This window comes from Eleutherodactylus coqui, chromosome 5, assembly GCF_035609145.1.
Source record: "Eleutherodactylus coqui strain aEleCoq1 chromosome 5, aEleCoq1.hap1, whole genome shotgun sequence".
In the NCBI taxonomy this organism is placed as follows: domain Eukaryota; kingdom Metazoa; phylum Chordata; class Amphibia; order Anura; family Eleutherodactylidae; genus Eleutherodactylus; species Eleutherodactylus coqui.
The window spans coordinates 138,397,220-138,469,308 of record NC_089841.1 but is presented as its reverse complement, the minus strand read 5'-3'; the positions used below and the strand labels follow the sequence as shown (position 1 = coordinate 138,469,308).

General features: G+C 44.0%; 1 protein-coding gene across 1 annotated transcript; it reads right to left on the bottom strand.

The window, feature by feature from the left end:
- Window positions 1–46,409: 46,409 nt before the first annotated feature.
- LOC136628815 (myosin-9-like) lies at window positions 46,410–47,225 on the bottom strand. Its single transcript, XM_066604908.1, has one exon. The coding sequence runs from the start codon at window positions 47,223–47,225 to the stop codon at window positions 46,410–46,412; it is 816 nt and encodes a 271-aa protein (XP_066461005.1).
- Window positions 47,226–72,089: the final 24,864 nt, after the last annotated feature.

Sequence of the window (72,089 nt, the reverse complement as noted above, 5' to 3'; positions counted from 1 at the left end):
AACCATATATGTAAAGTCCGGGTTTCCGGCTGAGGCACTGATAGTCATATACGTAGTTAAACAGTTGTTATCTTGATACGGCGCCTCTGGGAAAACAGCCAAGCATGCGGCCTTCGTGTTTGGTTCTGTATCATCTCTGAATTTCTGGAAATATCTCTCTCAGCCTTGCAAACTTTTGGAATATCTGATGTAAGGCGACATATAAGTTTTTCTCATTTTAACTTTGAATAGAACTTGCATACAGGTATAAAAGCATAAAAAACATATGGCAATATATACATATACCCTCACCGTGCTCTCTAGGATGTGAACTGCAATTCTGGATCTGAGATAATGTGATGTGGAAGTCCATGTAATTTGAAAATATAAGTAATGAACAGATGAGTCGGACAGGAAGCAGAGGGCAGGCCAGGGAGCAGGATATAGTAAGCCATTTTGGAAAACCTGTCTACTACTACCCAGATTACTGTATTAACGCAGGAATTTGGAAGATCAGTAATGAATAGAGATGAACGAACGTACTCGTCCGAGCTTGATGCTCTGGCGAATATTAGCGTGTTCGGGATGCTCGTTACTCGTAACGAGCACCACGCGGTGTTCAGGTTACTTTCACTTTCATCTCTGAGACGTTAGCGCGCTTTTCTGGCCAATTGAAAGACAGGGAAGGCATTACAACTTCCTCCTGTGTTGTTCCAGCCCTATACCACCCCCCGCTGTGAGTGGCTGGGGAGATCAGATGTCACCCGAGTATAAAAATCGGCCCCTCCCACGGCTCGCCTCAGATGCCTTGTGAGTTAGCTGAGGGAAAGTCCAGTTGTATTGGAGTTGCTGTAGGGAGAGTGTTTGTAGTGAGTGTAGGCTTCAAGAACCCCAACGGTCCTTCTTAGGGCCACATCTACCTGTGTGCAGGCTGCTGTTAGCAGTGGATATATATTTTTTTTCCTCAAAATCGGCTGTGCAGAGCATTGCACCCTGCATTAGGGACAGAAGTGGTGGTTAGGCAGGGAGAGTGTTAGGAGTGAGTGTAGGCTTCAAGAACCCCAACGGTCCTTTCTAGGGCCACATTTAACCGTGTGGAGTACTGTGCAGGCTGCTGTTAGCTGTGTTGCATTTCTTTTTTCTCAAAATCGGCTGTGCAGAGCATTGCACCCTGCATTGATACTACAGGGACAGAATTGTGTAGGCAGGGCCACAACACAGTTATTATTCATTGAATAGACGCAGTGGGCCTTTCCTTTTAAAAAAAAGGGAAAAAAGTATATTTGGCCTGCCTCTGTCAGTCCTCAGGGCTCTGGGTACGTGTGTGCTGCGTGGAGAACGTAAAAAAATCAGACGCAGCCAGCTACGTTTTACAGCAGGCTTGCGCCACTTTCTTTCCTGCCTGTGAAATTCCTTGCTCTGCCATAGTTAATAACTCTGCAACACTAAAGTTCTGTGACACATTTGCAGGGGCACAACACAGTTATTAAACTTATTATTCATTGAATAGACGCAGTGGGCCTTTCCTTTAAAAAAAAAAGGGAAAAAAGTATATTTGGCCTGCCTCTGACAGTCCTCAGGGCTCTGGGTACGTGTGTGCTGCGCGGAGAACGTAAAAAAATCAGACGCAGCCAGCTACGTTTTACAGCAGGCTTGCGCCACTTTCTTTCCTGCCTGTGAAATTCCTTGCTCTGCTCTAGTTAATAACTCTGCAACACTAAAGTTCTGTGACACATTTGCAGGGGCACAACACAGTTATTAAACTTATTATTCATTGAATAGACGCAGTGGGCCTTTCCTTTTAAAAAAAAGGGAAAAAAGTATATTTGGCCTGCAGGCTTGCGCCAATTTCTTTCCTGCCTGGGAAATACCTGCTCTACCATAGTTAATAACTCTGCAACAGTGCAGTTCTGTGACACATTTGCAGGGGCACAACACAGTTATTATTCATTGAATAGACGCAGTGGGCCTTTCCTTTTAAAAAAAGTGAAAAAATTATATTTGGCCTGCCTCTGTCAGTCCTAAGGGCTCTGGGTACGTGTGTGCTGCGTGGAGAACGTAAAAATAATCAGACGCAGCCAGCTACGGTTGACTGCAGGCTTGCGCCAATTTCTTTCCTGCCTGGGAAATACCTGCTCTGCCATAGTTAATAACTCTGCAACACTAAAGTTCTGTGACACATTTGCAGGGGCACAACACAGTTATTATTCATTGAATAGACGCAGTGGGCCTTTCCTTTTAAAAAAAAGGGAAAAAAGTATATTTGGCCTGCCTCTGACAGTCCTCAGGGCTCTGGGTACGTGTGTGCTGCGTGGAGAACGTAAAAAAATCAGACGCAGCCAGCTACATTTTACAGCAGGCTTGCGCCACTTTCTTTACTGCCTGTGAAATTCCTTGCTCTGCTCTAGTTAATAACTCTGCAACACTAAAGTTCTGTGACACATTTGCAGGGGCACAACACAGTTATTAAACTTATTATTCATTGAATAGACGCAGTGGGCCTTTCCTTTTAAAAAAAAGGGAAAAAAGTATATTTGGCCTGCAGGCTTGCGCCAATTTCTTTCCTGCCTGGGAAATCAAATCACTGGTAATACAGCATGCTGAGGGGTAGGGGTAGGCCTAGAGGACGTGGACGCGGCCGAGGACGCGGAGGCCCAAGTCAGGGTGTGGGCACAGGCCGAGCTCCGGTCCAGGTGTATCGCAGCCGACTGCTGCGCGATTAGGAGAGAGGCACGTTTCTGGCGTCCCGACATTCATCGCACAATTCATGGGTCCACGCGGGAGACCTTTATTAGAAAATGAGCAGTGTGAGCAGGTCCTGTCGTGGATGGCAGAGAGTGCTTCGAGCAACCTATCGTCCACCCACAGTTCTGCGCTGTCCACTGCTGCAAATCCGAATCCTCTGTCTGCTGCTCCTCCTTCCTCCCAGCCTCCTCACTCCACTCCAATGACACATGCTCAGCAGCGGGAAGACTCCCAGGAACTGTTCTCGGGCCCCTGCTCAGATTGGGCAGCAGTGGTTCCTCTCCCACCAGAGGAGTTTATCGTCACTGATGCACAACCATTGCAAAGTTCCCGGGGTCCGGGGGATGAGGCTGGGGACTTCCGGCAACTGTCTTAAGACCTTTCTGTGGGTGAGGAGGATGATGACGATGAGACACAGTTGTCTTGCAGTCAGGTAGTAGTGAGGGCAGTAAGTCCGAGGGAGGAGCGCACAGAGGATTCGGAGGAAGAGCAGCAGGACGATGAGGTGACTGACCCCACCTGGTTTGCAACGCCTACTCAGGACAGGTCTTCAGAGGGGGAGGCAAGGGCAGCAGCAGGGCAGGTTGCAAGAGGCAGTGCGGTGGCCAGGGGTAGAGGCAGGGCCAGACCGAATAATCCACCAACTGTTTCCCAAAGCGCACCCTCGCGCCATGCCACCCTGCAGAGGCCAAGGTGCTCTAAGGTCTGGCAGTTTTTCACAGAGAGGCCTGACGACGGACGAACAGTGGTGTGCAACCTTTGTCACGCCAAGATCAGCCGGGGAGCCACCACCAACAGCCTCACCACCACCAGCATGCGCAGACATATGATGGCCAAGCACCCCACAAGGTGGGACGAAGGCCGTTCACCGCCTCCGGTTTGCACCGCTGCCTCTCCCCCTGTGCCCCAACCTGCCACTGAGATACAACCCCCCTCTCAGGACACAGGCACTACCGTCTCATGGCCTGCACCCACACCCTCACCTCCGCTGTCCTCGGCCCCATCCACCAGTGTCTGTCAGCGCACTGTCCAGCCGTCGCTAGCGCAACTGTTGGAGTGCAAGCGCAAGTACGCCGCCACGCACCCGCACGCTCAAGCGTTAACCGTCCACATAGCCAAATTTATCAGCCTTGAGATGCTGCCGTATAGGGTTGTGGAAACGGAGTCCTTCAAAAGTATGATGGAGGCGGTGGCCCCGCGCTACTCAGTTCCCAGTCGCCACTACTTTTCCCGATGTGCCGTCCCAGCCCTGCACGACCACGTCTCCCACAATATTGTACGCGCCCTCACCAACGCGGTTACTGCCAAGGTCCACTTAACAACGGACACGTGGACAAGCACAGGCGGCCAGGGCCACTACATCTCCCTGACGGCACATTGGGTGAATTTAGTGGAGGCTGGGACAGAGTCAGAGCCTGGGACCGCTCACGTCCTACCCACCCCCAGAATTGCGGGCCCCAGCTCGGTGCTGGTATCTGCGGCGGTGTATGATTCCTCCACTAAAGCACCCTCCTCCTCCTCCTCCTCCTCCGTAACCTCTGTCTCGCAATCAAGATGTGTCAGCAGCAGCAGCACGTCGCCAGCAGTCGGTGTCGCGCGGCGTGGCAGCACAGCGGTGGGCAAGCGTCAGCAGGCCGTGCTGAAACTACTCAGCTTAGGAGATAAGAGGCACACGGCCCACGAACTGCTGCAGGGTCTGACAGAGCAGACCGACCGCTGGCTTGCGCCGCTGAGCCTCCAACCGGGCATGGTCGTGTGTGACAACGGCCGTAACCTGGTGGCGGCTCTGCAGCTCGGCAGCCTCACGCACGTGCCATGCCTGGCCCACATCTTTAATTTGGTGGTTCAGCGCTTTCTGAAAAGCTACCCACGCTTGTCAGACCTGCTCGTAAAGGTGCGCCGGCTCTGCGCACATTTCCGCAAGTCCCACACGGACGCTGCCACCCTGCGCACCCTGCAACATCGGTTTAATCTGCCAGTGCACCGACTGCTGTGCGACGTGCCCACACGGTGGAACTCTACGCTCCACATGTTGGCCAGGCTCTATGAGCAGCGTAGAGCTATAGTGGAATACCAACTCCAACATGGGCGGCGCAGTGGGAGTCAGCCTCCTCAATTATTTTCTGAAGAGTGGGCCTGGTTGGCAGACATCTGCCAGGTCCTTGGAAACTTTGAGCAGTCTACCCAGGTGGTGAGCGGCGATGCTGCAATCATTAGCGTCACCATTCCTCTGCTATGCATCTTGAGAAGTTCCCTGCAAAGCATAAAGGCAGATGCTTTGCGCTCGGAAAACGGAGGCGGGGGAAGACAGTATGTCGCTGGATAGTCAGAGCACCCTCCTGTCTATATCTCAGCGCATTCAGGAGGAGGAGGAGGAGCATGAGGAGGATGAGGAGGAGGGGGAAGAGACAGCTTGGCCCACTGCTGATGGTGCCCCTGCTGATGGTGCCCCTGCGGCTTGCCTGTCATCCTTTCAGCGTGTATGGCCTGAGGAGGAGGAGGAGGAGGAGGATCCTGAAAGTGATCTTCCTAGTAAAGACAGCCATGTGTTGCGTACAGGTACCCTGGCACACATGGCTGACTTCATGTTAGGATGCCTTTCTCGTGACCCTCGCGTTACATGCATTCTGGCCACTACGGATTACTGGGTGTACACACCGCTCGACCCACGCTATAAGGAGAACCTTCCCACTCTCATTCCCGAAGAGGAAAGGGGTTCGAGAGTGTTGCTATACCACAGGACCCTGGTGGACAAGCTGATGGTAAAATTCCCATCCGACAGCGCTAGTGGCAGAAGGCGCAGTTCCGAGGGCCAGGTAGCAGGGGAGGTGCGGAGATCGAGCAGCATGTACAGCCCAGGCAGTGCAACAGTCTTTAAGGGCCTGGATAGCTTTATGGCTCCCCAGCAAGACTGTGTCACCGCTCCCCAGTCAAGGCTGAGTCGGCGGGAGCACTGTAAAAGGATGGTGAGGGAGTACGACCGTCCTCCGTGACGCCTCTGCCACCTACAACTACTGGGTGTCGAAGCTGGACACGTGGCCTGAACTAGCGCTGTATGCCCTGGAGGTGCTTGCTTGTCCTGCGGCTAGCGTCTTGTCGGAGAGGGTGTTTAGTGCGGCTGGGGGAATCATCACAGATAAGCGTACCCGCCTGTCAACCGACAGTGCCGACAGGCTAACACTCATCAAGATGAACAAAGCCTGGATTTCCCCAGACTTCTCTTCTCCACCAGCGGACAGCAGCGATACCTAAGCAATACGTAGGCTGCACCCGCGGATGGAAGCATCGTTCTCTCTCACCATCCAAAACGGGGACATTTCTGCTTCATTAATCTGTGTATAATATTCCTCCTCCTCCTCCTGCTCCTCCTCCTGAAACCTCACGTAATCACGCTGAACGGGCAATTTTTCTTAGGGCCACAAGGCTCACTCATATAATTTTTCTAAAAAAATTTTATACGTTTCAATGCTCTTAAAAGCGTTGGAACTTTAACTTGAAACAATTTTTCGTTAAACTGGGCTGCTTCCAGGCCTAGTTACCACTTAAGCCACATTAACCAAAGCGATTAATGGGTTTCACCTGCCATCTTGGTTGGGCATGGCCAATTTTTACTGAGGTACATTAATACTGTTGGTACACCAATTTTTTTGGGCCCTCACCTACAGTGTAATCATAGCAATTTCTATGTTCTTCGCCTGCACTCATGGTACAGAAAGGTGTATGGGGTTGGCCTACACTTTAGCTACATAAATGTAACTTGGGCCTTGGCTATACTGCAGCTACTGAAATGGAACTAAGACTGCGCTCCCACTATACTGCTGCTTCGGAATTGTTACTGGGGCCTGTCTTGAGTGCTACTATTACTGAAATGGAACGAAGACTGCGCTCCCACTATACTGCTGCTTCGGAATTGTTACTGGTGCCTGTCTTGAGTGCTACTATTACTGAAATGGAACGAAGACTGCGCTCCCACTATAATGCTGCTTCGGAATTGTTACTGGGGCCTGTCTTGAGTGCTACTATTACTGAAATGGAACTAATACTGTGCTCCCCCTATAATGCTGCTAGTGATATGTTAGTGGGGCCTGTCTAATGCTACGGCTGAAATGTTACGAATTATGGGCTCTGCCTATACCGCTGCTAATGGTATGTCTCTGGGGTGTGGAAACAGAGGCTTCCCAAAGACATGATGGCGGCGAGGCCATTTCCCACCAACGCGGTTACTGTTAGGTGCATATAACCACGGACACGTGGAGAGGACACGTAGTGCCTCAAAAACATCCCCCGCCACGGCCCACTTAATCCTGACCACATTCCGAAAACCAACTAAATAAAACTGCGCTACTAGGTCCGCAGTCACCACCACATTACCACCAACGCGGTTACTGTTAAGGTGCATATAACCACGGACACGTGGAGAGGACACGTAGTGCCTCAAAAACATCCCCCTCCTCCTCCAACAATGAAAACATTCTTGGCAAATGCCTTTGCATTGGTTCGTCTGGTGGCAGTCCAAGAATTTCACCTTTACCGACACAACAAGAGAGCCCCCCCACCATCCCCCCGCCACGGCCCACTTAATCCTGGCCACATTCCAAAAACCAACAAAATAAAACCGCGCTACTAGGTCCGCAGTCACCACCACATTACCACCAACGCGGTTACTGTTAAGGTGCATATAACCACGGACACGTGGAGAGGACACGTAGTGCCTCAAAAACATCCCCCGCCACGGCCCACTTAATCCTGGCCACATTCCGAAAACCAACAAAATAAAACCGCGCTACTAGGTCCGCAGTCACCAACACATTACCACCAACGCGGTTACTGTTAAGGTGCATATAACCACGAACACGTGGAGAGGACACGTAGTGCCTCAAAAACATCCCCCGCCACGGCCCACTTAATCCTGGCCACATTCCGAAAACCAACTAAATAAAACTGCGCTACTAGGTCCGCAGTCACCACCACATTACCACCAACGCGGTTACTGTTAAGGTGCATATAACCACGGACACGTGGAGAGGACACGTAGTGCCTCAAAAACATCCCCCTCCTCCTCCAACAATGAAAACATTCTTGGCAAATGCCTTTGCATTGGTTCGTCTGGTGGCAGTCCAAGAATTTCACCTTTACCGACACAACAAGAGAGCCCCCCCACCATCCCCCCGCCATGGCCCACTTAATCCTGGCCACATTCCAAAAACCAACAAAATAAAACCGCGCTACTAGGTCCGCAGTCACCACCACATTACCACCAACGCGGTTACTGTTAAGGTGCATATAACCACGGACACGTGGAGAGGACACGTAGTGCCTCAAAAACATCCCCCGCCACGGCCCACTTAATCCTGGCCACATTCCGAAAACCAACAAAATAAAACCGCGTTACTAGGTCCGCAGTCACCACCACATTACCACCAACGCGGTTACTGTTAAGGTGCATATAACCGCGGACACGTAGAGCCTCAAAAACATCCCCCGCCACGGCCCACTTAATCCTGGCCACATTCCGAAAACCAACAAAATAAAACCGCGCTACTAGGTCCGCAGTCACCACCACATTACCACCAACGCGGTTACTGTTAAGGTACATATTACCAGTCTGACTGGGGCATGCAGACACCTTGACAGAATGAATAGTGTGTGGCACATAGGTTCCCCATTGCTATGCCCACGTGTGCAGCTCCTGATGGCGGTGGCACAGGATTATATTTCTCATTGCTTCTGTACAGCATTGTGGGCTATCGCCCCACCACTTTTAAAGAGCGTCGCTGCCTAGCCGTGCCAACCCTCTGCAGTGTGTGCCTGCAGTTCCTCCTCATGGCAGACACACTTATAAATAGACATGAGGGTGGTGTGGCATGAGGGCAGCTGAAGGCTGCGCAGGGACAGTTTGGTGTGCGCTGTGGACACTGCGTCGTGCAGGGGGGAGGGGGGTTGGGCAGCATGTAACCCAGGAGAAGTGGCAGCAGAGTGCCATGCAGGCAGTGATTGTGTTTTGTTGTAGGTAGTGTGGTGCTTAGCTAAGGTATGCCATGCTAATGAGGGCTTTTCAGAAGTAAAAGTTGTTGGGAGGGGGGGCCCACTCTTGCCGGTATTGTGGCTTAATAGTGGGACCTGTGAACTTGAGATGCAGCCCAACATGTAGCCCCTCGCCTGCCCTATCCGTTGCTGTGTCGTTCCCATCACTTTCTTGAATTGCCCAGATTTTCACACATGGAAACCTTAGCGAGCATCGGCGAAATACAAAAATGCTCGTGTCACCCATTGACTTCAATGGGGTTCGTTATTCGAAACGAACCCTCGAGCATTGCGAAAATTTCGTCCCGAGTAAGGAGCACCCGAGGATTTTGGTGCTCGCTCATCTCTAGTAATGAAGTCCAGTGGATGGAGTACTCTGGCTGGGCACTAAAGTGACGGTTTATTCCTGACATAGGTTTGGCAGGCAGCAGCATATTCTTTAATGTCCTATTCCATGGCAGGCCACCAATAATGCCTTAAAATGAATTCAAATGTCCTCTTAAATCCTGGATGACCTTCTAGCTTAGACTAGAATGCAAGACCTCTGAGCTGAAGTAACAAACATTTTCCCTGGAGGAATATTATTTAGACATGTCACATTAGCAGGGACCATTTTCTTAGGATCAATAAATGAACTGCAGTTCAGTACTGTCATATGAAGCTTTAAAAGATCTGGACAATGCATCTGCTTTAATGTTCTTCCCAGTAGGGAAGAAATGCAACAGAAAGTTAAATCTGGCAAAGAACAGCGACCAGCGGATTTACTGAGATTTAGAAGTTGTACAGCTTGGATATAGGTTAAGTTCTTGTGGTCAGTGTAGATGTGAAAAGGATAACCAGATCCCTCAAGCAGATCCCTTTATTTCTCCAAGGCAAGTTCAATTGCCAGTAAGTCTCGATCACTGATGGAATAGTTTATTTCAGTGTCATAAAACAATTTATAGAACAAACCGCATGTGACATTCTTGCCCATAGAGTTTTTCTGGTACAGGATGTCAGGATGGTGTAAAATGGAGCACTGGAAAACTTGTGCTTCAGTTTAACAAGAGCCTCTTCAGGTTTAGGTGGCTAATTCTTGGGTTCAGCACCCTTACATGTCATAGTCAATAATTGAGCAGTCAAAGAAGAAAAGTAAGGGATACACTGGCTGTAATAATTAGCAAATCCAAGGAAGTGTTGGATGGCCTTCAAGCAGAGAATCTTTAGTCAGTTTAAGGCGGCAGGCAGTTTTACCATGTCTATACGGAAGCACTGAGCCAAGATGATGTACCCAAGGAATGGCAGGTTAGTTTGCTCAAATAAGCGTTTTTCAAGTTTGGCATATAAGCAATCTAAACGTAAGTGTTGCAGGACTGTTTTTACACATCTGCGATGAGGCGCAAGATCAGATGAGAATATCAATATATCATCAAGATACACAATGATGGAGATAATACAAGAGGTCACAGAACACATCATTTACAAATTCCTAAAAGACAGCAGAAGCATTGCACAAACCGAATGGCAATAACTACACACTCATAATGGATTCTAACATACAACTCAGAGATTAGAGGTAATGGGTATTTATTCTTTACTGTGACAGCACTGAGGCCTCTGAAATCAATACAGGTTTGTAGGGAGCCTTCTTTCTTTTTTATGAGTAAAAGTCGTGTGCCAGCTGGTGAGGAGGACTTTCAGAAAAAAACAACTCAAGATTCCCTTGATATACTCGGATATGGCAGGTAAGGACAATAGGTATATGTGACCCCTGGGCGGTGATGCCCCTGGCAGGAGATCAATAGGGCAGACATAAGTCTGTGTAGAGGTAGAGTTTCAGCTTCCTTTTAATGAACACATCAACATAGGTGGCAGATTATGGAGGTAGTCCTAAACATTCTGGAGGGACTTGCAGTTTTATGACAATGTAGGAGAAATAATTGTGTGTGAGGATGAACTTTGTGAGTTGTAATATGGATTCAGAGGCAACCCTATTGGCCTCAAGGTGTGCCTGGCAGGTGGTCAGTCCATCTTCGTGTGGAGAGATAACAGACATCATAAAACTGTCGCATTCCTCAACTCAGTGGACAGATTAAGTATTTATCTCTTTGTCTGGTGTTATTTTAAGCCTGAAATTTCTGTGTGTGAACATCTATTTAGATCAAGAGGGATGTCCCCCCTCCCCTCTGCATTTGTATATTGTATTTGTGCCCCATCCAAACCAGTTTCATTAGCCTGATGAAGGGTCAATAGAAGAACCCGAAAGCTTGCTATAAAATCATGTATTTTGGTTTGCCATTAAAAGGTATCATATCTACAAGATTACCTGGTTTCTCTTACTGAGAAAAATCACACCAGATGTCTACACACTAACAAACAGACACTGAACATGGAGACTAGAGGTCTGATGACTCCTCCTTTGGGTCTTTTCTGTTGTTAGCTGATGAAGGAAAGTAGTGGAGACTAGAGATGAGCGAGCACGCTTGGAAAAGCCAGTTACTCGAGCGAGCCTCGCTCTTCTTGAGTAACTGCTTACTGGTCCGAGCGTGCTCGGAGGGGGGCGGTGGGAGAGAGAGATCTCTCACTCTCTCCCCTACCGCCCCCCTTCCCCCCCGGGCATGCTCGGACCAGTAAGCAGTTACTCGAGAAGAGCGAGGCTCACTCAAGTAACTGGCTTATCCGAGCGTGCTCGCTCATCTCTAGCGGAGACGCCTTGGCAATAGGTCATTGGTGATAAGAGGGCACAGTAACTCTCTGTGGACTTTCATACAGCAGAGATTTTGTAGCTTTATAGTCTAAGAAGAAAGAACACCTTCACAAAAGAAGACAACACACCAGTTTTTGATTTTTTTTTTTTTGTCTTGATTTTTGTCTTAATTTCCAATTGTGCCCATGCTGGTTTTCTGTTAGCACAAAAGACATCGAGAAACATTGCAATATTTTAATTTCATTTATATCACTGAGGGATAACCGCAAAGAAATGTAACTGTATAATATCCTCGAATATTTCAAATGGTTGCTTTGGGGGATTTTGTAAATATTTGACTACTTTTAATTAACATTCTGGAAAATGTTATTGCTTTGCTGAATGTCTTAAACCAGGGGTGGATTGTATAGTAGGGTTAGTTGGCTTTAGTATTCACTTAAGGTACATAAGACAACTGTTGGGTGCATAAGTGCCTGACAGCCATCCCTGGGCTACCGTCTGACTATATTCCTGTGCTTAGACAGGAGCACCTCGTACACAGAACGATTATCACCCGAATTTGCTTTTTCCATCAGGAATTCAAGCGATAGTCACCCTGTGTAATGTCCCATTTAGACAGGATGACAGTTGCTTAAATAACTGCATAAGTGCAGATGGCATCGCTAAGGTCATTAGTGCTCGTGCATAATGTTTAGACAAGTATAGTCCACTGCTGGATCGTGGGCATCTCGCTCAGCACTTCACCTTCTATTCGTTTACATGCAGCAAGAAGCCAACGCTCCTACAATGTTTTTTATGCTGACTTAAAGTCAGCGATAACAAGAAGTAAACAAATAGTATAATATTTTTTTTGCATTTACACAGGACGATTATCTCTCAGTTTTCTTCATTTGAAACACCACCAGCCCTGATGGTGGACTGGTAGTAAATGAGTGAGCAGGTAGTACATTAGGGCTGACCTGCTATTTGCTAATCAGCAGCTTTTCAGTGCTATTGACTTAGCATTATTAGCCCATTATTTTATATGTTTGTGCAATAAAAGTTATGTTTTAAAGGAACTTCCTAGTGAAATTTTTCCTGAATAAAGGTTCTCTCTGTGGCTGTGAGATAACAGTGTGATGCAGCAGCAAAAAGCCAAATACAATTCTGGGATGTATTAAGAGAATAAGAGAAGCATAGAGTCTCGATCATGTGAGGTAATTATCCTTCTCTACTCTACTCTTTCTTGGAAGTGTCTGAAGCAAATGGGCATCCCAGAACAAATTGAACAGCTTATAAGGTCGCTTTACAAAAACCAAGAAGCAACATTCAGGACAGCTTATGGAAACACGGATTGCTTTGGAATTGAGAAAGACGTACGGCAAGGCTGCATTCTATCACCAGTCCTTTTGAACCTGTACACAGAAATGATCATAAGGTGATGCAATCGGTGACAGAAATGTCAACAACCTTCAATATGCAGATGACACCACCCTGCTTGCAGAAAGTGAAAGGGACCTGGAATACTTTATGCAGGTAGTGCAAAAGGAAAGTTGACTTGGTTCAAGATTTCATCTTGCTTGTGCAGCGAGCCAGAGATAGCTCGAGTAAGTGGGTGTTAGTTTACACTTGGTCACAGTTGCAGCGACTCTGACAGATATGGTGACTTGCGCAGCAGGCGGTTGGTAATAGTCTGCATAGTTTAGATACTGACTGCTGATATCTGTATGTGATGCCAATGCCTTTATACGAGAAAAACCTTACTTATGCTAATGAAATAATGAGAACAGTCCAATTAGATGCCAGTAAATTGAAGGCATGCAGTTTACTTTGTAATGTCAGGTCATAGAGGCAGTTTACTCAGTTGTGGATTTGGAAGCAATAATAACAACAACGGCTACATTTGCATCCACATTGAAAGTGTCAGATTTCTTACTTCTCTCAGGATCAAGGTTATTTGGATACAATAAAGATTTTCCCTTTACTTTGTCTGGGGCTGTCAGTGACTGGCTGTAAAAGCTCACGCAGAGTAGATTGTATTCCACTGTTAGTTAGCTGCACAATGGGAGGTAACACTCACCATTATGATGACCTTTTTTTTCTGACTGGCTCCGATTTCCTTACTCAGGATGGAGGAGAAACTCCACTACTCTCCATGCTTCCTCCCTCTATCTCTTCTGTTGACACACTCGCTGTCTCACCACACTATATCCCTCTCTTGCTCTTGTCTTTGCATCTGCTTTCTTCTGCTCCCAATCTCCAACTGCCAACTGACAGCATACGCACACGTAAAATTACCTTTTTCCATGCGGGCTCTAGTGTTACTAAGCAACTAAAGCACTAATCAGTAAACTGTTGCTGGGATAGCTTTTTCAGGAATAACAGCTTCTATCTTAGCTGGGGCACCTCCTATGTCCCATTGAGGCTCATAGTGAGATTCCAGGAACTTATTAACTCCTTGACTACTCTGTAGGACACTCCAGGTCACTACATTTGGATCCAAAATTGATTGCAACGGGTAATATGGACCTGAGATCAATAGATGGATTACACTTGGTAGCATTGCAATGCAGGGAATGGAAAAGATCTGGAAAAGCAAGAATATTAGTATTGCAACAAAAACCAGATTGGTCAATGCAATCGTCTTTCCCATAATGACATATGGTTGTGAAAGTTGGACACTCAGGAAAACAGACAGAAGGAAAATTGATGCGTTTGAACCATGGTGCTGGAGGAGAATGCTACGGATACCTTGGACTGCCATGACAATGAACAAGGTAGTGTTAGATTACGTCAAACCAAACATATCAGTAAAGGGCAAAATCATCAAACAGCGTCTCTCTTTTTTGGATGGCTAGATACAATCAAGGCCATCACGAACATGTCAAACAACATGTTCTGATAGCAGAACTGAAAGAAGCCATGAGAGGCAGGAATGCATGGAGAACATTGATCCATAGTGTGACCGAAAGTCGGATGCGACTGAACGGATAATCATCACCACTCTTCCTTAGTCAGACCTCATCTGGAATACTGTGTCCAGCTCTGGGCACTCCAATTTAAAAAGTCAGTGACAAACTGGAGCAAATTCAGAGAAGAGCAACCAGGATGTTGAGTGGGTTGCAAACCATGTCCTATGAGGAACATTTAAAGGATCTGGGAATGCTTAGCTTGCAAAAAAGAAGGCCGAGAGGAGACCTAATAGCTGTCTACAAATATCTGAAGGACTGTCACAGTGCAGAGGTATTAGCCCTATTCTCATTTGCACAAGGAAAGACTAGAAGTGAAAGGAAGGAGACACAGATTAGATAGTAGAAAAACTTTCTGACAGTGAAGGTGAATAATGAGTGGAACAGGTTGCCACATGAGATGGTGAGATCTCCTTCAATGGAAGTCTTCAAACAGAGATTGGACAGACATCTGTCTGGGATGATTTAGTGAATATTACATTGAGTAGAGAGTTGGATCCAATGACCCTGGAGGTCCCTTTCAACTCCACGTTTCTATGATTCTAACAATGAAAAAAAGAATAAAGGTCAAATGACCAGCAATGACTGGTAAGAGCCCTAAAATAATAAACTAAGCTATACTCATCGTTTTAAGGTCCCAGACACTCCAGTACCATGCCAGTGATTAGCCAAAGCAGTCACGAGCTTAGATGGTCATGTGACCTCTCAAGCTGTAAGAGACCTACAGGACCTGAGCAATAGGGGCACACAGTCGGTCTATTATTTTATGAGCAGACTTTGTGTTTTCTTTTTAAGAAAATGTACTACAACACTTTTAAGAATTTAAGAAATTCCAAGAATGACAAATGTAGTATGATTTCCCTAGGTTGTATTCATGGCTACTTTACAAATGACTTATTTTTTATTATGCATAGTTTAACTCCTTGAGAAGGCTTTGTTTTTTCAAGATGACTTGCTGTTTTTAGGTATCATTTTGGTTTAGCAATTAATCTATATTAATTTTGATTGTGGGTGGAAGGAAAGGCAGAAAAAGTTGTTTCACAATATTACTATGATTAATACATATGTTGCAGTTTGGAGATTTCTTCAGGCCTGTAATGTATGTCCATGGTCCACAAACATTTTAATAAAAGTTTGTGTCATTTTAATTACCAGTGTTTTCTTATATGAAGATTCTTCCTTGTTTCTTGCAGGGTAAAAAAATAGAAACTGAAATATTTTTTCTCCTTTCCTATCATTCACACTTTACATAACTATATTGATCTCATCCTACATAACTATAGGTTTTTCTTACGGATTTGGTTTGTCTCTGTTCGTGAATGTGGCCTGGTAAAGCTCCGCTGTACCTTATTGTGATACTGCTTGACCTCCATTACCTGATCCCTGGTAATTTTGACTACATTTAACTTTATTCCACAACACCACATGGTTCTGCTTGACCTCATTTATGGACCTTCAGGTCTTTTTGACTATGCTCCCATATCCTGAATTCGTTCTACCTTCACCAGTACATTTTATAATTGACTTTCATTGCTCACATCAACTATAACTCCAATGCATTCCCTTTTAATCTGGTTCCATGTATGCTAGAAATTATCCAAGGAAACAAAAACCAGGCCAGCTTATGGCACCTAAGTCTTGAAGTCAGATGAGGACCTCAAACCCTAACTGCAGTCATGGAAAAAAATGATACAATTAATATGCAACAGTGAATATTTAATAAGGTTCATAATAATTGATATGCAAAAATGTGAATGCTCTCCTCTGCGCAGACATTCATTATACCACTTAAGAGGACTTGTTCATGCAGCTGTAGTTTTGATCCATCTTTATATTTCTTGTCAAGTAATTGTAACAAATCTAAACATAGAAAGATGAGCAAATCAGTGGAAATTTAATTTGTCAATGTTTCACTGATGGGTAGAGATTTTCTGCTTTAGAGCTGTATAAGTATTGACCTCACTGACATCAACAAACACATAAAGGTTATCCTTATCATTTAGTTTGAAGTCATTGTAATTTAACCATTAAAGTATAATCAAAGCAAATGCTTTATTGCTGCCTATATTTGATGATAACTTGATCAATGGCCGCCATTTACACACACAAGCAAATAATTTTACGGGTTTTACTACCAAGGAGTTTTATTCGCTGGAACCCCTAAGATCACCAGAACAGTGCTATCCACCACTCTATTTAATTCTGTGGGATAGATCGATGCACTTGGCAGTCTCCGTCTGTCCCATAGAAGTGAATGGAGCAGGGGTCATAAATGCGCATCGATGCTCTATTGACATGGGTCATTTAGGGTGCTCCATTTTTGGGATCACTTGTGGTCCTAACAGTTGGACCTGCAGAAATCAGACACTGTGGATAGGGGTTAAATAAATATCTTTGGTGGTAAAATCTCTTTAAGTTGCCTAATAAAGGACTGCACATACCATTACATTGGAAACAGCATATGTAATTGGCTGTATGTGAAATATGGCTGCAACTTGTATGGCCAGGAGCGTATTTATAAATACAAGATGATGAAGCCACTAAGAAAATATGTAAATATGTACTTAATACTACAGTAGATTCACTTCTCCCTAACAGCTTGTCTTGTATTCATAAATATACACTTCCAAGGCAATATAAAAAGCTCGGAGCAGAAACCAAAACACTGTTCTTGAAGGATTTTGCCAAATACAATAGGAATTCTTTGATCTGATACCAAAGGAATGTTTGTGAAGAAAAGCTTACCAAATAAAACACAAATTATGAAGGATCCAGAAAATCTATGCTGTATGCATAACCTCAAATTTGAATTGTGCATAATTATATGGGTCCAGAAACAGCTTTTAAGAATACTGGGGAATAAATATTCAATAATCTAAGGTGTTTGTTATATTTTTGATCCCCATTATGTATCAATCTGCCTTTATTGCTATGTAGGTGAAAGCTGGATGCTTCAAAGTAGATTTCAACTATAAATGTTTAGGTAATAATTCATGCTGTTTTCAGATTATTGATTTTTTTCTCCAAAACTTTGGGTTTTTGAGCATTCTGTTGACGACTCCCAGCAGCCATAGATTTCATTTTTTGGATCATGGACGGCCCAAGATGCATCAAATATATTAAGAGTCACGTGCATCTTGATCATGTCGGCCCATCTTACTGCAGCACAGTGAAATTGCAAAAAAACACCCAAAACCTCGCAACTGCAACATTGCTTTTTGGGGTTACGTTTTACGGCATTCATAGTGTGATAAAAATGACATTGTCACTTTATGTTATGGGTTAGTACTGAGAGGGAAATATATGTGTATGTAGGTAGAAGATATGGATATGTATATATGTATTGCTATATGTCTTTCCTTTTTTATACGTGTGCTAATACTGTGCAATACTATAATGCAAAAACTTAATATGGCCCTTAATAATGCTCGAGTAGATATTATGCCAGAGTTATGCAAGGTAGAGAGATGTAACCTGAAGCTAACAGAAGAACTGGATGCCTGACTACGTGACTTCATAAAGACTAGAAACTGGAAGTGCCTTATTTGGATAATGATTAATTTAACTATCTATATGATTAACCCTACCTGCGGCAGAACTGTGGACATTGCATATATGGATATGCGGTGGATTTGAGCCAATAAGACAGTTACACATTCCTAGAGGCACAGCAAGGGGTATATAACAGCACGTAACCTGCAATAAAGCGCGCAGTTACTCCCCGTGTGAGGAACTATACCAGGCATCTGTGTGTGGTGTTTTTTCTTTACCACCGGCAACAGGGCATCGGGGTGGGCCTGATTGGTGCTGTACACAGATTTACCCTGACAGTACGATTACGGTGATATAAAATTTATATAGTTTTTTAATGTTTTCCTACTTAAATAAATACAACCTCTCCCCCCATTTTTTATTGCTTTCTGTTACCATGTTCCAAGACCCATAATTCTTATTTTCCATAAATGGGACTATGTGTGGGCTTATTTTTTGTGAGGTGAACTGCAGAACTATGGATTTTATTGGTGCCATTTTGGGGTACATTCTAATTTATGATAATTAATTTGACACTTAATTTTTTGGGAGATGGGCTGTCAAAAAACACAATTCTGTGTGTAATCTTTTTACAGCATTCACCACACAGGATAAATAATGTTATATTTTAACAGCTTGGACTTTTATGGATGTGGCAATACCAGTTGTGATATACCAATTATTATTTCCTTTTTTTTCAATCTTTTTATTTGAAAATACAGTATAAAGTTTTTTGAAGTTGTAATATTTCTTTTCAATATTTTAAAACATAAAACATTTTTTAATCCCGCTAAGGAACATGTGCTTTTGGCGTTTGTATGAAGGGGGATCGCGAGACAATCCTCCTTCATACAATACGGGTGCCAGCTGTTTCTCACAGCTGACAACCAGCTGCAAGAGCCAGGATCAGCATTAACACTGATCGTGGCTGTTAACTGAGTAAATACCACTGTTAGACAGCGGCATTTAAATATCCAGATAGTTTTGCAGGGTCCCAAATGGCACCTCTGCAAAGAGATCACATGGTGCTGTTTGGCTGCAATGGCAGCCTGGGGCCTTCTGAAGGCACCCAGTGCTGCCATGGCTCATTGCCGATCGAGCCATGTCTGTCAGATCGCGGTATAATTTAATACTATGGAATTAGATTATACTGCAGGAGCAATCAAACAGTTACAATTTCAAGTCCCCTATGGGGACCATAAAAAAGTGTAACCATGAGTTTAAAATTGTTTTATTACCCCTTAGTGACTGACCCATAGTGTTTTTACATCCTAGCTTGCTGGGCTTTAATCTCCAGGGCCGTAAAACCACGCTCGCTCTGGAGATTAAAGTCGCGGGGGGTGTGGATGTGACAGCTCCCTGCTGTAAGCTGCCAGAGGTAGCCAACAACCTGGAGCTGTTATGGGGGATGCAATATGCGACCCCCACTCGCATGATCGCCATTATCCAATGGATAACGGCGATCGTATAAAAGTAAATAAAAAGTGAAACGAAGTTTCAGCTCCCCTTACAGATCTGATCTGTGAGGGGAGCTGAAACTACTCACCTCCATCCTCCGCGATGTCCTGCAACATTCTGGTCCTTCCAGGACTTGACGGCATCTTCTGCACATGTGTACTAGACATAAAACGTCAGGCGCATGTGCAGAAGGCCAGGCGGCCTGCAAGATTTAAAATCTCTCTGCTCCCAGCAAGCATGAGTAGCCAAGAGCAGGGAGATGTCACCAGGCACTGCTGTATGTGGTTCCCGGTCACATGATCACCGTTATCTAATGGATAACGGTGATCATGTGAAGTAAAAGTGTAAAAACAGAAAAAAAAAGTTTAAAAAGTTCAAGTTTCACCTCCCCTCATGGATCATATCCATGAGGGGAGATGAAATTACATACCTAAGGCCCCCGGATTTATCCATAGACCTAACCTCAGCTTCTGCGCACGTGGCCATCGCCAAAATGGCAGACAAATGTGCAAAAGCTGTAGAGAGGTAATTTAAAATCTCCTTGCTCCTGGCTATGAAACATAGCTGGGAGCTTGGAAATTTCACTGGGGGGTCACGGTACACGGTCTTTGGTTACGTGATTGCCGTTATCCAATGGATAATAAAGATCGCGAAAAAGTGATAAAAAACTTAAAGTTTCACTTCCCTTTCATGGATCCGATCCATGAGGGGAGGTGAAATTACTTACCTAAGGCCTTTCAGTGATGTCCCCCAACAGGATGTTTATCCGTGGACTTTTCCCCAACTTCAGTAAATGCGCCCATCCGCAAAATGACGGACGCAAACACAGAAGCTAGGGAGGGCTGGGAAATTTAAAATCTTCTTGCTCCTAGCTGCTAAAAATAGCCTAGAGCCTGGAGCAGTTACCGAGGGCTGCAGTGAGCGGTCCCCAGTCATGTGATCGCCATTATCCATTGGATAATGGCAATCATGTAAAATTTAAAAAAACAGTTGAAGTTTAATGCTCCTTTCGGCTTGGACCAGGTTGTGCAAATGGACATAAGATTAGGGCCGCAATGAGTATGTTTCTGAACACAGGACAAACAGGGGTGTCCATTTTTTGGGTGAAAGTCTTTATTCATATGTGTGCTGTGTGCTTGAAATAACACAATTGCCCCCCCCCCCAAAAAAAATCTAAATTCTTTCCTTCTGCTTTACTTAGATTCATTCAAAAACTGTGGGGTCAAAATACGCAGTACACCCCTAAATGAATTCTTTAACGGGTATAGTTTTCAAAATGGGGTCATTTGTGGGGGTTCTCTGTCGTTTTGGCTGCTTAAGGGCTCTATAAGTGTGCAATGGGGCCTAACTCACCTTCAAGCAATCTTTCTGTACTAAAAGCCACCAGCTGCTCCCTTCGTTTTGGGCCATGTTGTGCATAGAGATATAAGATGGTTATGTTTCTGAACACAGAACAAACAGGGGTATCTATTTTGGGGTGCACAAATAATTATTTGATAGCTTGTTTTTCACGAGACATCCTGTAGCTTTTCTTAGTAGCATTTTGGAGCACATATGAATTTTTCAGAATTTGTTCTTGGAGACGGGGTGACTAAAAAGCGCAATCCTGGTAGTCTGTGAGTTAGAAGCTGTTTGCACCTTAATGGTTAACTACTTTTTCAGGGTTTTTTTATCGCTGTATGCCAGGAGCCATAACTCTTTAATGCTTCTGACGACATAGCCATATGAGGGCTTGTCTTTTGCCGGACAAGATGTATTTATTAGTGGCATCATTTTGGGGTACATATACTGTAGTGTATAATTTTTTTAAGGAAATTGGGGGAAAAAAGAAATTCTGCCATTTGAGTTTTAGATTTCATTTTTATGGCATCCGTTGTGCCGGATATGTTTGATAACATTATTCTCTGGGCCAGCAAGATTTTGGCGATACCAAGTTTATACAGTTTTCTTATGTTTTGCTATTTTTGTACCCCAAAACCTTTTTTTTTCTTTTTTTTAAGATTTGCTTTGGTGTCGCTGCATTCCAAGAGCCTTAACATTTTTATTTTTCTACCGATGGAGTTCTATGAAGGCTTGTTTTTTACAGGATGAACATAACATTTTCATTGCTTTTTATTCCATTTTTTTCTAGAGACAAGCTTAACAAAATCTGCAATTCTGGCATGTTTTGTAGGCGTTTACGGTGCAGTTTTTTGTACGGCAAGATAGGCAAACCTAGCAATTTTCACCGCGGGCAGAATTGAATTGCGGAATTTTGTGTGGGAACCCCGCGCGGACAATCCATAGTTCAAGCCACCCATAGGCAATCATGGGCGCTGGTAGCTGAATTTAAGAATGTGGATTTGATTTGCAGATCTTTTGGCCTGGAAAACAAACCACAGCATGCTCAATTTTGCTGTGGGTCCCACACGGACAGCTTCCACTGCAAATCCCACTGTAAAGCGGGAGATTTAAAAAACAAACTCCATTGCACAAATGCGGCAGCGCACCAGCCGGTGCGCCCATCCACATCCGCAGTGGAGAAGATGGAAGACCCGCACAGCCACGCAGATGCTCCAGATGGGTAAGTAATGTCCTCTTGCCATGGGCAGGGTGGGATTCCGCCCGCAGAATCCAGCCTGCCCATGGACATGAGGCCTAAAGGGGGAAGCTTCAGTTTAAACATTTTTGTTTTAAATTTTTATTTATTTATTTATTTATTTATTATACTTTCTTTAACCAGCCCCTTTTCTCATTCTTCCAATGCACTACTATTCATCAGTATAGTAATACATTGGAAAGCCTATGAGGTCATCCAGAGGCTGAAGCTCATAGGCCACCGTAGTTGGCAGACCCGGAGCCTATAGTTAAGCCGCCAGGTGTCATAGCAACCCATCAGTACCCCGTGATCATATCACGAGGGTCCGATGAGTGACAGAGGGAGCCCTCTCCGTCAGCCTTTTATATGCAGCGATTGCACTGACTGCGACATGTAAAAGGTTAAATGCCAACAATTTAATGTTTCACCGATGTTAGAGTAAGTGCCCAGCTATCATCTGACAGCCGAGTAGCCGCTACTCCTAGCACACGCCAGGCTTCCAATGCAGCATTGTCTTTTGACGGCGCTGCAGAATAAAACCCCCTAATGATTTCCATCAAAAGATGTATGAGCATTTTTTCCTGATTCCAAACTGGCTGGGCATCTAGGTCATAAGAAGACTCTTGGACTATTTTTTTTCTCATTACTGTTGGCCAAGTGTAGAAAAAGACAAAATAATTTATTTCCACTTGCCACGTCTATGCCAGAAACAAGCCTTCACTTCTGCGCCCTACCACTCTTTTACACTCTCTGCTGATTCCACAATTACCTTGTTCACACCTTGTTCCTCCAGTAATTCAATAATCTGGGTAATTTGGATAGATTTTCCAAAATAGCTCATTTTGTCTCTCTTCATGGTCTACCTTCAGCATCCCGCCTGGCACATTTGTTTGTAGTCCGCATTTTTAGGTTGCATGGACATTGTCTCTGATTGTGGGGTACAGTTTACTTTCAAGTTTTGGAGAGGGTTGTGTCATTTGATTGATGTCAGGTTGGACTTCTCTTCTGCTTACCATCCGAGGTCCAATGGCCAGGTAGAGCGAACCAATCAATCTTTGGAATTATATCTTCCTTATTTTGTGTCATCCCAACAGGATGATTGGCATCGCTATTTCCTTTAGCCAAGTTCTCTCATAATAATCATGTTAATCAATCTTCGAAGTCCGCACCATTTTTCATAGTCTACGTTCAGCATCCCCATGTGGCTTTGCCCATCTCAACTTCCACGGATGTATCTGCTGCTGATAACCACTGTCACCAGGAATTTTTTAAAATATGAGACCAGACTAAACTTTCTCTATCACATGTAGAGATGAGCGAACGCGTTCGTCCGAGCTTGATATTCGTGCGAATATTAGGGTGTTCGGGATGTTCGTTATTCGTAACGAACACCATGCGGTGTTCTGGTTACTTTCACTTCCTTCCCTGAGACGTTAGCGCGCTTTTCTGGCCAATTGAAAGACAGGGAAGGCATTACAACTTCCCCCTGCAACGTTTAAGCCCTATACCACCCCCCTGCTGTGAGTGGCTGGCGAGATCAGGTGTTCGCCTAATATAAAAGTCGGCCCCTCCCGCGGCTCGCCTCAGATGCGGTGTGAGTTAGATGAGGGACAGTGCTGTTTATACCGGAGCTGCTGTAGGGAAAGAATTGGTAGTTAGTGTAGGCTTCAAGACCCCCCAAAGGTCCTTATTAGGGCCACTGATAGCTGTGTGTTGGCTGCTGTTAGCAGTGGAATTTTTTTTTTTCTCAAAATCGGCTCTGCATAGCGTTGCACCTGGCATTAGGGACAGAAGTGCTGCATAGGCAGGGAGAGTGTTAGGAGTGAGTGTAGCCTTCAAGAACCTCAACGGTCCTTTCTAGGGCCATATTTATCCGTGTGCAGTACTGTCCAGGCTGCTGTTAGCTGTGCTGCATTTTTTTTTGCTTCTCAAAATCGCCTCTGCAGACCATTGCACCCTCCATTGATACTGCAGGGAAAGAATTGTATAGGCAGGGCCACAACACAGTTATTATTCATAGAATATACTCAGTGCTGCCTTTTGGTGGAAAAAAACTGAAAACAAATCTATTTGTCCAGCCTCTGTCCGTCCTTACGGGCGGTGTACACGTGTGAGCTGCTTGAACAACATTGCTAAATCAGACGCACCCAGCTACGCTTTACTGCTGGCTTCGCCATTTGCTTTCCTTAATTGGGAAAAAAATACCTGCTCTCCAAGAGTTATAATAACGTTCTGTGACACATAAGCAGGGACACAGCACAGTTATTAAACTTAGATAATTCATTCACTAGAGGCAGTGGGGCCTTTCGTTTTCCAAAAACGGCAAAAATTATATTTGGCCTGCAGTCTTGCGCCAATTTATTTCCTGCCTGTGAAATCAAATCACTGGTAATACAGCATGCTGAGGGGTAGGGGTAGGCCTAGAGGACGTGGACGCGGCCGAGGACGCGGAGGGCCAAGTCAGGGTGTGGGCACAGGCCGAGCTCCTGATCCCGGTGTGTCGCAGCCGACTGCTGCGCGATTAGGAGAGAGGCACGTTTCTGGCGTCCCCACATTCATCGCCCAATTAATGGGTCCACGCGGGAGACGGTTATTAGAAAATGAGCAGTGTGAGCAGGTCCTGTCCTGGATGGCAGAAAGTGCTTCGAGCAACCTATCGTCAACACGCAGTTCTGCGCCGTCCACTGCTGCAAATCCGAATCCTCTGTCTGCTGCTCCTCCTTCCTCCCAGCCTCCTCACTCCACTACAATGACACCTGCTCAGGAGCGGGAACACTCCCAGGAACTGTTCTCGGGCCCCTGCTTAGATTGGGCAGCAGCGGTTCCTCTCCCACCAGAGGAGTTTATCGTCACTGATGCCCAACCATTCGAAAGTTCCCGGGGTCCGAGGGAAGAGGCTGGGGACTTCCGCCAACTGTCTCAACAACTTTCTGTGGGTGAGGAGGACGATGACGATCAGACACAGTTGTCTTGCAGTGAGGTAGTAGTAAGGGCAGTAAGTCCAAGGGAGCAGCGCACAGAGGATTCGGAGGAAGAGCAGCAGGACGATGAGGTGACTGACCGCACCTGGTGTGCAACGCTTACTCAGGAGGACAGGTCTTCAGAGGAGGAGTCAAGGGCATCAGCAGGGCAGGTTGCAAGAGGCAGTGCGGTGGCCAGGGCCAGGGGTAGAGGCAGGGCCAGACCGAATAATCCACCAAGTGTTTCCCAAAGCGCCCCCTCGCGCCATGCCACCCTGCAGAGGCCGGGGTGCTCTAAGGTCTGGCAGTTTTTCACAGAGACGCCTGACGACCGACGAACAGTGGTGTGCAACCTTTGTTGCGCAAAGCTCAGCCGGGGAGCCAACACCAACAGCCTCACCACCACCACCATGCGCAGACATATGATGGCCAAGCACCCCACAAGGTGGGACGAAGGCCGTTCACCGCCTCCGGTTTGCACCCCTGCCTCTCCCCCTGTGCCCCAACCTGCCACTGAGATGCAACCCCCCTCTCAGGACACAGGCACTACCGCCTCATGGCCTGCACCCACACCCTCATCTCCGCTGTCCTCGGCCCCATCCAGCAGTGTAGTTCAGCGCACCGTTCAGCCGTCGCTTGCGCAAGTGTTCGAGCGCAAGCGCAAGTACGCCGCCACGCACCCGCACGCTCAAACGTTAACCGTCCGCATAGCAAAATTCATCAGCCTTGAGATGCTGCCGTATAGGGTTGTGGAAACTGAGTCCTTCAAAAGTATCATGGAGGCGGCGGCCCCGCGCTACTCAGTTCCCAGTCGCCACTACTTTTCCCGATGTGCCGTCCCAGCCCTGCACGACCACGTCTCCCGCAACATTGTGCGCGCCCTCACCAACGCGGTTACTGCCACGGTCCACTTAACTACGGACACGTGGACAAGCACAGGCGGGCAGGGCCACTACATCTCCCTGACGGCACATTGGGTCAATTTAGTGGAGGCTGGGACAGAGTCAGAGCTTGGGACCGCTCACGTCCTACCCACCCCCAGAATTGCGGGCCCCAGCTCGGTGCTGGTATCTGCGGAGGTGTATGCTTCCTCCACTAAAGCACCCTCCTCCTCCTCCTCCTCCTCCTCCTCTGTCTCGCAATCAAGATGTGTTAGCAGCAGCATGTCGCCAGCAGTCGGTGTCGCGCGGTGTGGCAGCACAGCGGTGGGCAAGCGTCAGCAGGCCGTGCTGAAACTACTCAGCTTAGGCGATAAGAGGCACACGGCCCACGAACTGCTGCAGGGTCTGACACAGCAGACCGACCGCTGGCTTTCGCCGCTGAGCCTCCAACCGGGCATGGTCGTGTGTGACAACGGGCGTAACCTGGTGGCGGCTCTGCAGCTTGGCAGCCTCACGCACGTGCCATGCCTGGCCCACGTCTTTAATTTGGTGGTTCAGCGCTTTCTGAAAAGCTACCCACGCTTGTCAGACCTGCTCGTAAAGGCGCGCCGGCTCTGCGCACATTTCCGCAATTCCCACACGGACGCTGCCACCCTGCGCACCCTGCAACATCACTTTAAGCTGCCAGTGCACCGACTGCTGTGCGACGTGCCCACACGGTGGAACTCTACGCTCCACATGTTGGCCAGGCTCTATGAACAACGTAGAGCTGTAGTCGAATACCAACTCCAACATGGGCGGCGCAGTGGGAGTCAGCCTCCTCAATTCCTTTCAGAAGAGTGGGCCTGGTTGGCAGACATCTGCCATGTCCTTGGTAATTTTGAGGAGTCTACCCAGGTGGTGAGCGGCGATGCTACAATCATTAGCGTCACCATTCCTCTGCTATGCATCTTGAGAAATTCCCTGCAAACCATAAAGGCAGCTGCTTTGCGCTCGGAAACGGGGGCGGGGGAAGACAGTATGCCGCTGGATAGTCAGGGCACCCTCCTGTCTATTTCTCAGCGCGTACAGGAGGAGGAGGAGGAGCATGAGGAGGATGAGGAGGAGGGGGAAGAGACAGCTTGGGCCGCTGCTGACGGTACACCGGCTGATTGCCTGTCATCCTTTCAGCGTGTATGGCCTGAGGAGGAGGAGGAGGAGGAGGAGGAGGATCCTGAAAGTGATCTTCCTAGTGAAGACAGCCATGTGTTGCGTACAGGTACCCTGGCACACATGGCTGACTTCATGTTAGGATGCCTTTCTCGTGACCCTCGCGTTGCACGCATTCTGGCCACTACGGATTACTGGGTGTACACACTGCTCGATCCACGGTATAAGGAGAACCTGCCCACTCTGATTCCCGAAGAGGAAAGGGGTTCGAGAGTGTTGCTATACCACAGGACCCTTGCGGACAAGCTGATGGTAAAATTCCCAGCCGACAGCGCTAGTGGCAGAAGGCGCAGTACCGAGGGCAAGTTAGCAGGGGATGTGCGTAGATCGAGCAGCATGTACATCCCAGGTAGTGCAACAGTCTTTAAGGGCCTGGCCAGCTTTATGTCTCCCCACCAAGACTGTGTCACCGCTCCCCAGTCACGGCTGAGTCGGCGGGAGCACTGTAAAAGGATGGTGAGGGAGTACGTAGCGGATCGCACGACCATCCTTGGTGACGCCTCTGCCCCCTACAACTACTGGGTGTCGAAGCTGGACACGTGGCCTGAACTAGCGCTGTATGCCCTGGAGGTGCTTGCTTGTCCTGCGGCTAGCGTCTTGTCGAAGAGGGTGTTTAGTGCGGCTGGGGGAATCATCACAGATAAGCGTAGCCGCTTGTCAACCGACAGTGCCGACAGGCTAACACTCATCAAGATGAACAAAGGCTGGATTTCCCCAGACTTCTGTTCTCCACCAGCGGACAGCAGCGATACGTAAGCAATACGTAGGCTGCACCCGCGGATGGAAGCTACGTTCTCTCTCACCATCCAAAACGGGGACATTTCTGCTTCATCAATCTGTGTCTAATATTCCTCCTCCTCCTCCTCCTGCTCCTCCTCCTGAAACCTCACGTAATCACGCTGAACGGGCAATTTTTCTTAGGGCCACAAGGCTCACTCAAATAATTTTTCAGAACAATTTTTATAAGTTTCAATGCGCTTAAAAGCATTGGAACTTTAACTTGAACCAATTTTTCGTTACACTGGGCTGCCTCCAGGCCTAGTTACCACTTAAGCCACATTAAGCAAAGCGATTAATGGGTTTCACCTGCCCTCTTGGCTGGCCATGGCCAATTTTTGGGATGTACATTAGTACTGTTGATACAGCAATTTTTGTGGGCCCTCGCCTACAGTGTAATCAAATTAATTTTTAGGCCACCTGCATTACAGCTGACGTTACCTCAGCTGTGTTGGGCAATGCAATGGGATATTTTTATGTACCGCCGGTGGGTTCCAGGGAGCCACCCATGCTGTAGGTGCACACTGAGTTTTTAATACATCTGTACACTTCTAAAGAACCCGTCTGACTGGGGCATGCAGTGAGGGCCGAAGCCCACCTGTATTACGCACGACATTACTACCTCAGCTGTGTTGGGCAATGCAATGGGATATTTCTATGTACCGCCGGTGGCTTCCTGGCACCCACCCAGGCAGTGGGTCCACAGGGAGTTTAACCTACATGTGTCCACTTGTAAAGAACCCCAGTCTGACTGGGGCATGCAGTGTGGGCCGAAGCCCACCTGCATTAAGCACGACATTACTACCTCAGCTGTGTTGGGCAATGCAATGGGATATTTTTGTGTACCGCCGGTGGGTTCCAGGGAGCCACCCATGCTGTAGGTGCACACTGAGTTTTTAATACATCTGTACACTTCTAAAGAACCCGTCTGACTGGGGCATGCAGTGTGGGCCGAAGCCCACCTGTATTACGCACGACATTACTACCTCAGCTGTGTTGGGCAATGCAATGGGATATTTCTATGTACCGCCGGTGGCTTCCTGGCACCCACCCAGGCAGTGGGTCCACAGGGAGTTTAACCTACATGTGTCCACTTGTAAAGAACCCCAGTCTGACTGGGGCATGCAGTGTGGGCCGAAACCCACCTGCATTAACCCTTTCCAGTCCACTGTGTGACCTGTGAAGACATTAGGGTTTAAGGCTGTACAGCTCCGTTGTTGGTAGACGTCCGTCGGGGTTCTCTTACTGTATATTGCCAGCCTCTCTGCTGTCGGAGCCTATCCTACGTGTCAGCTCATGCAGTACTGGCTTTAGCCAGCATATAGCGCCGTTGTATAACAGCAGAAAAAGAGTAAGCCCCCTAGGAAAACCATATACAAATTGGATTGGAAAGGGTTAAGCACAACATTACTACCTCAGCTGTGTTGGGCAATGCAATGGGATATTTCTATGTACCGCCGGTGGCTTCCTGGCACCCACCCATGCTGTAGGTGCACACGGAGTTTTTACTACATCTGTACACTTATAAAGAACCCCAGTCAGACTGGGGCATGCAGTGTGGGCCGAAGCCCACCTGCATTAAGCACGACATTACTACCTCAGCTGTGTTGGGCAATGCAATGGGATATTTCTGTGTACCGCCGGTGGGTTCCAGGGAGCCACCCATGCTGTGGGTCGACAGGGACTTCACAATAGGGAGTTGTACCTGCCTGTGTCTATGAATTAAAAAGCCCGGTCTGACTGGGGCATGCAGACACCTTGACAGAATGAATAGTGTGTGGCACATAGGTTCCCCATTGCTATGCCCACGTGTGCAGCTCCTGATGGCGGTGGCACAGGATTCTATTTTTCATTGCTTCTGTACAGCATTGTGGGCTATCGCTCCGCCACTTTTAAAGAGGGTCGCTGCCTAGCCGTGCCAACCTCTGCAGTGTGTGCCTGCGGTCCCTCGTCATGGCAGACGCAATTCTAAATAGACATGAGCGTGGTGTGGCATGAGGGCAGCTGAAGGCTGCCCAGGGACACTTTGGTGTGCGCTGTGGGGGGGGGAGGGGGGGCGGTTGGGCAGCATGTAACCCAGGAGAAGTGTCAGTGGAGTGTCATGCAGTGGAGGTAGTGTGGTGCTTAGCAAAGGTATGCCATGCTAATGAGGGCTTTTCAGAAGTAAAAGTTGTTGGGAGGGGGGGGGGCCCACTCTTGCCGGTATTGTGGCTTAATAGTGGGACCTGTGAACTTGAGATGCAGCCCAACACGTAGCCCCTCGCCTGCCCTATCCGTCACTGTGTCATTCCCATCACTTTCCTGAATTGCCCAGATTTTCACACATGAAAACCTTAGCGAGCATCGGCGAAATACAAAAATGTTCTGGTCGCCCATTGACTTCAATGGGGTTTGTTGTTCGAAACGAACCCTCGAGCATCACGGGAAGTTCGTTCCGAATAACGAACACCCGAACATTTTGGTGTTCGCTCATCTCTAATCACATGCTGCTGTACTCAAAAAAAACCTGATGATAAAATAAGAAGTCCTTCAAAATACTCTCATGGGGATCGTGTTTGGTTATTGTCTAAGAATATATGCCTTATGATTCCATAATTTCCATTTGCTCCACGCTTCCTTCCAAATCTTGAAATAGGTCACCCCAGTCACTTTGAAACTCCATCTGCCATCCACCTGGAAAATCCTGAATTCAACCAAGTTTCCCTTCTGAAACCTTTGATTCTTAACAGATATTTTGCGATCATGTGCATCTGCTGATCTATCTACTGTTACCGAAGAAGAATGTGAAGTCAAAGAAATCTTAGATGTCAAGAAGATAAAAGGGAAATTGTTCTACTTAGTAGACTGGAAGGAATACAGTCCGGAGAAGAGATCCTGGGAACCATAGGAAAACATCCATGCTCCAGATCTGATCAAAAATGTTATTCTGCAAAAAGGAAATGGGTCTGGAGGGTACTGTTAAGGCATAGCACAATCTCTAGGTGGTTGCTGTTGCCTCCTGCATGACGTGCACTACTTTACTTGCTCCCAGGGGGCTGCCTGTAGGGCTACTGTGCACTTCCTCCCCTCCCTTAAAAGGTCAGTGCATGCTCTCTAATCCTTTCCTAGCCAATCAACAGCACTCCTCTGCTATATTATACTCCCTCAGCCCATGGAGGATGTCTACGCAATTGGTCTCATACTGTTGTGACAAAGCCCCCATTTGTGTGTTCCTGATTCTAACCCATGCTATTCATGACATTCCTGACTTCTGTGCTCCCTGACCTCGCTTCTGTTTCTGGATTCTGCTTTATTTGCTGCCCACCCTGATCTATAAGCCTGGACCTCGTTAATCCACCTGTGTTGACAGCCCTGACTCATGCGTGTCTCACCACTATGTATCTGTTCAGACTTGCAGGTACTGCACCTTGGTCCAGTGTAGTCTCAGCTGCCATACAACTGGGACGATCTGTGTGTGTAATGGCTTGTGGACCAGGCAGCAAAGCCAGTATCCCAATGGGAGAGGTTAAATGTGAAAACTGGGGTTCTCCAGGTGCTGCCACCTCAGTTAGCCCAAAGCCAAATCAGTGTGGCAAGACGTATCCACATCTGCCTGTCTGACACTATGGAATATGTGTGTTATATAAATCAGTTAAATAAATAAATAAATGACTGGCTTGATAGCAGTGGAGTTACTGTAGTAAATGGGTAATCTCTATGTAGTCTCACCTAATGCAAACAGGCAGACCCCTTTTTTGAAATTTCAGCTGGGCTGCTGATGTCAGAACCAGCCTTACTGGCCTAATGGCATACCTGGTTCTCAGTTCTGTCTGCTCTTTCTTTAAATGCATGATTTGTACATGTTCATTTGTATCAAATAAGAATAAAATGTGTGATGAGTAAAGAGTGCTAACACTAACTAAAAGGGACATGAAGGTAAAAGGGAGGACAGTGGAAAGTCTATCAGAGTTCTTGACTGAGATACCATGAAAACCATCAGACACCCTGTTTGACACATAATTCCTAATTATTAACCCTTAGCAATCCAATTTTGGATTCAGGGTTTCCTAAGGGGCTCTCTCTTTCTGCCATTTCACAATGGCGCCATCTGCTGGCTAGAGCCAGTACTGTGGTATGGGACATGCTGGAGAGGCCCCCGAAAACAGAGTTTTAGTAATATACAGTAAGAATACCCTGCCGGACGTCTTTCGATATCGGAGATGTACAGCCTTCAATCAGAATGTCTTTAGACGTCAGACAGTGGATTGGAAAGGGTTAATGAATGAACATTGCAAGGTCCAAAGAAAACCAGCATAAATGTACCACACATGATTTCTTGACTAACATGAAGTTTTAATTTTAACTACGGCAATACTTTAGTTGAATTCTCTCTGAGGGCCGACACTCTTAAGCTGTAATTTTGTTTGGATTTTTGTTTCCTACAAATCAATGCAATATTTGTATAAAACAGCTGATACACTGTAGCTCCAATTGCAAACAATTGTGGAAAGAAGAATATAAAATGTCGCATTTGCAAATATATCTAGTATATTCAACAATACTGGAGCAGCTGGGATTCTAGCCTTTGAGCTTGGATGATTTAGAATTTATATTTACGTACATTCAATCTATCAGACTGACAAGGTGCTCATGAATTCTTCATTTATCTGTGTACTTCATCTACCGTAATTTAAATTGTCCAGAAATCCCTTGTAGTTATCTGTCAAGTTTTTGGCAGTTGTGATTTCCATCCATCTATTCGGCTTTTGTCGGGCATAATTTGCCCTTCTCTCTGGAGCTTGTCCGTCATTAATGGTTCTCGGCACAGCTCAACATTTAATTTATAATGTGATCTCTAAGCAACACATTGGCACAACAAGCGGAATCAAGAACAGTTCATCAGCCATTAGCAGCATGGAAGCTTTACAAGTGTCTTCAGCTGAAGCCAAAAAATAGTAGTATGATACCTGTTGTCGGAAGAAGCATAGCAGCAAACAGCAATAAAGCATTCATATAATATTCAGTGAATTTAGGTAAATGGGATCTTTGCAAAAGCATTAGACAAATGTATCCATACTCACAACATTTTCTTGGGGAATTAATTAACATAACCATTAACATCATCATCATCATCATCATAAAAAGAATAATCCATTAAAAAATATATAACTTATTAGAGTATACCGGTTATGTCTAAGCTGGATGCAAAACACTTCATCCGGATCAAACATAATTTGTTCTAAAAGGGCAGACATACACACAATATACTAACACAGAGAACATAATATATCTGTAATGAAACCAAAAAGTGGAGGAATAGGAAATCTGACCCTAACGTGCTAATGCAATGAGAACCAACCTAAAAGCGCAGCACTTGCACTGATGAGGGGATAATGTTTGCTGTAATAAATAACATATACTGAATAGATGTTAAAGAAGCTCGCAATGAACCAGATGGAATACCATTGCCGAAATAGCAATAAGTCAGGAGATAGATGCTATAACACTCCAAATATCCTCAACACCTAACAGACTTACTTGTTAGTAGAAGAGAACAGGAGTCATCGACTTGTCCAGAAACACCTTCCAATTAGAACTATAACCAGCATCCTCAATGAGGAGGAGCTAGAATAAATGAGTACAGACAGGCACTGATTGGCCATCTCAGAACACATGCCTCCCAGCCAAACACTTCATCACACCACTGGCAAACATTAGCAACAGATAAGTGCTCATATGAGCATCCAGCACAAGAATAACTTAAGCCTGTGCTGGTATGTGGATCACATGGACACTGCTGACGCACGGGAAAGGGTGGGGGGGAGGAAGGGATGGGAAAGGGTGGGGGGGAGGAAGGGATGGGAAAGGGTGGGGGGAGGAAGGGGGGGGGGAGAAAAGGGAGAAGAGGGATGGGGGAAAAATTTAACTTACATTTTAACACATTTTAACAAAAAATAAGACATCACGACAGGAATAAATTATTCCAAGGGTTCCACATGGAATCGTGTACTTATGGTATTGTTTCCAAGATCTAGGACTTTCTCATAAATACTGTCTTCGGATACCATCTGTATGAGCTCCTTCACTGAGGGGGTTTCTTTAATTTTCCATTTCCTAGCAATTAGTACCTTCGCTCCTAGCAAAATATGACTTATTAATCGTCTGTTTCTTGGTTTGATTTTATGCCGTTCTAGAAGCAAAAGGGCTGTTTTGGACATTTTGGAACTCAATTATCTGAGAATTTATTTAATATAAAATAAACCTCCTTCCAATAAGCTGAAATTAGCGAACATGATCAGAATATATGTAAGAAAGATCCCTCCTGACATAGAGCCACTGGGATTAGGTGCCTGTTTTTAAGTTGCAGGGGTGTGAGGTACCATCTCGTTAGCACTTTTAAATGTGTTTCTATTGACTTTGCACATCTAGAAGCTTGTTTTGGCCAACTGAAGGATTTCACCCACTCTTCCAATGAGATTATCCTTCCCAGATTCCTCTCCCAGTTTAAAAGATGACATTTTTTCCCCCGTTCTCAGATCTCCTACCATATGGTCATAGAAAGTCCTTGTTTTAGATTTAGTGCCTAGACTAACATCTGTTAAACCTAATGTAACTGCTTTTGGGACTCTAACTTTATGTAGATGGACCAAGTTGAGGAGTGAGCAAGCCTGGAGATATTTGAACATGTCTGCTTTAGGTAATCCTAAATTTAAGGATATTATTATTATATATTGTTAAAAAGATCCCCAATAAATTTTACACCATTCTAAGCCCAGGAAATTAGTTGTAGCCCTTGAATGAAGAATTCTAAGTTCCTAATAAGGATTTGTTTTAACTCAACAGTTGATGTTCTATCATAAACTCATAGCAATTTACTCCAGGCCTCCAAGGTTCCTTTCATTGGTAATGAGAGAGGTGGAACGTCTACTATCTGTCTGAGGGAGGGGTATGTGACGGCTAGGATTTTCGCATAAATAGGGAGGACAATAGTTTTGAATCTGCTATTTCTAATTCCAGACTAGGCCAACTGATCGCCAGAGAATGTGTAATCCATGAGAAAGTGTTACGATATCCCTCTAAAGTAGGCATGTCAACTCCTCCCTGAGTCTTGTGTAGGGATAGAATTGAGAGGGAAATTCTAGAAGGTTTTCCGCTCCAGACATAACTGGTGAAGTGTTTTTGTAATTTTGACATAACTGGTTGCGGGACTGCAATTGGTAAAGTTCAGAACTAATATAATTTTTTGGGCAAAATTAACATCTTCTATAGTACTATGTGACCCATCCAAATAGTTTGCTATTTTTAAGTGTCCAGTTCATCTTGTATCTCCCTCAATAATGGGGGGAAATTGTCGGAAGTTAAATCTGAGGGAAAAGCATATTTTAATTCCTAGATAAGGGATATTTTTTGCCTGCTATTGAAAGGGAAATTCTTGTTTTATCTCTCTTTTTTGTTCCTTATCCACATGTATACCTAAAATTTGTGATTTAGAGACATTCAGTTTATAGAAAGAGACTGTGGAGAACCATGAGAGAATTGCAAATGCCGTTCGTAGAGAAATCGTAGGGTTTGTTAATGTTAGCAATATATCATCAGCAAATAGACTTATTTTGTGTTGCCTAGTGCCAGCATGTATTTCATGTATATTGGGGTTTAATCTAATATGTTCCGCTAAAGGATCTATCACTAGTGTAAAAATTAATGGGGACAAAGGACAGCCCTGAAGGGTTCCATTTGTTATCTGGAAAGAATCCGATAATGTGCCGTCTACCAAAACCTTAGCTGTACGGGATGTAAATAATGCTTTAATAGCTCTAAGGATATTTTCAGTGAAACTAAATTTTTCAAGGACTGAAAAATCATAGCCCCAATGTAGCCCATCAAAGGCTTTTTCAGCGTTTAGAGCTAAAAGAATGGCCAAAACATGGGAGGAGTCTAGCTTTGATAGAAGATTCAAAATTCTCCTCGTCCTATCAGGAGCTAGTCTCCCCTTTGTAACACCTACTTGGTCTGTATGGATAATATCTGGTAAAATTTTGAGGAGCCTTGGGGCTATAATTTTTGAATAAAATTTTGTATTGCAGTTTAAAAGGGATATAGGTTAGAAGTTAGCTGGTGATGAGGGGTCTTTGCCAGGTTTAGGAATAGTAATCAATATTTCTGCTGGAAGCTTGCCTTGTGATTTACTCTGATTAAATGCCAGAGTTATATGTGGAACTAGAATCTTAGCAAAGTATTTATAATATTTGTTAAGAGAATCCGTCTGGTCCCGGAGACTTTTGGGGCTTCAGTATTTTAACTGTGTCCAGTATTTCTTTATTTGTTATGGGTTCATACAGGGATTTACTCTGGGCCTCTGAAATATACGGGAGATTTACTTCTTGCAAAGAGGACAACATCCCCTGCTAGGTTGGTTAGGGAGTAGAAGTATCATTTTTGAGATTATATAACTTTTCATAGAATTTACGGAAGCACTCTGCAATTTGTTTTGGGTGGGAAATTTTTCTCCCTTGAGTATTGGGGCTTGAAATATATGGATTTTTTTCTTTTAGAATTTTCTTTTTAATGAGAACCCCCCTAATAAAGGCCTTGTGTGCATTTCAGATGGTGAGATGTGATGCCTCCGGAGTGGAGTTAATGTCAAAGTATTCTACCAGAGAATCAGAAATACCTTTTGAGATGGTATGGGATCCTCATCAAGAAGAGATTATTTCTCCACATCCTGGCCTCTCCCCCACGGTATTCCCATGCAAAGGTAGTCGAGATTGGTGCGTGATCGGATCAGTTGGCAGTACCAACTTTTACATCTGTAACGAAAAGCAGCGATCATCTATCTACCAATACTAGAGATCTATTCGCAAGAAAGCTCTGTGATGCGGGGAATAGAATGTGTACTCTCTAGCTGAGGCATTTAGGCATCGGATTGTATCATAAAGCACTTCTTTCTGGAGGCAAGGATGCAGGGATTGGGTTTTCCTGGGAAGATGGCACAAAGAATGTATACCTCTGTCAGGAATGAGATTAAAATCTCCGCATACAATGAATCTACCTCTTTCATGCCTCTGCAGCTTCTTGATAGCTTTATTTAGAAATGTTGTCTGTGCAGAGTTAGGCACATAGACATTTAGTATAGTAAAAGGGGTGGAATTTAGTTTACCAGAGAGGATCAAGTATCTTCCCCTAGGATCTTGTTCTATAAAAGATCTCTCTGTAGTGACAGTATCTTTGAATTCGATCAAAACACCTGCTTTTTCCCCGGGTGCGCAGGCTAGAAAAATATTTGGAAATTTGCTGTGAGACATTTTTGGGCAAGCGGAGGCATCAAAGTGGGTTTCCTGGACACAAATAATATCTGCATTGTTGGCCAGAGCTTCTTTCCACAGTGATGACCATTTAAAAGAAGAATTCAGCCCATTAGCATTTATGGAAAGAAGTTTTACAGCCATAGCTAATGAGTATAAAGCTATATGATAATGTGGAGTTAGTTGGAAGTCTTATTAAAACAAGGGTAACCAACATTACTGTAGATTGAAACTTAAATTCTTTCAAAAGAATCATAAAGTAGAACTAAACAACAAGTTCATAGAACAATATTTGGGCTTGTGCGTGGGGGATGGAAAATGTTCACCTAATTGAGAACTACAGCCCATATTCCAGAATGTTTTTCCGGATATGCTTTCAGTGTTTCAGTGGACCAGATCATCAGAAGAGAGATTTTTCTCTTGTGCTCTACATCTTCTTGATGGGACTGCAGGGGCTATTTCAGAAGGATATACATCCCATATTTTCAGCAGGGGAATTGCCTCTTCCGGTTTGGAAAAAATGTGAGTTACGCCGTCTCTTTGAATTACAAGCTTTGGGGGAAACCCCCATTTATAGGGAATTTTCCCCTGTCGTAGGGCGTTGTTGATTGTGGAAAATTTCCTCCTCGCCTGTAAGGTAGCCTGGGAGAGATCTATATATAGGAAGCTGGAAGTTGGCTTGATTTTCGAGCAGCTTGCATAATAGCTTCTTTGATATGAAAATAATGCAATCTTACTATTACGTCTCTAGGTACTTTTTCTAGAATGAATTTAGTCTTGGGCAGCCTGTGAGTTCTGTCAATAGTTAGATCAATAGGAGATGCGTTTGGTAATACTGTTTTTATCAATTTTTGTAGATATTTAGTCATTTCCATAGGTGACTTGGATCCTGGTATCCTTCTAAATTTGACGCTCGATTTCTGTCCTCCATGTCAGCTAGCTTAATTTTTAGCATATCGACTTCATCAGATAGAGCATAGTGAGCATCAATGAGATTGTTATGTGAGTGTATTATTTCACCCATTTGCTTCCTGTATGAGTGAGTCTCTCATCAAACTCTTTTAAATTTGATGTTAAGGTAGCTGTCAGCGAATCAAAATTAGCCTGCATAAAGTTCTTTAAGGCCACCACCATTTCCTTCATGAAGGTCTCAGTTGCTGGCCTTTCAGATGTGGGCATATCAGATATGAAGTCCTCCATATTAAGAGATAAAGATTCCTCTGTTTGCTCATTCATTAATTTTTGCCACTGTTTAAGCGGGCTGGCAGAGTGAGAGACATGCGGCTGTCTCTGCGGGAGAGGAGCCGGCGCCATCTTGGACCCCTGCTGTGTTCCTTTATGTGAGCCTTTTCCCCTGGAGGCCATTACAGTTCCCCCTGTTTATAATATATAATGTACTGAAAAACTTTTAAAAAATTCTAAGTGGAGAGAAATAGACCCCCCCCCCCGACATTCTGCCATCTTTCGGTGTGTGTTGTTTCTACGGCGCACAAACTGCAACAAAAATAACATGATAACTTTATTCTATGGGTCAGTACTAGAGTTGAGCGAGCACTCAAACGCTTGGGTCCGGATTATTCGAATCGAGATTTTCGTAAAATTCGAGAGCTCTACTCGAGTAACGAACCCCATTGACTACAATGGGAGACTCGAGCATTTTTGTAAGTGGGACGACGGGTGCCAAGCTTTTTTTTGAGGGGCCAAAACAGGCACGTCACAGCGGGGAGGAGCCAAAAGCTGGGGCGGGGGCGAACACTGCTTGATGCTCGTTCGACTAACAAGCACCATTGAGTACGCTAATGCTCGAATGAGCATCAAACTCGGCAGAGTATGTTCGCTCAACTCTAGTCAGTACGACTACTACCATACCAAACTTATATAGTTTTTTTTTGCTGTACTACTTTAATTTTTTTAAAGATATTTAATTCTTTAAAAATTATTTTCTGTCTCCATTTTCTGTGCACAGAAGTTGTGTGAGGGCTCACTTTGTGCGGTATGTCCTGTAGTTTCCATTGGTACAGTTTTTTAATACATACAACTTTTTGATTGCTGTAGCTGCAAGACGCAAAAAAAACCACTATAGGGTGGTCACTAAGGGGTTAAAAAAATAGGGCCCAGTACTGACCCCTGTGGTACGCCACTAGTAATGGTGACCCAATCAGAGTGTGTACCATTAATAACTACCCTCTGCTTTCTATCACTGAGCCAGTTACTTACAAACACTGTCACCCAGACCAAACATTCTAAACTTATATACAAACCGCTTTGGAAAAGTGAAGATATGAGATCCAATGTCTCTTCCCGGTCTAGTCTAGAACTTACCTCCTCATAGAACTAATCCGATTATTATAACAGAAGTAAGCCCTCATAAACCCATGCTGATATGGAGTTATACAGCTATTTTCCTTGAGTTATTCTATGATAGCATCTCTTCAAAACCCTCCAAACATTTTACCTATGATAGAAGTTAGACTTACCAGTGTATAGTTTCTAGGTTTGCTTTTTGGCCCCTTTTTGAATATTGACACCAGGTTTGCTATGTACCAATCCAGTGGAACAGACCCTGTCACTATAGAGTCCTTAAATATAAGAAACAAAGGTCTGTCTATCACACAACTCACAGGGCCGCAGGGTAAAAAACCGCGAGATTTCCGCCAGGAAAGCGCAGCTTCAAAACCCGCTGCACTTTGCTGCGAGTTTTGGAGCAGCTTGACCGCATGCTTTTCTGTTGCGGACGGTGTTCCCATAGAGATGCTGCGGCCAGGGAATCGCGCCGCAGCGCCAGCTTCTGCTGGCTTTGCAGCGATGGATTGGCTGTCCCGCGAGGATGAGATTTTCGACAAATCTCGTCCACATGGCTGGCTAACCGAGGGCTTAGCGGCCGCAGGTGAATATACAGCAGCAAAACTTCGGTTGGAATTTCTGCAGCAAATCCGCCCTGTGTGAACCCAGCCTTAGAATCCAGTGATTTGTCTATTTTAATCTTCTAAAGGTGGCTCTGTACTTCTTCCTGGGTTAGATTTGTGACATTTAATGGGGAGTTTGCTTTATCATTATACTTTTCACCTGACATTTCCTTTTCCAGAGTAAATAAACTGGCTAAAATAATATTTAAAGGGGTTGTCCCGCGCCGAAACGGTTTTTTTTTTTTTTAACCCCCCCCCCCCCCCCCCGTTCGGCGCGAGACAACCCTGATGCAGGGGTTAAAAAAACAAACCGGAGAGTGCTTACCTGAATCCCGGCGGTCCGGCGTCTTCATACTCACCTGCTGAAGATGGCCGCCGGGGTCTGCTCCCTCCGTGGACGGCAGCTCTTCTGTGCGGTCCATTGCCGATTCCAGCCTCCTGATTGGCTGGAATCGGCACGTGACGGGGCGGAGCTACACGGAGCCGGCATTCTGCACGAGCGGCCCCATTGAAGACAGCAGAAGACCCGGACTGCGCAAGCGCGGCTAATTTGGCCATCGGAGGCCGAAAATTAGTCGGCACCATGGAGACGAGGACGCCAGCAACGGAGCAGGTAAGTATAAAACTTTTTATAGCTTCTGTATGGCTCATAATTAATGCACAATGTACATTACAAAGTGCATTAATATGGCCATACAGAAGTGTATAGACCCACTTGCTGCCGCGGGACAACCCCTTTAACAGATTTGAGTTTTACCCATCACCCTCTATTATTTTTCCCTCATTACTTTTTAAAGGGTCAACACTTTCCATTTTAATCTTTTTTCTATTTATATAGTTGAAGAATAGTTTAGGGTTAGTTTTAGTCTCTTTGGCAATGAGTTTCTCTTTCTTCACCTTTGCTGTTTTTATTTTCTTTTTGCATAATTTTTTTTCCTTATAGCTTTTTAATGCTTGTTCACTGACTTTTGTCAGCGTTTTTGACAAGCGTTTTTGTAGTTGAAATGCTTTCTTTTTGTTGTTTAATGCCCCCTTCTGTGTTGGGACTCATTGGTTTTCTCCTAATCCTAAACCTTTTATTCATGTAAGGTATGAACTGCTTATAGTGAGAAGTTAAGATGCTTTCAAAAATATCTAACTTATTGTCTGTTCTCTTATTCTTTGCAGATACTGTCCCAGTAAATAAGACGAGGGCATTTCTAAACTGATTACATTTTGCCTTCCTAAAGTTTAGTTTTTTTGTAGCTCCCCAATAGGACTCCCTTTTGAAAGAAAAGTTGAAATTTATTATATTATGGTTACTATTTTCCAAGTCCCCCCCCCTACCTGAACCACTGTTATTCTTTCAGGTCCATTGTTTAAAATTAAGTTCAAAATGGCCTCCCCCTTAGTTAGGTCCTGCACAAGTTGGGCAAGGTAATTATCTTTAGTTATTGAGAGAAACTTATTTCCTTTAAGAGACCCACAAATTTCAGTTTCCCAGTTTGTATCTGGATAGTTAAAGTCCCCCATAATAATTACCTCATTGTGATTTAACGCTTCATCTATTTGCATTTATAATAGATTTTCTGTGGCTTTTATTGTATTTGGTGGCCTGTAGAAAACCCCATATGAGGATTTAATTGTTGTTTTTCCCTCTATATTAAACACCCCTCCAACTTTCCTGCCATCTTTTTCCCCAGCACAGTTGCATCCTCCCCGTTGAGATGCAGCTAATCCTTATGGTAGAACCTGTAGCCAACAGTAAAGTCAGCCCAGTTCCCCCGGAACCCAAATCTGTTCTTCCTGCACTAACTTTTGAGACACTTGTTTACCTCCTAAATCTCCCGATTCCTTTCTGGTGTGGCACGTGGTACAAGTAGTATTTCAGAAAATACTACTTTGGAAGTCCTTGCCCTAAGCTTACATCCTAATTCCCTGAAATCCTTTTTGCTGCAAAAGATGCATTTTCAATGCAGTTTTAGAGGTCAATTTTAGTGACATCACATACAGTCCATTGCTGTTGATACTGTGATGTGATGGGTATATGATATATATAATGCTTTCTATGTATAAGGCATTCGCATTATATTTACAAGCTGTGCAATTTGGGAGAAAAGTGCCGTGAAATACAAGAATACACATCTATACTTTCAATTTTAAGTACCTCTTTCTTAACAACTGTCACACTACATACGCAATTTCCTGGAAAACCTTTGCATAGAATGAAATGGTTGTGCAGGAATCTGTAATTTGTCATGGATGGGCTGCCAATTATTAACTTTCACCTGATGTTTTCTAAATATCAGAAAGGCTTTTAGGGGAAATTTGTATGCCAACAACGAACTGATTTTAGGAGAGAAAATATTAACGCTGTCACTCTGCATGTTGCTGCAAGGCAATTATTTAGCGGCCCAATCTGCAAAATGTTGACACTGTTCACTTTACAAAGCCAGACTGACAAGCCTTTGCCAAATTCTATCCACAGATAACCAAGAATCACTGCAGGACAGGAATAATTATATTATAATTTTCTTCACAGAAATCTACATTGTTTAAATTCTTCTTGCCTTTTATAACAATTACTTTCATTTCACTGTTTAACCTCAGACTAAAAATATTCTCATATAAAAAAAGCCCTGCATCTCGTTTTAATGTGCTTGGATGGGATTTGCGTCAGACTTGCATTAAATGATCTACCATTTAAACAGCTAAGGGCAAAAATGTCACACATTCCCAAAGACTTCCACCTGACTAGTAAGATTGCCTTCTGGTCTTGAGATTTCACAATGAATCATTCATGTTAAGTAGCACACAGAATTTGCCCTCAAATAATTTTGCAGAGCATCCGGAGACAATAGGCCTTTTGCATAATCATAATCCTGGCGGTTCCATTTGCAGAACATTTTTAAGGCAATTGTAATGGAATTAGCTGTGGCTGTAAAAAGGATTAATTTAGATTGTTGCTTGGTACTTCCCACAGAACAGCGAAAGGTTGATTGGAGCATGAAATGGCTCTTCAGAAGGGCATCTGCTGAGAGCTATTAGGAATCTGAATTTTAAGCTGTAGAATCAGAACCTAAAATCCTTTTCAATAGGTGATTAAAGCAAAAGGCAAAGCCAATCACTTGCACCTACAAAGCTGTTATATATGATAATAAACACAGTATAAACTGTGAGTCTATTCAGCCTGAAAACCACAGGGAGATACAGAGGAAAATGGGCAGAAAAGCATGATTTCTGACTTTGTATTATGCCATCCATCACATTTGCATTTCATAGTATGTGAAGCTGCAGGGTGAAAAATTCAGCCTTCCCTGCATCCCTGCTTAGAGTAAAAATTTCCGAGGAAGCAGATTAAAGCGCAGTGCGGAGTTCCTAGAGGGAAAGCAGTCCACTTCAATTAATCTGACTTCCATGTATGATGATGCTTTAGTTGTACAGCTGGAACCCATCCTGTGCTGCAAACATAGTGTACTACAGCTGTAGAGATGCAGACAAGATTCCAGGGGTGGCATCATCCAGTATTGTAGTTCAGTAATAAACTGAGCCACTCTTAGAAATGGGACACTGTATCAGCTGCTTCTGCTGTACAATGTAATTATTTTCTAAATTGCTATTAATCAACCAAGACATATTTGATATATTTACAGTAATATAAAAGACTACTCACATTATATTACTCTCTAAAAGTTTGTGTAATAATTTAATATGATTCTCATTGCAAAAAAATTATATATATATATATATATATATATATATATATATATACACACACACACACACATACACCCAATAATAAGACCTACCCCCATAATAATCCCTACCCCGGTTTTTAGGGGAGGCTTGAAATATAAGCCCTCACCCAAAAAAAATACTCACCTGGTCCGCGGCATCTCAGCTACTTTCTGGTAATGGGGCTTTGAATACCCCACCTCCAGCAAAGCCCCGTCACCAGAAAGAAGCTGAGATGTCAGCGTGGAGGACACTGCAGCTAGCCGCAGCACCGCTGGAGACCATCACGAGGCATTGGCACGCTGCGGACCAGTTGAGTATAAGCCACCCCCCACCCTGAAAATAGAACACTGTGCCAGTTTTGGGGCAAAAAATAATATAAGACAGTGTCTTATTTTGGGGGAAACTGTGTGTGTGTGTATAAATATGATATTAAACTATTACACATACTTTTAGGAAGTAATATAATGTGAGCAGTCTTTACTGTAAACACTGTGGCAAGTCCGGGTCTACTTGCCATGGGATCGCCCACCTTTGGAACCGGAATGGCCACCAGTCGTGCAGAAATGCTCCAGAGACGTGGATGCTCTTTAAATCTGGCTCCTGCCAGCCTTTATTTACAGCACATCACACAACGGAAACAGAGTCCATAAAAACATTCTTCCGTAAACAGAGTCCATATAAGCACCCCACCTGGGTGTTTGAGGTTAGGGTTGTCGTCTGTCAACCTCGTGCCTTTCTGGGTCTGCACTGGACCCTGGGACTAGCAGCCCCTCCAGCTCCACTGAGCTGTCTCTCTGACTCTCTGCTTCATACACAAACTGCCTCTTTTGTAGCTAACTCTTGCTACACCTAGGGTAGTAACCCTCTCTTTCCCTCTTGCAGGTATTAGAATGCCTGACTAGCACACTCTGCAGGTCATTCTGTGTAATGCACCACTACATACCCTCCCCTTTTGATAAAGGCCATATCACACTTTCTTTTGGCCCTCCAGGGTCAAAATTCCAGGCTCGGGGGTCTCTTTTTTTTTTACTACCTCTTGTAACTCACAGGGCTGCTCAGCCTCCATCTGTAGCTCAACTCTCACCTTCTCAATTACTTTCACGGTTTTTACTTCCTTTTAAAAATTGTTCATCCGGATTTTCTTTTCTTTTACTTGTCTGAACTGGGCCCTAGACCTCTTTAGTCTTTGAGCCTCCCTTCTAGCAAAACAACTTTTTGACTCTATGAGTTTCATCTTTGCGCTTGACTTCTGGACAACCTTTGGAAACCACACCTTTTTTTTTTACACCACTTTCCGAGGATGTGTCAAGGGTAGCGATTCAGTATTTTCCTCTCGAGCCCTTGCTTCCAATTCTAACTGGGACCGTCTTTTAGCCCAACTGGTGAGCTTCGCTTCCTGTTTTCTCAGAGCATCTTGTAGACTTCCTACTAGCTCTCTTTTTAAACCATTTAGCTTCTGTTGATATTTTCGACTCAGGTCAATTAATGAATGGCCCAAGAACCCTTTAATGGCCTTTTCCTCACCTTCCAGGTGTATCTTCAGGAACTCTTGCCGTGTCTCTATTGGGAACTTCAGGTCATGTTCACATTTATTTGTCAAGAGTGACTCTTGCACAACTTATGTGTTTTCCATCTCCCTCAGGGCTGTGTTCTCTACACAGAGATCTATTCCACTCTGAATGGTCTCCACATATGAGACAGTGAGAACTGCAAACTCTCCCGGTTATTTCATTTTCCTCGAGTTGTGTCGCACTGGATTCTAACAGTCTCTCTTCTTCCACAACTAGAGCCTCTTCACTACTGCTACTTGCAATTTTATCAAGGACTTTATCTCTCTTTTTTTGCTCTTGTCTTCTGGCACACTCTGCCACTGCAAGCTCTTTCTGCATACGGGTCATCTCTACTTCCATCTGCTGGTTGGCCACTATCATGTCTGTTAGTTTTCTGTGCAACCTCTGCACTTCAGCCTCCTTATACTTCATCAAGCCCTAAGACTCTGCAAACCCTTCACTTGCTTGTATCTGTGACAGCTGGAGTTTCACCTGAGCTATGTCTTCTTGTGATGCTTGGACGTTTGCACGCTGTCCCTTTAAGTCCTCTGACTTTCTCTCAAGCTCATCATGAAGCCTCTCTTGCTTCTGTTTCTCCCTGTTCAGACTTGAACACAACTGCTTGTTAAGTCTTCCTAACTCAACCTTTACTTCGGAGGCCTCTTCCAGGGTGCGCTGCAAGGAGATCACTTTGGTTTCTTTCTCACGAACCTCTGCTTCCGCACGATCACTTTCTTTTGCATATTTAACAGAGATGGTTTTCTCCTCACTAAGCAACTGATCAAACTTCTTCTGTTTCTTCTTCAAGTTGGACACAATCTGATGTTGGTTACCTAGATCCACACTGATATCTTCTAATTCTTGCTGAAGTCTAGTGATAGGCCTCTCTAGTTTGTCATGAGCAGCTGCTTTTTCTTCATACCGTTGATTTGCAGCTTCTAACTCCTTTTGAACTTTCTTCTTTTGCTCTGCAACACAATCCAAGCACACGGTACTCTTCTTCATTTTCTTTTCCAGAACAGATACCTCAGCCTGAAGGGTTGCAATCTGCTCTGACAGGTCTCTCTTAGATTGTGCATCTTCCTATAACAGCTTGAAGAACACATTTCTCTCATCTTGCATTGTCTTCAGGTATGCGCTAAGACCAAGCCTCTGTGGCGTCTCCTCCTGTAGCAACTTCTAGGACTCTTCCCTCTGAGCTTCTAGCTCCATCTGTAGTTTATTCAGCTTCTCAGAAAGCTCTGTCTGTACTTTGCCAGCTTCAGCAATTTGTACTTGAAGCTGCTTCTCTACTGCATCTCTCTGGCATTCAGACTTTTGCTTGTCCTTCAATAGCACATTCACCTTATGGGTCAGCTCAGTACAATCATTTTTCAATATTTCTTTCACCTTTTCAGTTTGCTCTAACCGCTTGGATATTTCCCTAATAGCTACAACATGGTTCAGTTCCAGCAGCACCCAGTGATCAGCTTCCTCCTTAGCCAATCTCTCAAGGCGCTCATTCTCCTTTAAGAGAGCTGCATTCTCTGCTTTCATCTGCTCAGTTTCCTGGCGAATACTTTCCTTTTCTGTTAGGATTCTTTCTGTCTGCTCCTCTGCTAACAGCCTTTGCCTTTTGGCCTCTTCTCCAAGCGGACACAAGTTGGCCATTCCTTTTTTTAACTGTGCATCATATATTTCATTAGCAGTTTGACGTGCTTCCTCAAGAAACTTTATGTAAGCTTGCATTGGTGCAAATTCTTCCTGAATTCTAGGCAAACCTTGGCGGTCTGTCTCACTCTGGACTTCAGAATTTGCACTGACTACCCCATTTGTTTCACTAGGAGAAGCATTTTTCCTCTTTTTTTTCTTTGCACCTTTAGTACTATCTGTCTTCTCAGACAGCTCTAGTTTGCTTTCACTACTCCTCACTATCACTAGAGGCATAGTTGTGCTAAATCCAACATGGGCATTGGCTTCACTCCTTACAGTAACCTGTTCACACCCTGACTTCATTTGGGAAACATATCTACACATATAAGCACAGAATACATCCCACCATCCCCCACACATGACACTTCAGGGTTAATGGACTTTTCTTGCACCACCCGGTCAGCAACACAGTTCTCAAACAAATCTTCCTAATATGTCCATGCACACTGTGCAGCTTTCAGAGTATCATCATGCACAGAAAACATATCATGCAACACTTTATGCACCATACGGTTTTTGAACTTTTTTTTGCACCCAATGCATACACTGCAGTTTTCTCAATACTCTCCTGCAAGAAAAACATTCCATTATGCAGCATTTTAACCACATTGGCATAAATTTTTTCACTCAAGTCCATACCGCCCAAAACCCACAGTCCCTTTAGTGGCCTCACCACTCCATGGATTCTTCTCCAGATCTCTGTTACAGTCCTTTGGCGGGGACACCTCCTGCTGTGCCCTCAAAGCTCTGCAGTTAGCCTCCAACACAGACCAGTGGGGCTTTACTGGCCACTTTGCCACTGGACATCCATACATAAGTCCATTTGCAAACACCCCCAACATGGCTCTTTTTGGTTGCTTCTTGCTCCACCCGCCATCTTGATTGCACTGTCCCAAAACTAAACATATGCAAAAAGTCCATTAACTTGCCTTGCAGACGTCCTCCTCTGCTTAAACTCTTCTGTTGCCCTTCACAGCAACCACAATTTTCCGGCCTCCAGGCCCTTTAAATGCCTCCAGCAGACTTTCAGCACCCAACACAGCAATTAGAGTTTTTCAACCTCCTGGTCCTTTAACCTCCTCCAGCAGTACTGCTCACCGCTGATGTCCTCTGTACAGGCGTGGCTCTCTGCAGCTTTGTGTGCCACTCCGACTTGTGCCCGCATCCTCCACCATATGCGGCAAGTCGGGGTCTACTTGCCACAGGATCACCCACCTTTGGAACCGGAATGGCCACCAGCCATGTAGAAATGCTCCAGAGATATGGATGTTCTTTAAATCTGGCTCCTGCCAGCCTTTATTTACAACACATCACACAACGGAAACAGAGTCCAAAAAAACATTCTTCCATAAAATAAAGTTCATATAAGAATCCCACCTGGGTGTTTGAGGTTAGGGTTGTCGTCTCTGTCAACCTCGTGCCTTTCTGGGTCTGCACTGGACCCTGGGGCTAGCAGCCCCTCCAGCTCCACTGAGCTATCTCTCTGGCTCTCTCAACCAACATCTCTCTGCTTCATGCACAAACTGCCTCTTTTGTAGCTAACTCTTGCTACACCTAGGGTATTAACCCTCTCTTTTCCTCTTGCAGGTATTAGAATACCTGACTAGCACACTCTGCAGGTCATTCTGTGTAATGCACCACTACAACACATACAAACTATGAAAAAACGGAATTCTCTTATCAGAACAGTGACTTCAGTTTATTGAGATGATTAAATTACATTAAGAATATTAAGTTATTAAATGTTTAATCATGTGATAATCTACAGAGTATTTCTAGTGAACAAAGAACAGGGCATTTCAAACTCTGTAAACTATATAAAATATATTATTAAATCAATAAGCAGGAAATGTTTAACCTATTTAGATTAAAGACAAAAAATCTAAACAATATATGCATTGGTCACCTCACTACAATATTTAACCTTTGTCTTTCTTTAGGCATCTTTTTTCCCTCCCTTTAAACATTCAGTCTCTATGCCAATTACTGAAAAAAGTAAAGAAATATTGCCACCCGTTCTGCATTGCCAACTACTAACCCATCTCCCCTTCATCTCCAAACTCTTGGTATGCCTGGTCTACTCTCATCTACTAAGCTATCTCTGTCAGAGAGTTGGATAGGCGGCGCTCACTTATTCAGATATCCCAGAACGTCATTCAAATTGGTAATGAAGAGATAGATGTGGACGCCTTGTTCGAGCTGATGGTGACTGTACCCAGATTGATACAGGCACCTAGTGCACTGTAGAGCAGCTAAAGGAGGCTCCAATCATAAATATGGTGCAGTGGATATAGACAAAAAGGAAAAAGAAAAAAGTCCTCAGCGCTCAAATATATGGATACAGTGTAGCTGATGATATGGTGAAAATATGCATAGGATAAACTTACTTCACGGAGGCTTCTCTAGTGCAGACGCCCCCAATCCCAGCAAGCGTAGCAGATTACCATTGGCAGCAGCAATCGTAGTTCCAAATGTTTATTTCAGCAGTAGATGCGTTTCGGACATACAGTATTTTGGCCTTCATCAAGTACATGCATAATCTAAAAAACATACAATATTTATAGTATTCCAAAATTAATTGAAAAATAATTACCTCCCCATGTGATTGATGAGAATGATTTCCAAGTCCCGGCTGGTCATGTGGGGGCGTGCGAGTCGCCATGATGACGCCGCGGGATAAGGTCACGTGGGGGGCGTCATGTCGCATGGTGACGTGACAGTGACGCTGCGATCTAGTAATGCGCGTCGCGTGATGACGCGACGGTAGTGCTGTAATCTAATGAACAGGAACGGGGTCACATGGGGGCGTAACGTCGCATGATGATGCCACAGCAACGCTATGGACTTGTAATGCACTAAAGAGAAAAGGTCACATGGGAGCGTAACGTCGCGTGATGACGCGACGGGCTCCTAGACTATTGTAAGGAGAATTTATGTGTTTATCAAAGAGAAGACTCTCCCAGATCTCGTGCAGAAGTCTGGACCCAGGAGAAATACAAATCACACCAGCCTGTGCGGTATCAGATGATTTCTAATTTATTCTAAGGTGTTCGAAGCTTATGTACCATAAATGACATCACAGGAAAAGTATATACCTCCAAGATTAATAAGAATACATAATAGGCTGAAACAAAAATGATTAACATAAGTTACACCTCTTAAGGTGTAACTATAACATACAATGAAACCGTTATGAATTCAGGGAAAAGAAATGCAAGAGATATCTATAAGTCTATCCTATTTCCTGTGGGCCTCATCTGTAAACATACATACATGGGTGGTCTAGCAGACTGTCTTATCTCGTCTGTCTCATCAGAAAACATGCACTGCTATAGAAGGGTTTCGTTTAACCCCTTCACCACTTTATACTAGTACCATGCTATACATTTCTAGTCTACAATGCAATAAAAGAACAATTACCTGATACATTGATCTATAATTTTCTTAACATTCTCCACTTTAGATCAATACATCAACATAGTATAATAGTAAATACACATATAAAATGACTCTACCACAGACCCCCTGGCTTCATCAGGCCCAAAACTTTATTACCAGGAGGCCTGGGTTCACACTTCAAAACTAAGTATGTAATTATTTCATATAAAAATATTTCATTGATGCAAATATATCTATATAAAGTTCCTCCCCAATTGTATCCACAATTAGTCCCGCCTCCAAGAGAAGCTTGGCCTTGATTTATTATTATCCAATTGATGCTTCTTTCTTCATATATAAATGATTGTCCATTATGATATAAATTCTTACTTATTGAAGTGTCAATCAGTTATTTAGAGCGATCCTCCGGTACAATCAGAACACACTGGAATCAAAATGTCCCACTTCAAAATCATCAAAGTAAAATAGTGCCTCCTTCGTAGAACTTTTACCCATCACTTGTCAGACAGAGGTGGTCACCTGACCCAGTAAGCCATCTTGTTCTTCGTCATCTTGTATATTTTGGAACATCGTTTTGGTGATGAAAGTGTTAATAAGGTTTTGTAACAGTCCTCAGATACATGGAATACAGCAGCAACTGCAGAGTACTAGAATGGAGGCACATACTGACACAGACTAGTGTGGAGTGTATAACTTGTGACCCGTGTCCAAACAAGCTTTTAACCAGTCCCTGAATGGATCGTCTATGCCAGAGTTATCAGCTAGTTCATTTTATTATGCATTTAACCCTTCCAGTGCTCAATGATACATATGGTGCCGTGTTATTAGGAATGATAGTACAACAATATCCTCCAATCATTTTACAAACTCTGCTAGTAACATATAACGAGAGCCATTCTATTTTGCCATGCAATAAGTAAGGTATGTCCTAGTTGTTCCCCTAGGCCCCTGATTGCATCTCTTGTATAATTAACAAATCTCTGTTGGTTATAGTATGTGTAATTAATCCAGTCTACATCTTTATTCACTGTTACCCACCATGCAAGAAGAGACTCAAACCCCCTGCAGCCATCTGATTTCTCGCCCTATACTCGTTCGGTACCCCCCTTGGGACCCCAATGGCGTCAAAGGAACCTTTGAGAGAGGTGTTCCTAGTTCTCCAGACACGGCCTTCGCTCCTGCCCTCGGAGGTCATGAGGTGCACAGGCATTATCAGTTGTACCTAAGCACAATCCCGTTAGGGCCTGTACCTGGCACCTGTTCTAGGACCGGTCACCACACAACCTTCACACGTCTGCGCGTGCTCTCTGTAACTCAGGCCATATCCCAGAAAATAGTGTGCCCTTTACAGTTCTCCTCTCCGCACAGTATCCCTCAGGCATTCTCCCGTAGTCTGCCTTGGTCCCATTACCAGGTAGCGCGAAGCAAGTATAACCCCAGGATCAGAGACAACAGCAGGTATTTGGTCCCTGCCCACAGGTGGAAACAGCAAACTCAATGTATAACATGGATCACTTATCTGTGGGGGGTAGGTACAGTTAAGAAGCTTAATCACACATTTTACGTTCATCACAGCGTGAGGACTTGTCAATAACTTTTATCTATCGTGCAGTCAAGTCTTTCTATCTCATATAATTATTATTAACATACAATTCTCTATACACAATATTTACTGCATAACATAAAGATTCACACAACTACTACTACTCCAATCATCTGCAGAGTCGCTTGGTCCTCCAACCTTAACAACCCCCCCCCCTCTGGAATTTCTCTTATCAAGGAGAGGTGATGGAGTAAGATAAACAAAGCTTTAACTGTGTCTAGACTCCTACAGCTAACTGCAGCATCCTTAGAATATTTTTCCCTTAATAGGAACACTCAGGTCTCACATTATCAACAACTTCATTATTATTATTATTTCTCTTAATGACATTATCACATTGAAAACACCATTTAACAATCAAACTCACTGCAAACCAATCACAGAACTGATATGTACACAAATAACAGCAAGAATGTACATTCCCTATTCACACAGGTTTATACTAAACTTCATTCCTGATCATCTTCATTACAGGTCTATTCATATCAAGCAAGCAGAGCATCGCTAGAGTCAGTCACACCCCCCCTTCTTCTCACTGAACTCTAAAGCTGAAAGGTGGGGGTGAGGGTGAAACAAGCATTCCAATGTAACAGATGATTGAACCATTTCTGAGCTGACCACACCACACAGAGTAGCATTCAGGCCATTGTCTGTCATCTTCATTTAATACTACTGTAAACTTCCATTCCCTCACTGTCTCATCCCAGGACTGTCTGCTTCATGTAATCATCCCTTCTGTCCTGCTGCCTACTATCCCTGATCCTTGTCAGCACTACCGTCACCCATAGCAACCTGTCCCCTCACTACCTGACACTTATCTGAAGGAGAACATACATATTCCTCTGCTATGACTAAATATCCTGCAGTATCATACTGACCCTATCTTATAGCACACACTTAATAAGGTAGACAACATATCATCAACACACAGAGGATAGTGATGGAGGCTTCTGGCTATTCCTATGCAATTCAGAGAAGGCACTAATCACTGGTGTTGTGTACTACAAGTGCAAGCATTGGGATGCTAGGTAGAAGGTACATCTATGGGAGATAAGAAGCCAAGATGGCGCCTGGGCGGTGGCTGTAGGTATTACAGCAGGTACTAAAATGGCCGCAGGAAATGACTAGCACTAAGATGGCCGCCAGGGACGTGGCCTGACTAGGAGTACTATCAAGCCAGGCAAGCATCCAACCACACCTTATTCCTTCGTGTGCAATGCCAACAAATCCCTCATCTGACACACATCTATAATAATCTGTATTTGTATAATGCCAACATATTCCGCAGCGCTTACATAGACAGGGGGAATACAGAATGACAAAGTACAAAAATTACAGACCCACGGTTACATAGTAATCAGCTGATGGAAACAATAGGGGTGAGGGTCCTGCTCCAACGAGCTTACATACTACAAGTAATGGGGTGATACAGAAGGTAAAGGGCTGGAGATGTGCACGGTATGGTGGGGTGGAGATGTGCACGGTATGGCGGGGTGGAGATGTGCACGGTATGGCGGGGTGGAGATGTGCACGGTATGGCGGGGTGGAGAGTGAGGGATGCTATACACAGACAATGGTCAGACATTTAACCGTGTGATGGCTGAAACAGTATGACTGCAGGAGCGGTTTATGATGGCTAGCAGGGATTGCAGTCAGTAGGTCAGGGAGCAGATCTACCAGTATGGCGCTCGTCACTCCTTCTATACAAGTTACACTCAGCGCTCCCCCCAGCATCCCCCATCGTGTGGGATCGGGTAATATGATGATCACCTCTGACAGCCCCGATTTCAGGGCTGTCATCAATAGCATTTCCCAGATTCACCAATACACCAAAAAGAAATGCCATTCCTGTCATTTTTGTCCTTACCGAGGAGGCCCTCGGGGAAGGGGTGTGGATTTCTTCACCGGGTTGAGACAAAGACCACCTAATGTGGCCCCCCCCTTTGTAGCGGGCTTAAACCAGACCCCTCGGCACACTGCCCCTGCTCTGCCTGTGTCACCTTATTACAGGTAGATTGGTGAATCTAGATCTGCCATTCAGCAATCCTTATTGCAGTAGGAGTGGTCAGCAGTACCTGGTAAGTACAAGTGGTACCTGGTAAGGTCTTTCTCACTTTGGGGTCTTCCAGATCTTTTCTTTATCACCTTGTTGAGGACCCAATCACCTGGTATTATTTCCCTTAGTGATGCTTTAGCCACTGTGGCTTCATCCGCTGACCTGTGGGAAACACTTCTATCCACTTGGCTAAAGCATCCATGATAACTAGGCAGTATTTACTACCTTCACATTTGTATGATTCTATGTAGTCCATACAAATGTGTTGGAAGGGATACTGAGGTGTAGGACGGTGCCCCCTCCTGGTCTTATACTCCCTTCTGCATTGTGTTTAGCACAAATAATACAAGACAAAAATTTTTTTAGAGTAGTTTGTAAACCCCTAGGCTGTGAATACTTTCCATATGAGTGCTACCATCCCCCCTGTTGAGACATGACACAGGCCATGGCTCAAAACTGCTGCACATCTGAAGAACGATTTAGGTAAGATAGTTTTTTGTTTTTTTTTCTTTTGCGGAGATGTACAACCCATATACAAAGAGTGTATTCAGCATCCACAAGAGATACATCCTGCAGATCTTATGTGCCATCTCTCCTAGACAGTTGTATGGAGGACCGTCTGAAGAAATAGGCAGTAAGGTAGATGGATGGAGCGCATTACATCCCTCAGTTGTCAGGTGTGGCTGTGAGCAGTAGTGTCATGCAGGAGGGATGTCTACAAGGACTGAGATATAGAGTATAACTAACTGCGTGCCGTACTTTCAGTGTGAGTGGGGGGAACAGCACTATAGTGGCAGAAGGTCTGACTACCGCTTGTACACAGGGTGGGACCGCTCGGCCACTGGATCTAGTCTGCAAGAGTAGTATGCCAGCGGTCTGTTTCCCACCGTGTTCCAGAGTTAACACAGAGGTGATATATCCTTCTTCTGAGTCAACAGTTAGCACAAAGGGCTTGCTGTAGTTCAGCAGCCCCCCAGACTGATGTGCCCACCAGAGTCTGTTTTAACCTGACAAAGGCTTCCTCAGAGGGCGCATCTCACTGGATCCGGTCAGCTGCAGCCAGAGGGTCATCATAGATGAGTCTGGTAAGAAGCGCTGTCAGAGATGCAGAATTTGGGATCCAGCAGCTGCAGAAGTTTGTCTGTTACGATCGTGTGGGCAGGCAAAGCACGGAACCCACATGATCGTGACCAAAGGGGACACACACGGGTATCACCAGGGTCACACGGGACTCACACCGGTTTCAGGCAACTGACCCTGTGCTAACGGGAGGTAGAAATGGCCCTACCTAAGTGGGGACATTGCCCCAATAAGGGCAGCCCAGCAGTCTTTGGATCTGGGCCCTAGCTGATCCTAGGAGCCACGCACCAGAACAGGATGCATTCACATGCCACATGACAGACCCAGAATACACCGCATACAACATGCAACCACTAGTAACAGATTGGAAGCTGAATATAAATACCAGGTATTAGTTGACATGTTGTACAATATGCTGAAAGCTAGCAGGCCACTTCATGGCTCCTGGTTATACTGCTAGTCCCTACACTAACCAGGAGTCCAGCAGAACCGGACACCGTTCACACCTCACGCTGCAACAGGACAGGACACAGATTGCAGGACACACAGCAAACTAACACAAAACTGACAGAATTTAAATGTACAAACGGACATGAACCCAGTCACACTGCAAACCTCACCAGACAAGCATTCATCACTACTCACCTGAGGGGCCATACAGACTGACCAGGGGATTGGCTAGCAGACAGTACCACACCCAGCCAGCTCAATCATTAACCCTGAGAGTGCTGTGCTGCTGGAAACACAATAGAACAACATATCTCAGCAGCACACATAACATTGTCATTCCCAAAGAGGACATCATTTGCTCATAGTTTTGGGACCTCCAAAATTGCTTACCTACCTTCATCTGGCAGGTTATACCCCAAATATTTAACCGTTTGCTGACCATATTGGAGTTTGTACCTGTTTACTTTATGGCCTTGCTCATAAAGAAACCTCAAGAGTGCGACTGTGTCCCCCCACAATTCTCTCCACTGTCTGCTGCTGCCTACCAACATACAGTAGTAGCTGACTACCTCTAAGAGGCTGGAACTGGGCTAAGTGTGCTGACATAGCCTGGGAGAACATTGTTGGAGATTTACAGCAGCCCTGAGGTACTCTGGTGAAGGTATACCTAATTTTATCATAATATCTCATCTCAACAATTTTACTGGACATATTCGAGACTACATAATCTGACATTTCACAGGCTTATTTGTCTCTAAGTCTGTTATAACTGGTTCAGAGAGGGATTCCCTGTGGGTCCCGCCATTAACCCCTCTTACCAGGATATGACTATTACTACATTTTACATTGGCTACATATTGGGATGTATTAATGCCCTGGTGGCTCCTGAGCCCACCAGGAAAGTAATCATCTGCCCATTCACCTGGAGATCTATCTCAGGCAGTAGAAATTGCCAAGAGATCCTCCAAGTGTTATACATCGACCCATCCTAGTCATTTTTCCCCAAGGTGCCTGAGAACATTGTTTCTCAGGGCACTCTCGGGGAAAATCACTAGACTTCCCATAATTCAAACACACATTTAAATCCCAGAGCTGCATCCCACCTCTGCTTCTTCCTCTGCCTCTACTTACATGTCTTCTCGCTGTCCAATGACCTCTCTGACTTTCTTGAACCATCATATCACATTCTTCTCCCCGTATAAAAACCTCACTTTCTCACCCTTTTCTTTGTAACACTTTTCTGCATGTTTTGCATATTGCACAACATTCTGCAACGATCCCATCCTCAGGGTAACCATGTACCTCATTATATAACCTCCTATTCCCTTCTTTACTTCACTTACAAACGCATTCTTTAATGGCTGATTATATGCAGCATTAGGATCATCTCTCATGCCCCCTGATTATACTATGGAAGGGGTCTACCATCTCCTCCCCTCCCATTCTAATTTCTGTCTACAGTACTCCAATCTGGCCATAGAATTCTTCGATCTGCTCTCTCTATTTTTCATTCAATTGGAACTCCTCATTAACCCTTTGAATTGTTCATCAAACTGTTGGGGGTCTATTTTTATATGGGCGTGACAGTTTGGGGCTTCTTTTAACCAGGCTTCAGCAGCGGATAATCCGTATTTCTGCTGATCTTTTAGCTGATTTTGTCCGTATTTTATCACATAATTCTTTACAACTAGGAACTTTTAATTTATTTATTTATTATTATTATTATTATTATTTTTTGTAAATCCATATTTTTTCCACTTCTGTCACAATATTTGACATAGTCAGGATCTAACTTGTGTATGTACTTCTTATCCCCTTGAAGGACTTCCTGTCGTTGGCAACAACAACAGAAACATGCACAGGAGAATGCCTTACAGTTTATATTTCTCATTGTTAGTAATTATGTTCTTGGTGCCGATTTACAAGACAAACAACATAAAACAAGCCTCTGGCCACTAAAATGTTTAGTGAAAACGCAAAGGTCCCTTACCAGAATCGCTGCTTCGCTATATACACGAAGACCCCTTTTAGTTTTACCGAGTAGGGCCTGTGAACATTGAACACAATAAGGGGCTTGTCCGAAAACAACCTGCACAGCGAGGTTGGTCCTTAATGTGTCCTAGAGGTCAGTGCCCACGTATCGGATCCGCTTATTTCAATCACTCACACATTCGCTTCATGCAATATAAGACAGCAATACAAATATTACAATATGTTAGTAGGCGGCTGCCCTCTTTATATTCTTAGTTACTCTATAACATAATATCAAAGAAAAAGTAGTAGAAAGATAAGAAGTAAAGTTCCTGGACACCCCTGTGTCCCATGACGTCATCTAACAGCTTCTTTTTACGTGTCGCACGGAGTTAATTCTTTCCTGTAGCCTTCTCACAATGGCTATGGTCTCACATAGACTACTGCTATTGCCCCTTGGCAACCCATTCGTCTGTACTTCTCATTTACCTTACACATTTCACATAGACTACTGATATTGTCCCTTGACAACCCATTCGTCTATACTTGCCTCTCATTTACAATACACATTGTAAATTCTACTAACACTAAAGTATACAGAAGAAGAAGAGAGAGAAGAAAAGTTTAACCACTGTTATACTTACTACACGTTATCTGGGAGGCTTCTAAATTCTCCGGCTAGTTCGGAAAAACGTCACTGTTTCAGACAGGATGCCCGACTGGCCTCTAATGACGTCTAAGCAAGACGGAGGTCTTTTAATGATCGGAGAGTACTTCAGACCCACCTTTTCACAGCCAGGCTGTCCTCTCCCTCTGCAGTGAGTCATTCCTGCTCGAAGGACCAAAAATGTAAGGAGAATTTATGTGTTTATCAAAGAGAAGACTCTCCCAGATTTCGTGCAGAAGTCTGGCCCAGGAGAAATACAAATCACACCAGCCTGTGCGGTATCAGATGATTTCTAATTTATTCTAAGGTGTTCGAAGCTTATGTACCATAAATGACATCACAGGAAAAGTATATACCTCCAAGATTAATAAGAATACATAATAGGCTGAAACAGTAATGATTAACATAAGTTACACCTCTTAGGGTGTAACTATAACATACAATGAAACCGTTATGAATTCAGGGAAAAGGAATGCAAGAGATATCTATAAGTCTATCCTATTTCCTGTGGGCCTCATCTGTAAACATACATACATGGGTGGTCTAGCAGACTGTCTTATCTCGTCTGTCTCATCAGAAAACATGCACTGCTATAGAAGGGTTTCGTTTAACCCCTTCACCACTTTATACTAGTACCATGCTATACATTTCTAGTCTACAATGCAATAAAAGAACAATCACCTGATACATTGATCTACAATTTTCTTAACAACTATCATGTGAAAACATTATATTACATGGTGATGCAATAGTCATGTGATAAATTCACATGACCTAGTGACGTGCATTTGTAAAGGGGACGAAACAGTAGACATCATTGTAATGGTGCTACAGTTGATAAACAACTTCAACGGCTGGTAACACAACTACCAGCCTATCTCAAGAACACTACACACATTTTACAATTGTTAGGAGATATAGTATGGAAGAAATCGTTTATTTAGGTGACTCTTGACGTTAGCGCCCTATACTCTAACATCCCCCATACCCAAGGGGCAGTTAAACATTTTTTGGACAAAGATCATCTGATTCCCATACGGCAAAAATAATTTATCCTTGATAGTATTCACTTCATTCTTTACAATAATTATTTTCAATTCAATAAACAGTTCTATTAACAGACGAGAGGAACCGCCATGGGTACCAAATGCGCCCCAAGCTACGCGAATCTATACATGCAGGCATTTGAAGAGCAATTGTCAAATCCCCATATCTATTTTTATAAAAGATTCATCGATGATGTCATTATTATATGGGATGGGACTACTGAAGAGGTCATTAACTTTATCTCAGTTGAATCGTAATTCTTGGAACCTGGAATTTACAGGCTCCTTTAATCACACGCAAACTACTTTTCTAGATCTTGATATATTCATTGAGGCGGACACTATCCAAACTAAAACCCATTTTAAAACGGTAGACGCCAATAGCTTCTTGGATTTCCGGAGCAACCACGCGAAACAGTGGAAATTAAACGTCCCGTTTTGGGCAATTCAAACACATTAGGCGCAATTGTTCCTCTATCCAACAATACGATATACAATCCAACATCCTATCACAAAGGTTCAGAGATAAAAAATATCCGGAGACACTCATCTCCAACTCCTTGATAAGGCCAAACTAGGGGGGAGGGACATCCACCCCCCCGATCCGGAAATATGTCAGAATAAAGACAAACGCCCTTTAAGGCCATATGACTGCAATTTTATAACCCGCTTTATTTCCTACCACAAGGAAGTAAGGGATATTATTAAACAACACTGGCACCTTTTAAAATTGGATCCCCTGTTACTGACTGACATACCCCCACAACCTCAAACAATATTTAGAAAGAGCCGCACATTAGGCAATATGCTAGCTCCATCTCGCCCTAATCAACTCAGTTCTAAAAGAAGGACAATCAAACAGGTCCACCCCTGTATACCTCCCGGTACATACAAATGTGGCAAACAAAATTGTAAATGTTGCCCAATAATTTGCCACAGGAGGAAAGAAGTGGAACCTTTAAATGATAGCGTCCCTTTTCAAATCAAACAGTACCTAAATTGTAGATCTAACTATGTTGTTTATCTCATTGAATGCCCGTGCCCATTGAGATATATAGGACGCACCATCAATCCATTACGATGCCGAGCTAACCAACGTAGGTTCGATATAAAAAATAGTTATTTAAAACATAGTGTATCAAAACACTTTTTCACTCACCACAATTCAAATCCATCTCTCTTAAAAATAACACCAATCGAGCAGATTCCTGTTGATGAGTTCTCCAAACTCAAAACTAAAGAAATGTTCCATATATTTCATTTTAACACCTTGACCCATTATGGTCTCAATGAGACATTAGAGAAAATTTGATTTTATATTATATACATTGTTTTTTCCTCAAATGGGATCAGAGGCTATTTATTGATTTGATTAAATCGATTAAACAAATCAATTGATTATATTAATCTAATTATTACTTAATAATTCATAAATATTTGATATATGAATAAAACTTTTTATTAACCAAATTAAATTTTAATGTATTTAAATTATATATATCATCAATTTTTATACCATGTATAAGCCTCTTTTCCCCCTATTTTATCTTTTGCTCACTATATATATTACAATAGGGCAAGTTTGTAGGAGTAAAACGATCATTATTGCTATTTTATATTACTTATTTTATGTGACCACTTTACGAGTGTCATATATTATATAACTTGTTTTAGACCATAGGGAATCATTTTAACATAGTAGTATGTAGACATCTGATTTCCTTTGTGATAGCTTCTCATGTATGTCATACCATTTACCATTGGGTTGATGTATTTTCGCTACTATAACACCATTACAATGATGTCTATGGTTTCGTCCCCTTTACAAATGCACGTCATTACGTCATGTGACTTTATCACATGACTATTGCATCACCATGTAATATAACGTTTTCACATGATAGTCTAGGAGCCCGCCACATCATCACGCGATGTTACGCTCCCATGTGACCTTTTCTCTTTAGTGCATTACAAGTCCGTAGCATTGCTGTGGCGTCATCACGCGACGTTACGCCCCCACGTGACCCCGTTCCCTGTTCATTAGATTACAGCACTACCGTCGTGTCATCTTGCGACACGCATTACTAGATCGCAGCGTCACTGTCATGTCACCATACGACATGATGCCCCCCCACGTGACCTTATCCCGCGGCGTCATCATGGCGACTCGCACACCCCCACATGACCAGCCAGGACTTGGAAATCATTCTCATCAATCACATGGGGAGGTAATTATTTTTCAATTAATTTTAGAATACTATAAATATTGTATGTTTTTTAGATTATGCATGTACTTGATGAAGGCCAAAATACTGTATGTCCGAAACGCATCTACTGCTGAAATAAACATTTGGAACTACGATTGCTGCTGCCAACGGTAATCTGCTACGCTTGCTGGGATTGAGTGCGTCTACACTAGAGACGCCTCCGTGAAGTAAGTTTATCTTATGCATATTTTCACCATATCATCAGCTACACTGTATCCATATATTTGAGCTCTGAGGACTTTTTTCTTTTTCCTTTTTGTCTTTAAGCTATCTCTGTGATAGTTCTCTTCTCAACTCCTTACAATCTAATTTTTGTACTCTACATTCTACCGTAACTGCCCTTACAAAAGTTCCAACAATCTCATGATGACAAAATTGAATGTTGACTACTCTCTACTGATTCTTCTCGATCTCTCTACAGCATTCTATACGGCAGACCTGTAAGAGAGAGCCAACCAAGGGCAAAAATGCATTTGTGAAAATTTGTGTGCTCTTGCTAATGTATATTCACGTGAGTAAATATTTTGGCGCCACAGACTCTGCTTCCGGAACTAGCTCAGAATCTCTATCTGAAACTGAATCTGCTGTCTACTAACCTCCCTACACCTGATACATCAAAGTGCTCATTGCTACCCTTAGCCATTCTCAAGTTGAATACCGCAACTTGTTATTAATTGGTCTTCCTCTCACTAAACTCTCTCCTTTCCAATTTATCCTGAATGCAACAGCCAGACTCATCTTTTGTACAACTGCCACACTGATGCCTTCACCCTTTGCCACTCAGTACACCAGTTACCTATCTACTACAGAATACAATTCAAATTCCTCACTCTCATCCATAAAGCTCTCCACAGTACTGAACCTCCCTATATCATGTTTGCCATTTTTGCCTATCATTCTAACTATGATCTCTGTTCTGATAACTAACAAACTTACACAAAGTTGCTCTTTAATCCGAATCTCCTACTTCCATTTCCAAGATATTTCCTGAGCTGCACCTGTTTTCTGGAATGTGCTACACTTAACAATCCCCAATGCTCATAGTATTAAGAATATCCTAAAAAAACACATTTCTTTAGGGAGGCCATAATCCCTGATCTAATTCTTCACTGTCTACTCCTCTTCTGCATTCTCCCTGAGGAAGCAAACTTTTTATCCCACTGTATTCTCTACACACTTACGCCGCAATGTGCCTGAGGCTACATACACACGGGCAGCATGATAGCGAGGCAGTAAAATCGCAGCGATATCGCATCGGTGGTTTGTGCGATAACACTATGTTTTCTCACGGTGATAATGCAATTTTGTGGTGCTACAAAGTTGCAAGAGCTGCTACGAAGTTGCACGACTTTGTAGCACCACTTGCAAGGTTTTTCAGGGGGCAAAAAGGGGGCTTGAAATATATGCCGTACCCCAAAAATAAGCCCTAGCTGCAGAAAAAAAGTATTTATTACCTTAGAAGCGCTGTGTGGCTCCGCTGCATCTTCTTCCTGGTCCCCGGCAGTGTTCTTCTTCATCTCTTCTTGAAGAAAATGAAAAATCCCCACCTCTTGGAAGCACTGCCTCTGATTGGCTGAGCCCTGTGATGCTTAGCCAATCAGAGCCAGCGCTCGATGAACCAATGTCAGCCATTTATTGAGTGCTGGCTCTGATTGGCTAAGCATCACAGCGCTCATCCAATGAGAGATATTGGTTCCAGGAGGCAGGGATTTTTCAATCCCCGCCAGAAGAGATGATGAAGAACAGTGCGGGGGATCGGGAAGAAGATGCAGTGGAGCTGGACAGCGCTTCTAAGGTGATGTATGTGCTTTGTTTTGTTTTTCCTGCACCTAGGGCTTAGTTTAGGGCTTTTACAGTAGGATTTCCTACTGGAAAAGTTGCATAGCACCTCATGAAAACTGCGTTTGCGTGCGATGCGATGCAAAAGTAAGGAAGGTTCCATAGGGAAACATGGGCTACAAAAAATTGCAAAACGTGGCTGTATAGAGCATGCCATTTTGTAGTCTTGCAATGTTGCAGGCTACAAAATATCGCTCGTGTGGAAGAACCAATAGGAAAGAATGGGCTCTACATACATGCGATTTGTAGCACTGTTGCATTGCAAGAAAATCGTGCAACAAAGTCGCCTGTGTGGATGCAGCCTTACATTTGTACATACACTATATGGACAAAAGTATTTGGACACTGCATGTCTTTCAGCAAATATGCAAATACTTAGTTTGCCGAACCGTATGCTGGGAAGGGCGTGGCTAAAATAAAAAGCTGCTCATTTTGTAATAACCATTCATCAGGATTGAACACTTGTGGGATGAACTGGATCGACAGGTAGGACATCACCACCCACGCCCATCCTCACAACAATCTCTTCTCACAGCCTTGCATGGGGAATGGTGATTTATTCCTGCCCAGTCTTACAGAGAACTTGTGGAAAGTATGCCTCGACCTGATGCTGCTGTAATACAAGCAAAAGAAGGGTGTAAACATTACTAAATAATATAAAGCACTTTTTCTGAAAAACATGCCGTTTCCAAATACTTTTATCCATATAGTGTATACAGATACCGGATGGTGACCTGCTCAAACTTACAATTACACTTAAAAGCGCACATAAGACAGCTTGGGGCTGGGATTAGAGATGGGCGAGCACCCAAATGCTCGGTTCCATGTTACTAAAGTCAAGCTTTTCGTAAGAGGAGCAAAAAAATTCTTGAGGAAACGGAAACCTTTCTTGATATCCCACTTCACGGATTCAGATAATTAGCAAATATTATGACGCCTTTTCAATACACATCATGGTATCTCAGGGAGGACTCGAAGGGGTCCCTGGGCAGGTTAAGACTTCCTACAATGGGTGATAGAGAAAGTAGTGGCACTGAGTATAGAGACAGGTTTCCTTTTCTCTCCCTCTGCCTCTCCTTTTAATTTTTTTTCTGTTTCTTCCCTCTCCCTCTCTTACTTACATTTACACCAACTGTTCTACGAAAGATGAACGTTTAGTTCTGGTTTAGAAGTTACAAACAATTTGTTCTAGTGTTTTCATAACGATCATATGAATATCGGTCCTGCGTGACTGAACTCACATATGTTAACAAAATACTGGCCCTGCGAGGCTTTCACCAAACTTGTAGTATCTCAATTCACAGACGTGACTTATACTAAAACTATAAATTTTATTAAGATAAGGTTAAAATACAAATAAGGGCACAACACTCACAAACACAAATGAACCAGGTGTATTGGACCACTTATACCACGTGGTAACCTGGATTAAGACACTCGATGATTATTTAAGTCTAAGTTGACAGACACTCCACCGAGACGGGGATCAGGAGACCCTAAGGGTATAGGGGGAGAGTTTGTAGATGAAGGCTCATTTGATTATTGTTCTATATGAGCCTGGTAGATTTCATTGAATTCTCTAATCCCCACTCAGCCCCTATAGGAGATCGTGTTGGGTGGATATTTATTATGTGACCTAGATCGGTCGTATGAGGTCCGGTGTAAGTCCCTAAACTAGGTACTTTGGGTCTTATGTGGGGGATCTTTGATGGAGCACAGTCACCGGACACCAATATTTATAAAACACCCAAAATATACGATCGAAAAATTCAAGGCAATAGGTAGCCTGATGGTATCTGCTTTCAATAGTTGATACGTGAAATCAGTACTTAAACTTAAGGACAGTAGATAGCCAGGGGAGAATATATGTGTACTTTCTCCTCTATATGCTGAAAACAGCTATAAGATAGTAGTGCAGTGGTGGTAACTGCTTCAATAGTTGATACATGAAATCAGTACTCTGACTCTGAAATCAGTACTTTGGCTCTACGCGTTTCACCACACGATCTTTGTGGATCATCAGGAGATGTAGTACTAAACTGTAGATAACAAGGCTAGATAAATTCTTAGAGTATCACAAAAGATTTTCTGACTGAAATAGACGATGAGCGCTTAGCTATAATTATAAAACAAATAGGTCACCTACAATAGCTTAGAGACCTATTTCAAAAAACTAAGGAGGCAAGTCCCAGTTTCAGATGCAAATAGCTCCCGCTCTCTAATGAAGCGTAATGGGCTGTGTCTCAACCTGAGGGACTAAAACACAATAATCATACGGTCTAAGGTGTTCAGAAGCCTGATACTAACACGAGGATAAAGCACTACGGGGGAAGACACCAATGTGTGTCTTATTGCCCCAGTCTTAGTGTGTGCCAAAAAGACTACTGCTTTTCTAAGTAAGATAAACCCAGGGAGTACAAAAAAACTGTATCCCAAATCTCAATAATAGATTAAAGCAAAGAGGTTAGTTCAGAGCGCCCACAGATGGTAACTAAAGCCCTAATGCAAAGAAAAAAAGAGCTCCAGCAGGAGCATAGTGGAGAGAGTAACCCGTCGCCTTGATGGTAGGCTAGGGAATGAAGGTAATTGATTGCTGAGCCAGTTATATATGAGATAACCCCTCCCACTGTGGGTTGGTTTAAGCAAGTCCTTCCAATTGGATCACTGGAATCTGTAAACAAAAGCCATGTGCAGTTGAATGACCATCATAGTGATCTTTACACCCATCCATGTCCATTAGAAGGTGGATGTCACGTCTATATGTGTTGGTATCTAACCGCAGTATAGGAATCTAAGCCTTTGATTGAAGATCGTAACAGGCGAAGCACGGGCGGAGGTAGTGGGCGTGGCTGACGCGCGTGACATCGCCAGAGGGGCGGGGTCACGCCAGTAACGTCATTACGCAAGGGAACGTACCTACGACCTCGCCATAAAGGCGGGGTCACGCAACAAGCGAAGCACGGGTGGAGGTAGTGGGCATGGCTGACGCGCGTGACATCGCCAGAGGGGCGGGGTCACACAAGTTACGTCATTACGCAAGGAGACGTACCTACGACCTCGCCAGAGAGGCGGGGTCACGCATGTGACGTAATTACGTCAGAAACCGCGGTTACGGCTGAAGCTCTGTCCGTAAGGAATGTAGCTGGGGCGTTTCTCTCTGCCTACTCGATGGAGGGGTGCGTGTGACGTCATTACGTCAATAGGCGTACCTGTGTTTCAGCGCTTATGCCAAAACTTAATATACATCGGGAATATTGCCCGTACTGCGGCGTCATGACACAGGATTATTGCGGGGCCCGATATATGTGGCTTTTAATTTTAATAAAGTATTTATCTTTAGATTGTAAGTAAGGCTTATAAATAACCATCTTCCAGGTAAGTATTGTTTTGAAATTCTGTTGGGGTGACTTGCGGAACCACAGGGGGGGAACTAATAAAGAACATATCCGAATAGAAAATTATAGCTCATATAAACTCAGTCTTTATTATAACAAGAGGTAGTTACAAAACTAAGATCTCATGTCCAGACAATCAATATAAATATGTTGTAGTGTGATGCCTAAATAGATGTTATATACACAAATACTCCTTGCGTAATGACGTAACTTGCGTGACCCCGCCCCTCTGGCGATGTCATGCGCGTCAGCCATGCCCACTACCTCCGCCCGTGCTTCGCTTGTTGCGTGACCCCGCCTTTATGGCGAGGTCGTAGGTACGTTCCCTTGCGTAATGACGTTACTGGCGTCAAGAAAGAAGATCCGGCCGTGAAGAAGAGAAGACCTTCCTGGTCTGCTGCGGGTAAGTTAATTCTTATTTTAAGAGCTCATGTCCGCGGGGCAGGAGAGACCCGCTACGGATTCTCCATGGAGAATCCGTAGCGGGACTGTTTTTCCCCCGTGGACATGAGGCCTGACAGGCTGATGTATAATAACCGTTTCAAATTTCATACCAAAATGTCAATCTACAAATTGGAATTTTATGACTTTGTGTTTTACCATGATTAATTTAACAATTTTCAGTTGAATTTGGCTCTCGACCATTATTCAAAAGTGAATGTGGCTCACAAAGTACAAGAGGTTGGGAACTAGAGATGAGCGAGTATACTCGGTAAAGGCAATTGCTCGAGCGAGCATTGCCTTTATCGAGTACCTGCCCGCTCGAGATGAAAGGTTCGGGTGCCGGCGCGGGGGAGCGGTGAGTAGCGGCTGTCAGCAGGAGGGAGCGGGGGGGAGAGAGGGAGAAAGAGATCTCCCCTCCGTTCCGCTTCGCTCTCCCCCGCAGCTCCCTGCCCGCCGCCGGCACCCGAACCTTTCATCTCGAGCGGGCAGGTACTCGCTAAAGGCAATGCTCGCTCGAGCAACTGCCTTTACCGAGTATACTCGCTCATCTCTATTGGGAACCACTGCTCTATATTTTAGTTCACAAAAGTGTGAGTGAAGAATGCCAGTGCTAGGAACCATGCATCTTATTCCCCAAGTGTGCACTCATTAGCGTATAAGGTGCATGGTTCTCTAAAAAAGACAATGACAGCAGGTACTTTGCTAGATATAATTATCTCACTTATTATTAGTGATAAATGAACTTAGGAAAAGTTTCGTTTGGTCAAATATAGTTTGAACTGAACTGAAAGTTTACCAAAACGCCTAAAACTGGTAAAACCAGGGTTCTCCTGGTTCGGTTTGCTTAAAGAGGTTGTCCCGCGCTTGCGCTGAAGGGGCCGCTTCGGCGTGCTCGCGCCGCACAGGTCTTCTGCGCATGCGCAGAAGACCTCTGCGGCTCGAGCACACCGGAGCCGGACAGAAGAGGGCAGACTGCGCAAGCGCGTCTAATCCAGGCAGAAGAAGGCTTTGGTCGGCGCCATGGAGACGAGGACGCCAGCACCGGAGGGGTAAGTGTATAACTTCTGTAATGCCAATATTTAATGCACGATGTATATTACAAAGTGCATTAATATGGCCATACAGCAGTGCTTAACCCCACTTGCTTTCGCGGGACAACCCCTTTTAACACTAGTCCTGAACACTGGTGTATAGCACTGTTCAAGACCCATAAAAACCCTGTATAACACTCTTGAGTGTTACACAGGGCTTTTATGGCTCTTAGAAAGTGGTATACACCAGTGTTCAGGACTAGTGTTAAGCAAACTGAACCAGTAGAACCCCGTTTGGGGTAAAAATTTGCTAAAAGTTTGGTTCAGGTTCATGCCAAAATGAACTTTTCATTTCAAGTTCAATCCAAAACAGTGTTTTATGGGTTCGGTTTGCTCAGCACTATATTACTATAATTTCAGATCATTGTATCAATTGGTACCTATGATTTTATTTATTATTCAATTTTGTTTTCTTTATGAATTTAATAACTTTACGTTTATGAACATAAAAGCAGAGCAGTTATGTAGAGTGATGCTGAAAGTCACGATTCGCACCTCATTGGCTGGAGGGCCATTGTTAGCTGTAAGTCAAGGTCTGGTGCTATGATGTGCTGTTCAATGGCTTTCCATCTGCTGATTACAGGTTTATCATTGAACACAAATTTCCTTCGTATCTTACATTTGTACATTCAGATGAATTATCCTTGAACTTGTGATTTTCTAACACATTTCTTCACCTACTACTTGTTATTAAATGGTGATTTGTGGGAAATACAGGCAACAGTTTTCACAATAATAATAAAAATGAATATCCTTTGACATTAGCAAGATATATAACACAGATGTGACTATAGAAAAAATTTTGTTTTGTCCTACTACAAAATTCAAAAGGTCATCTATGAACAAAACTTTGTAAACATGCATTGATCAGCACTATGTTTACAATCATAGCAGCCCAGGGGTTGTTCAGAAGGCCCCTGACTGCAATGATACTTGGATGGCACCTCTGCAATCTTATGGCTGCTGGCACTTCCTCTACTGACAGCCAGAGAACCTTTCTGGAAGATTCCCGTATTCTCTAATAGAGCCATTGACTTCTATTAGCAATATTGGAGGTCTCTCTTCTGGACAACTATAATAATAAAGTCTGTAACTTGAATCTAGAGCTCTGTCCAGGATGCCACAAAGTGGCCAACAGTGGCAGGGGACAGGACTTAGATCTTGGAGCTCAATGCAGAGAGGCCTATTCTACATACGACAGGAGCAGGGTACTGCTCATCCCTCTTACAAAGTCACTCACATTAGCTGTTTATATGGCAGTGACAGACAAAATGAAAGGTCTTAGAACACCAATAATAAGGCATTAGTGTTACATTGTTAGCAGTGACATAAATATGGTAGTGCCAGACCACATCACTGCTATGGGGTCTTTGGTTAGAAAGGGGCCCAGCTCTGAACTTTTGCTTCTTGATAGAGAGCCATAGTAATTTCTTATCATACCACTTAGGGAATCTCAATACATAGACATCCTTACAATTTCCACTAAGTTCTAGCGCTATAAGTTCTATAGTAGCTGTATAAGTTGCACAGAGCACCCCTAGTGGTAGTTGCAAGCTGCCAATTTTATTATATATTGAAATAATTATTTATACACAGATATAGCATTTGCCACCTTAACCACCGGTGAGCTATGTTAAAGGGGTTGTCCCGCGGCAGCAAGTGGGTCTATACACTTCTGTATGGCCATATTAATGCACTTTGTAATGTACATTGTGCATTAATTATGAGCCATACAGAAGTTATAAAAAGTTTTTCACTTACCTGCTCCGTTGCTGGCGTCCTCGTCTCCATGGTTGCCGTCTAATTTTCGCCGTCTAATGGCCAAATTAGACGCGCTTGCGCAGTCCGGGTCTTCTTATCTTCTCAATGGGGCTCCGTGTAGCTCCACCCCGTCACGTGCCGATTCCAGCCAATCAGGAGGCTGGAATCGGCAATGGACCGCACAGAAGCCCTGCGGTCCACGGAGGGAGAAGATGCCGGCGGCCATCTTCACCGGGTAAGTAAGAAGTCACCGGAGCGCGGGGATTCAGGTAAGCGCTGTCCGGTGATCTTTTTTAACCCCTGCATCGGGGTTGTCTCGCGCCGAACGGGGGGGGGGGGGGGGTTGAAAAAAAAAAAAACCCGTTTCGGCGCGGGACAACCTCTTTAATAGCCTAGTGGGCCATAAAGCTCATTCTATATGTATATAAAGGTGAAATCCCTCATTCACTGACTCACTGACTGACTTGCCAGTAATTCTCTAACTTCCCGATGTCGTACAAACATGACATTTGGCATGAGCATTCTTTAGGTCCTAAGTAGGAAAAGTAAAGAGGTTACAACTTGATTATTCAATGCTAAGTGCAAAAGTACTGGCACCCCTATGTAATGTAACTTCCTGGTGTCGCACAAACATGAAATTTGGTACGACTATTTTTTAGGTCCTAAATAGGAAAAGTAAAGGGGTCACAATTTGATTATTCAATACTAAGTGCAAAAGTAAGTGCACCCCTATGTAATGTAACTTCTCTGTGTCGTAAAAATGTGAAATTTGGCGCAAGCATTCTTTAAGTTTTAAATAAGGAGAGTGAGACGGGTGGCACATTCTGCAGAGGGACAGTGGTACATGCAGCCTGAGGAGAATCTAACGCTCCTCTATGTGTATACATATTTTATTCCTCGGTTACTCTAAAGTAATCTTGACTTCATAAAATTTTCCATGCAAACAACATGTAAACACTTGTATCAAACTAACTCGGGTGAGCCCGGGTATATCAGCTATTGTCTTTATATAGCTCAGCTGTGCTTATTTACTTTGAATGGATGCTGCTCTGCATAATTAACATAGATATGTTACTCTTTCTCTGCATTGTGCTATGGCAATTAAGGTGGCGTTTTACATCTATACCAACATCTATCGCATGTTCAATTACACTATTCAAAATATTGAATTATTTACGTCATCTGTTGTGTTTCTTAACAGACAATTCCTCCAAAGGCATCGACAAGAATGAAATTCAGCTCTTGTTCAACTCAATGGCTGCCTGAATACAAAGGAACATCTACAGAAAAAATTAATCATAAATAACATCAAGAACATCATCAGAATTAGAGGCATTAACAACAAGAATATCATCGATAGCAAAATAACTTTATAATTATCAGAAACATCACAAATATCAATATAATTACGGAATGATCACCATTGTGAATAGCTTTATTATAATTATTAATAACATTGGTAACATTATTAGAAGCATTAACAACAACAACAGCATCAGTATCATCACAAAGAGAATCATCACTATCAACAAATGTATCATGATTAGAGATGAGCGAACGTACTCGTCTGAGCTTGATACTCGTTCGAGTATTAGCGTGTTCGAGATGCTCGTTACTCGTGACGAGTACCACGCGATGTTCGAGTTACTTTCACTTTCATCTCTGAGACGTTAGCGCGCTTTTCTGGCCAATAGAAAGACAGGGAAGGCATTACAACTTCTCCCTGCGACGTTCAAGCCCTATACCACCCCCTGCAGTGAGTGGCTGGGGAGATCAGGTGTCACCCGAGTATAAAAATCGGCCCCTCCCGCGGCTCGCCACAGATTTGTTCTGACATAGAGGAGGGAAAGTGCTGCTGGTGCCGGAGCTGCTATAGGGAGAGTGTTAGGAGTATTTTTGGCTTCAAGAACCCCAACGGTCCTTCTTAGGGCCACATCTAACCGTGTGCAGTAGTGTGGAGGCTGCTTTTTGCAGTGTTGCACATTTTTTTTTTTTGGTATATCGGCCGTGCAGAGCATTGCGCCCTGCAGTAATACTCCAGGGCCAGAAGTGGTGGTTAGGCAGGGACAGAAGACATATATTGTGAGGCAGGGACAGA

Bases quoted from the DNA above. Each gene is read 5' to 3' on its own strand.
- LOC136628815 (XM_066604908.1), bottom strand. From the start codon at position 47,225: ATGAAGTCAGGGTGTGAACAGGTTACTGTAAGGAGTGAAGCCAATGCC.